This window comes from Corvus cornix, chromosome 1 (assembly GCF_000738735.6).
Source record: "Corvus cornix cornix isolate S_Up_H32 chromosome 1, ASM73873v5, whole genome shotgun sequence".
NCBI classification, from domain to species: domain Eukaryota; kingdom Metazoa; phylum Chordata; class Aves; order Passeriformes; family Corvidae; genus Corvus; species Corvus cornix.
The window spans coordinates 70,963,105-71,035,193 of NC_046332.1; the positions used below are offsets into that span (position 1 = coordinate 70,963,105).

Below are 72,089 nucleotides of genomic sequence, written 5' to 3' on the forward strand. Positions count from 1 at the left end.
GAGATGATAATGAGTAAATGCATGCTATTGTAGTGGTTATAGCTGTGTCAGAAAGAATTATCCAACAAGAAGAGGAAAGGGGTTTTTCTCCCCCTGTGCACAGTACTTCTGAGACTGTCCAAGGTATTGTGTGCTATTTGGTGCTTTTTAGTACAATAAAAACATTGACAAACTTGAATAAATTCAGTGGAGGGCCACTGTCACCCTTTAAAGATATTCAAAGAGTGGTTCAGATAAATGGATTTACTCAGACTTAAGAAAATACTAAGGGGGCCCTAATCATAGTCTTCAGCTAACTGATAGATACCTATAGAGAAGATGGAGCTAAAATTGTCTCTGAGGTGCACTTGAAAGAATGAGAAGCACCAGGGGAAAGGTGTGCTGAGAGAAGTTTAGAATAAATGTAAGTGAAAAACTACTGAAAAATAAGGTGAACGTACACTGGAAATGGTAGCCCAGAGAAGATGTAGAATGTGTAGCCTTGAAGACACTCTGAACTTGAGTGGAAAAAGTGCTGAACAACCTGGTGTAACTTTTATGTTTGCCCTGGTTTGTGTGAATCTCTCAACTAGATGATCTCCAGCTATCTATGATTTTAAATGAAAAAATAAAATAAATCTAAATTAACATTTCTTTGTTGTGGAGAATTAAAAATCACTATATTTTAGATAAACTGGTATATAAAGTTTTGATTGGCACAATATTTCCTTCCTGTTACATTGAGTGGCTCATAGAGTGCTTTTGAGTTATATTAGCTGAATCATGATTGTACTTCTTAATACAATAGATATAGGTCTTAATATTTGTGTTGCAGGAGTTTTTAAATTGAAAAAAAAAAAAAAATCAGAGCAGTGTTTAGTGATGGACACTCTTTTGGTCTTTCTCTTCAGTATTTTGGAGCAACCCCTCAGAAAACCTAGGTCATCAGCAAAAATATATAATGCATTATTTACTGAAATTCATGCCACACATGACAAGCTGAGAAGTTTTGTCCGAGTAAAATCCAGTGAGTTTCTTTTCTTTTTTCTCTCCCTTCCTTTCCTTGAGAGATTTCTTTTTCTAATTGCTTTTATTAACCATGACTGTCACTAGTTACAAACACAAATGCACACACACTAACATGCAGCCACATATATACTTATTGTCCTTCCACTGCCTTTTTTTTTCTCTTTTTTCTCTATTAGTTGCACAAGATTGCATGAAACAGTTTGATTTTTCCAGTTTTTCCAGAGCTTCAGAGGTAACCACCCTGCTAGATGGAACATTTCTGGAAGTTTACAGGGACCCTGCAGCTTCTGTTAGTTGTTTCTTGATTGGCAGGTTAATGATTGTAACCTGATAGATTGGCTCCTGATAAAATAAAATGGGCCCACCCCATTCCACTCCTTGGTGGATTGGACCAAACAAGTGCCAGATGTCCTTCAACATCAAGCATTCTGTGGTCCTGAGATACCATTATACTGACCATGGGATTCAGGGGGGGTATTGGCCTAAGCCTGGGGACAAGAGTGGTGTTACTTACAGGAGTCATATCCAGTTCAAGACATTGAGTCATCAGGTGCTGGATAAAATAAGCATTTTTTTGTAATATTGTGAGGATAAACAGGAGATCCAGGGTATCCACATTGACTCAGCAAAGGTGAGAGCCTGAATCACAGGATACAATGGAAGTGGGGCATCTAGAGGCTTCACCTGAATGAAAAATGGACAGGAATAAACATTTGCTCCGGTGGGAGCAATTCAGGGACACTTACTCTGCTGATCTGACTCCAGTAGCTGTCATCAGACCCATTCACACCTGTGCCCCAGTAGCTGGCTCTCTGGGCACAAATTCAGTAGGACCCTCTCTAGATCCAGAGAGCTATGTCCTGTCCAAACTATTGACCCAGGACCCCCACTCACTCTGGTGTCTGACACCACAGGAGGTCACACCAGCAGCTGGCAGCTAGTCCTTGCAGCACATGTACACAGGTTTAGAGAGTGCCATCACACAGAGAGTTAAAAGTTTTAATAAGAAGATATAAGAAGACAGGACAGACTGCAGTGATGAGGAACAGGGCTCTGCCAGAGAAATGTACTGATTTGTTTACATGCAGCCAGTCCCTTTATACCTTTTTCTGTCTGTTTACCTACACTCTCTGTCCCTTCCTGCTTCCCCGTCCACTGCATTTCTTCTCAGGGGCTTGTACAACTCTATCACTCCTAAACTCCTTCCAGACTGGGTACCTCTGGGGTACCCTATTAGTTAAAACAGTGCAACCACTGTGGTCATCAATAAAACTGTTTTTGAAAACAAATGTATGTCAACCTCTTCCATGAGCTGTCCTTTTCTACTTAAGATTTCCATAATGGGAGGTGAAGCTTTACTGGGACAAAAGTTGACATAGTTAGTCTGCAATCTTATTGTATCATTTCATTATCCAAGCCAAAATGATGACAGTATCATCCTGTCAAGGCTGGCTAGCAACAAGTGTTTTATCCTGAGCGTTGTAGAAGCAGTTAGGTGCGTATGTCTCCTAAACGGAAAAGTGGAGCTTTCAACTGAAATGGGTTGAATAGCCAAAGAAGTCAGAATAAAACCAGTTTTGTCATACATGAACATGACTCATTTTCTTTCTGTAATAGTCTGTGCAAAAAGAAAATGATCTAATAAAAACCTAGATGAATCTTCACAAAGGATAAAAGTTCAATGAAAAAGATATGCCTATGAAAATCACAGACTTCATGATAATCATGTTTTTAAGAAATAGTACATATACAGAAAGCTTAGTCTGAATCAGAAAATGCAGAGTACTGTAACTCCATGTTTGTTTTCTCTGTGAGAAACAAAATTGACAGTCTTTTCAGAGGAAGCAAATAACAGAAAATAAATGTTTTCCTGAAGTTCACTTGAAGCCTTAAGGGATACTATGTTATAACAACCTACCTTCCATTCTTTGCAGCTCTGACTAGTATCCCACAGAGATTCTTTGCTAAGCTGTGAGTACAAAATAAAATGTGAAGAGGTCCAAGCCTGTCTACAGATTCCACTTATTATTAGCATCCATTCTTACCATAGAACATGTCACTGGAGACCGGTATTGTCCTTAGAGTGAAAGGATTTCAGGAAAGTTATTTTGGACCATCTGAAAGAAAGAAAATCTGTTGTCTTTTTATAAAAACCTATAATCTCAATTACCCATTTGCTTTTTCTTTAAAGAAACATTCAAGCTCCCCAGTCTCTTTCAGCAATGTAATTTCCCAACTTTGTTTGCAGTGGAGATAGTTTTAAATGTTGTGTTATTTCTGTAGTAACTTTGCAGAAAAATATAGTGTGGAAATTGCTGTGAATTAGTTCAGATCGGAAAGAACAGTTTTTATTCTACATTACAGGAAATGAATGTAAGTATAGTTGCCAGTTACTAATAAATAAAAAACAATGCCTCTAAGGAGGCATCTTGACAAATACATAGGGAAGGTTAACTATATTTAGAATAGCAGAATAGGACATGACTGACATAACATAAAACTACCTTGTATTGCTCGCGCATCAGCTTTTTTTTCTTTTTTCAAAGTAATTAGCATGACAACGTATTACATTAACTTGTGAAAGGTCCTGTGTTTCAGGGAGTACAATGGGCTGGAAGTGGTAATGGATGTATTTTTTTAAATGTTTATCTATATCTGTCTTTGCTAATCTAGAAGCTGTTTCAGCTAATGGTTTTAAATTACCAGAAGGAAGGCCCCTACAAGATTAAATTACGCTTATTCATAAAAAGTGTTTGAAAAAGTCAGACAGCTTAAAAAAAATTGCTAAAAATGTCACTCTGGAAAAATACTTGATTTTTCAAGCATCAAACAGAATCATGAGGATGAAACGTCAATTATCAATTGAGCTTGTGACTCACAATTTATAATTTTGGGGCTTAAAAGCTAGTTTTCGAATGCATTTAAATTAAAGTATTAAAAATATCATATACCTCTTAATGATATTAATATCATACTAAAATAAAGCAAAATAAGCAAAACCCAAGTATAAACAAATTTAATACCTGTTTATGGTGCCAGATGTTTAGCAGACACCTGGACTGCAAATAAAGTGTATTTGGAATATTTTTTTCCTTTACTAACTGTAATTCTAAAAATGTATTCAAATATGTGACTATAATCCTATGTTCTCATTTTGATGTCACCTGTAGTGCCCATCAAACTTCAGTGCCCAGTAAAATACTTTTTTTTTTTTGCCAGCCTTGTCTGCTCATCAGTAGAATAGAGTGGGTGGTATTTGGATTGGTTAAGAAAAAGTCTGGCCATTAGGCTTGCAGCATCCAGAACCTTTTTTCTTCTCTTTTCATAAGGGACCCATTTCAGCCAGTGAACTGAGGACTGAGTATTTCTCCTTCTAGTCATTCCTACTGTTAGTTTAGTGACTTGTTCACTCACCTGGGAAAAGGGAACTACAGCCTGAATTCCTTTCAGTTACAAGCAGATGCGAACCTACGTCTCCTTGTTGTGAATGGATGATGTGGGTTTAAATCAGTCTCTGCCTTTTGCCCAGGCCTCTGGCAGCAGGCAGTCACATTATTGAGGTGGCCAGCACCCCAAGACCCACTCTCATTCACAAGTTCTTTAATAATGGCTGATTTGGTCTATCATAGAATGAATTATTTATTAATGGAAACAAAACTAACAGACATAAGACTTAAAACAGACTATTACTACACAGGGATAAGACAAAAAGGGATTACTAGTATTACACGCAGGGTTAAAGGTACCATTAAATTTACAGCTAGTGAAGAAATAGTATAACTTAGGATCCAGTGTTTTTTACTACCAAATTGTTGAAGGGGCACACATCGAGATCCTTTCCCTCAATTTCCAGAAAAGTAACCACAAAGTTGTGTCCAAGCTTTGGGAAGAAATTGTCTCACACGTTCCCAGGGAGTGTGTAAGAGACTTCGGCCTCTATGATAAACTGTAGTACTTTTATAGTGTAAAAACAGGCCTATTGGTCACCTGTGGTTTTTTTTATCTCTTCCCACATCTGTGTCTTGGGGTGACTTTATGATGTTGTATCCCATATCGTTGCTCTATGCCCAGAAATTAATTTTTTTGCCTTTTCTACGCCTTTAAACTGAGCCTGAGAGGGGGGAGAGGAAAAAGACTGAGAGAACTCCTAAAGCAGTTTGCAGTTTGTTTTCAAGGACACAGATAAAAAAACCTCTCTGCGTTCAGCTGCTGCAGCAAGAGGCAGGAGTGGGAGGAAGCACCGGGTTTGCTTTTTTTCCAGCAGCTTTTGGCCAGTTTTTAAGCTCCTTTTCCTCTGGAGAGTTGAACTTTGTTTTCCTGGGACTCCAATTTTTCCCTTCTTCTCTTCTGGATGGTTTCAACATCAGAACGCATCGGGAGGAATTTCCACTGAGGCCTTGGCCCTGGAGGTGGGCCCATCACCCCGTCCCAGCTCCAAGGAGGGGGAGAGAAATCTACGGAAGGACTCTGAAATTTTCCCAGGTTTCTCTCAGCAGAGTGAGAGGTTTTATTATTTAGCATTATTATCCTTTTCCTGTGTGTTTGTTAAATAAATAGTTTTTATCTCTTTCACTTTCCTTTGAGGAAAATTCATTTTTTCCCGAACCTGGTGGGGGAAGGTTGGTTGTAACCTGCCTTCTATCAGAGGATATTTTCCTCCAAATTTGTCCAAACTGGCACAATCTGTTAAGCTGGCAGACCTTTTGGCGCTAGGAGATGATACCCTCTGGGCCTTGCCCGCCTGAGTTCTCTCTCCTATCTCCACCAGCCACCTGTGGTGGGGAGAGGGGAGGTATGACCAGCCACACTCTTACTCTGTGTACTTTAAACCTACTGTTCAAAGAGGTTGGTAGAAAAGCCATTACTGTATTTTTTCAATGGAGATGTATGTTGCAGTTGTGATCAGCTTGGGTATTCTAGAAAATATACATTTGTACCTATTCAGGGTAGTGCTAAGCATGTTAACGTCTTGCTTGTTGAAACACATCTTTCTGTGACTTTGGTATTTTCTTCTTGAACTCCAATTATCGTTGGCATTTTTTTGCAGCTTTACTCCTAAATACTTGAACTTGGAAATTTAGACTGACTATCTAAGTTTGTATGACAAGGAAACTTTCAGACTATCTGGAAAAGGATTTATTTGTTGCCGGCCTCCACACCTGGGTGCTGCTGGACTGCTGTTTCTGCTACATCTGATATGAGGATATAGATTCTGACAGACATCCTTTTTTGCATGTATTAAAAGGTAAGAAAATTTTGATAGTTAAATCTTTATATATTTCTGTACAGGTAGATCAAGAGCTTCTAATCTTAACAAATTCAATTAAGCACAATTTTCAATAATGTCAACAACCAAAGTAACTATAATAATATCATGATGTAATAGCTATTATTTCTGATTTTTTTTTTTTTTGTTACCAACAAATAGCAGTAGCCACAATCAGTTTAAACTGCTGTGTAATAGCATGTGGGTTTTGTTCACTATGGAGCTTACTTGATTTTCTCAAAGGAAAAAGCATCTTACATCTGGTTGGTTGTTGAGATGTCTTAGGAAGATCCAGTTGGTTGAGCTGTCTTAGAATCAGTACATTTATTTTAAATATGTATCATTCATTGTTCTGGGAGTACGGATATTTCATTTATCTGAAAATACTATATATACAAGCATCTAGATCCACAAATCTGCAAGATGTGATAAAGTACACGTAGTGGTTAAAAAATATATTTTGAAATAACTTGTGAGTATAAAAATAAAATTTTGATTCTGGTCTAATGCAATACAGAAAAAATGTGATGACTTTTTTTTCACTTCATTATTATGATTTTCCGGAGTTTATAAACTGATCATTGTCCTGTCACTTGGAAAATGAATTAGCTTATAAATATTACAATAGCAGGAAGTTTATATTTAATTGAAGACACTATGTACATGAATATATATGTGTGCATTTTTACAGATATTAGTAAGCCTCATAACTCACTTTTCTTAATAGCAATAGTCAAGAACATTTTTTTTTAATTGCTGGATTAAAGGATTAGCAATGAACTGCACTTGTCTTCTAAAATAATTTTGAGTCGGGGGAAAAATAATGGACTGAAATATATTGTATTTTCTTCTACTCTGGAAACTATACACAAGACAACACACATAAAAGCAGTCTCCTTATTGCATGTCTGGTTTTCAATTAAAATGTCAGGATATAGGCACCTTTCCTCCTTGCAGGTCAGAAAAATAACCATATTTTAAGTGACTTATTCATTTTACACAGGATGGTGAAATGCAAGATCTCTCTCTTGCTAGATAGAAGAAAAAAGTGAATCTGTGTAGGTGAACATATGTGTGTGAACAATGAGAATACAGTCATCTCTCTTATTTAAATAAATTTCTGTGGGAAAAAAGTGTTTGTGTTCTCTACCTTCAGGCATGAAGAGTTACATGGTTTAAAAAGTAGCAACAGTTTGTTTTCTTTGAAGTAGTTGAGGTGGGGGTTTTGTGTTGTGGGGTTTTGTTTTCTCTCCTGGTAACTTTACTAGATCAAAAGTACAGACTTGGTTCATTCAACTACACATCAATGTCCAGAGATAGTCAAAATGCTCTGATGTATACTGCCAGGCATCTAGCTGCCTTTCCAAAATACTACAGGTCCCACATATCTGCAACCTTCTTCACCATGGCTTGGGCAGATAGAGGACTGAAAAAGGTACTCATGTTCAGGTTACTGAACAGGGACATAATTTGCCTTACAGTGGATGACTAGCTCCTCAGTTTTGACAGAGGTGAAGATACGGACTGTGTGTACGTTGTGACTGTTATAGGAGCTCAGGTACCTAGATCACTTATAAATACCTAAATCTGACTGTTTGAATCAAATCTAAATCAAACCCTTAATACCTGAAACAACTGACTGTGACAAAATGAGGACACTTGATATATCATTTTCCCTAATTCCACTGGGAGCACTTCTATGTAAGATTCATTGTACCCTACAGAAAAAAATCAAAGTTGGAACTGCCCAAGGGTGAACTTTTGTCATGTTCTTTAGCTTATTTGTTTTATTTTTGGAAATTTAAGTAAGTTTCCTTAAGTTTAGAGAATCTCTTCTGAACATGTAATTTTCAGGCTAACACAGTGTTAAAATACTAGAGAAGCTGGTCACTAATTCAAACTATAAGGAAAATGTACTCTATTTTTTTCTTCCAATTTGAGTTTTTCCTATGTCTTTGGAACTTAAAAAGATATTTTGGTATCCAAAAGAACAAAAAAATCAGGTAATCTATTTTCAGGTTTTAAGAGGTAAATTTGAACTCTGTTTGACATATGTTACAAAGCAAAGGTATAATGCTTGGTTGTTTAAGATAGCCACAGAAAAATGAAGTGCACGGAATTACTTCTTTGGCCTATATTGGATATCACTGTTGAAATCAATCAATCCCTTTGATGATGAAAAGAATTATAGCATGTCTAGATCAGGCTTTATTTGGGTCAGTACAAGTCATACCCTTATGTCATACCTTTATCCTTTAAAATACAAAATATAAACATTATTCTAGTTTTTTAGATGGAGCAAGCCCTGGGTCGTATTGATACAACATTTTTTTTTCCATGCTAAAATTTTTTTTTTGAATAGGTATTGTTAAAATTTATGAAATTTGGGTAGTAAGCAATTCAAATATCTGGTTATCTGCTGGAAAGTAGATCTAATCTGAACACACAGTCTAAATGTTCCTTGAAAAAGGCCTGGGTTTATAAAATGGAAAAAAGTTTTATGGGAGAACTTACCTTAATTTGGTTGGTTTTTTTGTTTTGTTTTTTTTATCATCAGAGAAAAATTATTGAATATCTCAAGCTGGAAGTTAATATGGGTAAGAGTAATAACAAAAAAAAAGTGTTACTATGCAGAAAAGCGAAGGTGGGAGCACAAAATAAGACAAAACAATTACTCGCAAAATATCCTATTGCTGAGGAAAGCTATGAGGCATACTGAAATAATGTGATGGCTCTATAATGAGCTCTGTAATGACTTTAAAATGTTTATGTTTAAAAAAGGAATCATACAATACTGAAAATAAAGACATGACTGAATATTACTATAAAGGAGTAGGTCAAGCATGTAAGGATTGAATTAGAAAGATATAACCATGAAATCAGTTCCAGCTACACAGAGACATTAAAAAAAAGAAAAGTTTGATAAGTGTTTTTCAGAGTAAATAGAAGACACTGAAAAGAAGATTTCAGTTTATAGAAAGACAGGAGGAATGTAAGAGAAGGACAGATTGTGTCCTGTGTAAGAGAGCAGTTTGAGCAAACGGGGGCTATCCCGGCGATTTCTGGACTGTGTCAAAGACATATTCTTGACAGTTGCCAAGTATGGCAATGAGGATTGGTGCTTTTTGGAGTCACTGCTTGCAAATAGCCAAGAACTCTTTGGAGATGGGTCTGTAAGCAGAAGCTTTGGCTGCAGTACCCCTACAATTTTAGAGGTAAGATCATAAAGGGCATGAGAAAGACAAGTAAAGTAATAAAGATCACTGACTTCAGAAGAGCAGACTTCAGATTCAGGTTCTTCAGGGAACCATTAGGAATAGTCCAAAGGGAGCTTGTCTTCAGGCACAAAAAGGACCTCTGAAGTGCTTTGAGAGTTTCAGGACATCATTCTGAAAGCACAGGTGTGATCTATCCTCATGTCAACTCTTGTGTCATACCCAAGAATGTTGCAAAAGTTAGCAGTTGCTTCTGTGTGACAACTTGATCAAGCTTTCAACATTCTCCTTAGTCTCCATAAATAAAAAGAAGAGCATACTCCCAGTAATTCATCCATCTTCAGATCTTCTTCAGATTGAATAGTCACTGCTTTCCCTCCTCTGTACTCAATCCAGCTCTCCTCCATATAGATAACACACATTTATATGGATACAATATAAAGCCCATATTTGCTCATTGTTAATTTTAATATTTATTAGAGTGAATAGATTAGGATTGCAGAATAGTTATGGGAATTAGATGGACAAACACTATGCAAAAGTTGAGGGAGCCTGGCTCTGTTTGCTCTAGAGTATTTAAGTAATTAACTGAAGCAATCCCTGAATCTTTAGTGTTTATTGAGGACAAAGGAAGAACAAAGGAGTGAATAACAATAAGGTTTGAGTCTTTTTTGCAAAACATTAGGGGTTAGAAATGACCAATATAGTACAGTCCAAAAACGTCTCTGTTAAGTAAATGTCATTTATTTCTGTGATAGGACACCTAGTAGATAAAGAAAAAATTGCAAATTACATACTTGGAGGCTTTTGTTGTTGACATGATGATTACTGCATCATATTTGGATTGCTACCTTTGCATTAAATGAATAACACCTATTCAGTGTAGTATATGAAGAGCTATAGTTAAGCTATCATTCCTACGCCATCTTGACATATTCTTCCTTTACTGTCAGTTTAGTAGAACTAGTTCACAGCATCAGGCTTTTGGTCTTGCACAACTGTTGTAAGCAAAATCATCAGTCAAAAAATCTTCCATTAAATTAAACACGGTGTCCACATCACATGTTTAGAAGACTGAACTAGCCTAATTGTTTGGTACTTTTCAAATGTGAGGTATATGTTAATTCCATTATTCAAATGCTAAAGACTTCTTCCCCCTAGAAAAAAAAAACCAAAACACAACAAAGCAAAGAAGAAAACCCACAAAAACCAAAGCAGCTCCCTCCTATGAACCTGACAGCAGTAACAATATATGAAAACAAAAGAGCACGATGAATGTCAAGTATAACTAGCCAAAACTATAAAGTTTGAAAGTCAGTTTGATTTCTTGAAAATTATTTGGAACAAAAAAAGAAAATTAGTGAGGGGTATACAAGCTTTAAAGAAAGACAGGTTCTGTGCCAACCACTGAATGAAGAGAGCCTTACCAAGTCTCTCTCTTCAGAAATGCTTGACAGGAGACAACTCTAGAAATAACTCTGAAATCTTCAAGGGTACTCACCAAAGTCCACAATTGCTACCAAACATGTGATCACCCAAGTTACATATTTATTACTTCTTCAAGACATCTCTCTTCCTACTACTTTTACAAAGCAAAGTTGTTTGAGAACTGCTCTATTTTGTGTCCCCTGTCACTGCCCTAGGACACTAAAAAAAGGAAAAATGGAAAGAAATTGACACAGGATATTTTTTATCCTACTATTGTTTTGCATTGATCAACATTACCATTCGTCATTCTTTTGGCATTCTCTGTATTTCTGAACATAGACAAGAAATTACAAGATAATAATCTTACTCATGACGTCTTCATAATTAACAGACACTGAGGAGAAATACATGGCTTATTCTAACAGTTTTCTCTGGGGGTGGCCATCTAACCTGTCAATCTGGCACTCCAGAAAAGTGTGGGTTTATTTCAGATACTCTATGGCATCTTAGGGAGGACTAGAAATACACAGAAAGGTTACTGAACTGAGTCTTTAATTGTCACATCCTAAAGCAGACGCTACATCTGGTCAGCTGAAAAGGTCTCTTGACTCTATTAATTGCCCTGTAAATATATTTGCAATAATCATCTGACTTTCCTTTGTGATGAGATATGGTGTTTTAAAGCTGTTTAATTGAATCTGAAGGCACATATTTTAATTGAGTCAAGTGACTTTTACTCCAGAAATTATTGCTGTAAGCATTAGGACAGGCTACAGTTGCTTAAACATGAGCATCTCATTCTCACTTCATGTGCTCTAAGGCGCTTTATAGTTACAATACTGGACCAAGGGGACACTCACATGCTTCTTGAGCAGCAGCTGGAGACCATGCAGAACTAGGCAGATCATGCTCAACTTGCACAACTTGGCTGTTTTTTGGCAACTGGAATCTGTTCATAAAGATAAATGAATTTCAGCCAAACTGCTTTTATATAACAGTTCAAATTTAATCAAATCCATACTTAATGTTTCCCAAGGGTGTTTAATAAATAATAAGCCAATTTTTGTTGATATTTGATATGTTTGAAGATTGAACAATAAGACTTTGATACTTGTGAATTTGAAATATGGCAGTTTTCTGAACAACTGTGGGCTATGAGTGATGTATGTTCTTCAGTACCTTTATGGATGTGGCTGTGAAGGTGACGATTTAAGCTCAATCCTTGGAATTTAACCTGAAAGAGAGGATATGCAATCCCTTTCTTGCCATCTAGCCTTAGCTAGTAAGTAGAAGCAAAGGTACAGCATTAGGGATGACATCTTCCCAAACCACCTTTCAGCTGTAACTGGCTGTTTGAACTGCTGCTGTAAGTAGGGGATCAGGAAAGTGACTTTAATTTCTGAGGCAGCAAGGAGAGATACCACAACATCCTCTGATACAGAAAAGAAAGTTGTCTCAGGGATGTAGATGGCTGTGAATACTAAATTAACTTATTCTTAAATGAGGTGTGAGTTACAGTGACATGGAGACAGTAGGGTGAATGAAAAAATATTTCAGAGGTATATGCATCCTCTGTGCATAGAGCAAGAGAAGGCAAATTAAATCATAACTCAGTAATGCAGAAAGTACACTCTTCACTTTCACTGTAAATATGTCTCCTTTTGTTCCAAGTTTAAGAAGTATGTAGAACCTGGAGGAACTTGTGCTGTTGAAAGGAGATCATAGACTTCATGGTTGTTTTTCCTTTAGAAATACGCTAGTCAATATCTTTGATCAGTTTTGATATATAAAAATGAAAGCATGATAAATTCTACATTTATTTCTTACTAAGAAAGCAAGAGTTCTGAGACATTACTGTTGCTGGACTTTATTAAAGAAAACTTTAAAATTATCCCCAGCGTTTTAGTGTTCTTATTTTTTTAGAGTTCTTATGTTAAAAAGAAATAATAAGTATTGACAGACAGTCATGTTAATAATGTATTTATACATTATACATTGTTTTTGTAAAGTATTTCTTGAGCTATGCTTCCCCCAGTGCAATCAGGAATTTTCCTTGTTAATTATGCCTTATTAAACTGAAATAATATTGCACATGTATATATCAATGTAACTTTTGTAATATATACACTTTATTTAAGAATGCTTACATTTTATAGTGCAAATATGATTGTATTCTGCTTCCTCTAAGGTGTTCAGAAGTAAAAAATGCTGATAGTTGTTATATGTTCTAATCCTTCTATTAGAGTTTTTATTTTGTAATAGTATGCTAATCATAAATAACTCCATAGCAGATTTTGTTTGGTTTTTTTCCTTGACTTTCTTAATGTCCACAGAAAAATATTGGTCTTCCTGTTGCCAGTAGGAATTTGTATTCTGATTGCTACACATTATGATGTCTGCTTAGGAGGGGGAAGTTATATAAGCCCTTTTTAGCAAAGAAAAACAGCAAGATTGTATTTTTTTTCTTTTTTTTTCTTTTTTTTTTTTTTTTAAATCAAGTAAGCAAATTCCAAATTTAGTATATGTTCAGTTTTACAGATGGGGTCTGCTTAGGATGTAAGACAGAAGGTCTACTGCAATCTTGAGCTATGTACTTGACAAAAATCCCTGTTGGCTTGTTTGTTTTTTTTTAAACAACCATATGCATTACATGCAGATGTGTCATGTATCACAAAATAACTTTTTCTGCCTTCTAGGCACCATACCTATTTCCTCCTTAGTCTTCTGAAATGCAACAGTCAGTGGAAACTAACAATTCACAGAATTCACAGAAGAACCTATCTGCTCTTGGAACTCACCTGTCAAGCTTTGTTCCCTGCATGGATTTGTCCAGGCTGGAATTCTAAAGTTCTTTCGGCTTGAGGTAATTGATAGCCAATTGGATAAAGTTAAAAGATAAAGCTGTAAATGACAGTCTAAGCCTTATGCAAATGTTTGTTCTCGTGGTATTTTCTGTATTTTCCCCCTAGGGCTGGAAAAAAATACCCAATTTAGCAATAAATAAAGTTTTAAAAATGGGACTGAAGCTACTGCTTCAGCTATTCATATTTTGCATCTGTGAGCTTCTGCTAAGTAAAACACTGCAATTGTTGTGACAGAAAGTTGTTTGGCTGATTTTGGATCTTAGTGTATTTTATAAAGTTTATTTTAACACTAATCAACATAGTTTTGCATATTCTGCAAGCTGGGTAAACTCAATTTCTGTTCCAAGTACACTGTCACACCAGTAGTTATTACAACACGGCTTGCATGGGTTGATTTCAGTGGGATTCCACTTAGTATGTCTCTCAAAATTGCATTATTTGATTCTAGGGGAATATTCTTGGGACCAAAATACACGCATAACAGTATGCAATGTTTGGAGCTGTGATTTTACATTGCTAACTGGGCTAAGAAATATTTCATCAGAGTAAATATGAATGAATCAGCATTTCAGAGAATCACAGAATGACGTGGGGTGGAAGGCAGCTTAAAAATCTTCTCGTTCCAACCCCATTTCCATAAGCAGAGATGCCACCCACTAGATCAAGTTGCACAGGGCCCCAGCCATACTGGCCTTGAACACTTCCAGACAGGGGACATCCACAACTTCTCTGGAAAACCTGTTCCAGTGCTTCACTACCCTCTGAATCAGGAATTTCTTCAAAACACCTTATCTAAATCTCTCTTCTTTTAGTTTAAAACAGAGATTATGTAATTTTTTTTGTACTCTGAAAAGTAAAATTCTCTGTAATTCTCTTAGCTTGGTAGCAATATAAAAGCTTATGTCAAACAGAGGTTTGGTTTTAACTTTGTTCAAAAAGCAAAATAAAAAGGAAAACTGCTTTCTTTTGTTCTTTTTTTTTTCTCTGTTGGACTTCATGAACAAAGTAGAAAAATGTTATATAGTCCAAATAGCTCTAGGCCAGTCAAACCAAATTTTTACATCAGATAATCCACTTATCATGTGAAAACCAGGATAAAATGCAGCTTTTCCTTTAATATAAGTCTAAAGAAGTACAAAGGTGTTGATTAAATAGCAACATCTAAATGATTTTCTATTTTCTGAAAAATGTGGCACAATACTTGATGGTGTTATTTTCAAAGTAGCATGTAGATAGGGAAGTTACTTTTTCAAGATCTTATGCAGTGACTTCTGAGTACTTTCAGCTGAAATTAAATTATGTGCCTATATATATTAATTAAATTTTTGCAAAATTATAACAGGACTCAGTATTGTCAGTGCATGATGGGTGAATACATCTCAATACAAACATCTCAAAAAATCACATATGTGATTTTAAAAATGCTGTTTTGAAAAAACGCTTTTCTAAGATGTGACATTTCTTTTCCATGCAAGCGAGCTGGCATGAGTATGATGACCTTGAGAAGGTATCTGCTTTAAATAATTATTAAGCAGTATTTATGATACTGTTAATGAATTTATGGCCTTCCCTTTAGATATCCAAGAATGCTGATATTCAATAGAATAGAATAGAATAGAATAGAATAGAATTTCCGTTGGAAGGGACCTAAAATAGACCAATTCTCTGACCACATCAGGGCTGAAGAAAAGTTAAAGCACACTTTTAAAGGCATTGTCCAAATGCCTCTTAAACACTGACAAGCTTGGGACATCAACCACCTCTCTAGGAAGCCTATTCAGTCAACACTGAATCTCCCCTGGTGAATCTGTGAACCATCCCCATTTGCCTTTTCAGTAGATAGCAGGGAGAAGAGATCATCACCTCCCTCTCTACTTTCCCTTCTCTGGACGCTAAAGAAAACAATGAGGTCCTTCAGCCTTCTTTTCTCCAAACTAGTAAAACCCAGGGTCCCCAGCTGCTCCTCATGGAACATTACTTCCAGCCCTTTAACCAGCTTTGTTGCCCTCCTCTGAATTCATTCAAGGACCTTAGCATCCTTCTTAAATTGTGGGGCTGCACCAATGCTGAATGCAGCAGGATAATTGTTATAAGAGAAAATTTTTGTGCCCTTCCAACTTTCAGACTTTTAAAAAAAAATCTCCAGGGCCTACCACAATTGTAGTTGATGGCTATTTAATTTTCTATACAAATTTCACCTGTATTCTCTGTTGCCTGTGGTGAAAACTCATTTTCCTTAATTTTCCCTATTCTTTTAATAACATGGGACAAACTGTGGTACTATAAATAAATACAGCCTGTAATGCTCCTGCTAGCCTCAAAAGCTCACACTGATTTCTTGCAATCTGAACACAATATGGAAAGAAAAATATGACATTTGCAAAACTGACAATTTTAGTAAAATATTAAGATGGTTTCATTTGAAATGAAATGTCTCCTGTTATTGTCTCCTGTTCTTGGTACACATTTAAAGCAAATTATGTTCCATAGTGCATATCTTGCTTGTTATATGGGCATCACATTGAAATTTTTCACTTTTAGTAGATGACAGATTTCAACAGGAAACCTTTTCAGTAAGAATACTTTAAAAAAGAAGAAAACTGCATCTGCAGAAAGCTCGACTGAAAAAGACATTTGATGGGTAACACCTGGGGTTTTAATTGTAGCACAGTCTGTAATGTAAGGCATGTACACTGCTCTCAGATGCTGAAGCCAAATGACACCAGGTCATGCTATAACTGCAGCTGGCAAATAAGCCTTGCCCTGCCACTTGCTCACTTCTTCCCAGTGGGGTGGGGGAGGGAATCTGGAGGGTAAAAGTGAGAAAATTCATGAGTCAAGATAAAGACAGTTCAATAGGTAAAGCAAAAGCCATGCATGGAAGCAAAACAAAACAAGGAATTCATTCACCACTGCCAATCGTCAGGCAGATGTTCAGCCCTCCCCAGGAGAGCCAGGCTCCTTCACACATTAACAGTGACTTGGGAGGACAAAACTCCTCAACTCTGAATGTCTTTCTTGAAGAGGTTATATGTACAGTTATATGAAGCACAGGTTCTTGGGACTACACAGGCAAGGAAACAAACTTGCCCTGATTTTCAATAAGGAAACATCCGGATAGTAGGAGGCTATATAAATATTTGATATCATTCCTTTGCAATATTGGGCATATTAATCAGCAAGTTCTTTTCATACTGACATGTATCTCTGTGAAAAACTGGGACCATTCTCATCCAGTCAAACTTTCTATAGTTTTAACTGCCTATGTAGGATAAAATGTGGGCTAATTTTAGCCCCCAAATATCTAGTACATGAAATAGAAGTATTTTTAGTCAGTAGTTTTCCTTCCTCCTGTTCTCTTTTAGTGATTCATATGCCCTCCAATGTTTGAAGCACTGCAATAAATATTATGCAGTTACTCTTTATCAAAGCCGCAGTTAGTGTATTTCTCATTCCTCAAAGAACACACACAAGAAGTGCATTCCCAGCATTTCCCACTGAGCCTGTTGGTAGCTGCATGTTCAAGTCCCCATCCCTGGAGATATTCAAAATTCATCTCGATATAGCTCTATATGGTCCTGCTTAAGCAGGGCGTTTGGACTAGATGATCACTTCCAAGCTCAGACACTCTGTCACTCTGGGACTCTGTAAACATAGGTGTCCTGACTATGTCCCTAGGATATATCAGATATGTGTGTATTTAATTGTCTCCGGTGGACTGCTTTGCATATGCATTGATTTTTTTTTTTTTTTTAATATTTTCACCACAAGGTCAGTCTGAAGTTTTCACAGGTTTCTGTCTCTGGTTCTCTTACACAGTGAAAGGTATCATCTCTGTATTCATATTGACTACTATGAACATGTCAGATGTAACTTCATATATTCTCGTATTAAGACTTCCTAATGAAACTTTTTTATACTAGCCAGGCATGTCCTTTTCAGGAATCACTGGTTGGAAGTGTTTTTTTTCCTCTTTTCTTCAATTCATTCTCTAAAATAAAACCCAGAGGTGGTGACTTTGTAGTTTATTACTATAGAAAATTAAATTTAGAAAGATGGTTTGTAACATTTTTTGTACTTTATTTCCTTCATTTTCCTACAGATAAGGATTTGGGTTTATTTTAGACAGGGATTATATTCTTTATTTATGCAAACCTATTTGAGGTCATTATCCTTTGTCTCATGTGTTGCGAATCTGAGAAAGGTTCGATACTTCCTCTACTGATTTTGAAACTTCTCATTCATACTGTTAAGTAACTGTAATAGTGTTGAACAGAGTTTTCCTTCAGTTGCAGGGGTTTTGTTAAAAATTTAGGGTTTAGAGAGTTTTGATCTTTTATAAGTATTAGTGCAGATGCCTGTGTTTACAGACACACACACACACTCATCTACGAAACCCATCAGCATTGTAACACAATATATAACTTTGTGTGAAAATGGATTTGATAGCAATCAACCTAGATACATACACAAGTAAAAAAGCAGACAACCTGAAGTCATAGTCTCACACATCAGTGTCTAATACTGTGTGCTATGTGGTAAGGCTCTAAAAAGACACGTGACACATGACCAAAATCAGAGTACCAACTATAGGTGAGACAGAGTTGCAAATGGCATTAGACACCTCTGTGCAGAAAACTGATTTCAGTCCACACTTTATGAATGAAAAACAATCAATAAAAAGAAGTTCACTTTTTACTTTTTATTTAATTAAAAATAGCTCATGTTCAGTAAGCTGTTAACATCCCTGAGGCAAGATTCCAAAGAAGTGTTTGAAACAACAGACGAGCTTCCTTACTGAAGAAATTTTTTGGATGGTCTTCAGACATCTCAGACAATTCAGTTGCTTAGACAGAGTTTTCTGCTGTCTTTTGAAAGGTCCTAGGGTATCCAGCATGGGACTGGCTCATAATAAAATAGTTCTAAATCATCACAGACCTGTCTGGAATAGCATGTGGAGACCGAGTGAAATACCCTTGGGTGTTTTTGATGACACTGCAAACCTATGTTTAAGGAACATAAGTTTTGTCCTTTGTTCTCAGGAGGCAGCAATAACAGGTAGAGTACCTGCAGAGAATGATTCAATTCACCCAAAGAAGTTTGTTAAATGTTTGAAATAAATTAAGTTAATGCCATCATGAATACATTTCCCATGGAAATCTATATGCTCCCAGGGAGAGGACACTATCATTTCCTACAGTAATATTTGCTTAAAAATGGAAGGTATATGGAGAATTGAAGGTATGTATCATGGACAGATTCATAAAAATATCTGTGTGCAACACACATAACATCTGTTACGTATAATGATGATGTATAAAAATGAACTCTTTCATTTTCCTTTCTTTTAAAAGAGAAAACATTTAATCTCCATCATTTTGTCCTTGTTTTCCATGGAAATCATCACAGCTATGAAGGGCTTAGTTCAGTTACCTAATACCTGTGAGAGTTCCTAGAGTATGCAAGGCATCCATAAAAGACTCAGCTATATTACAGAAGATCTGCAGGGAACCTATGCTCTTCTGAACCAAGAAATCCATAATGCAGTAGACATCTATGTGCTAAGAACTGAATCAGTTTTAAGTTTCTTATATTGATATATATTGTCATTAAAAAAATGCATGGTGTTTTTCAGTGTTTAGGAAAAAGGACCAAGATTGCAGTAATGTACTTCTGATGTTTTTAATTAGCAGTTTACTTCATACAACAGTCCCAAGGTAAAAAAGAACTGATGAAAAATGCAATGTCTTTTGTTGTTTCAAGCAGAATTCCATTGTAGTCACATTTTTTACAAGCTTTAATTTATTTTAATATCTATAAGGGGAAACAACATAGCTATGGAGAATGACTGTTCTCACCTAAACTGTTGAAAGTTTCATAGCTTCCAGTGGTTTAAACCAAGCATAATCCTTCCACAAAAGAAGGACACTTTATTGGGAACAATGAGTATGACAATATGCCCTAAAAATAGATAACATTGGAATGGATGGATTTTTTTAAGACTTATCTATATGTTTAGGAAAATAACTTGTTGCTGCTTGTAAAACATTGTAAATGTATACTTTATCAATTTAAAAAGTCATTTGATCACTTAATGTTAGTGTCAGAATTTCCAAAGGTAGGCAAGGAAATAGAGACTATTCTACATGTGTATCTATAATGACATGGTAAAACTAGTCAATACAGCCAAGATCCACCAAATTTTGACACTGACATTAGGCAAGGTCATTTCCTACCACTAAATTCCAGGTTTCATTTCTGATTAATTTTCAGTGTTTTAAACAAACATATTTCCAGAGATACACATGGTAATCAAGCTACCTAAATCCCTCAAAAATCTATCAGCTGCTAACTTCCTCTGGTGATCTACTATTAATGCAGAATGAAGAATGATGGCTTAGAGATAAATTTTTATCTGACTTACTCAATTAGAATTTTGGACACAGAGATGGAGCCACAAATAAAATTTAAATCTAAAGCTAAAATGAATCAAGGTATTGTGATGCTTGGTAATGTATTCATTTACTAGAAGTTAGAAAATTCATTTCAAGAATTGAATTCACAGTGCTAATTTAAGCTTTTAATATTTTTGCATAGATTACATGTGAGAATTAAACAGCACAGAAAATAAAATGAGCTTTTTAAGCCAATGGGAAATGTTGGAAGGAAATATGTCTGAAAGTGTATCGCTCTTGATTTAGGCACCTCACTTATGGTTGCAGTTAGCCACCTATGCAAAATTGGAACCCATGCTACACGTGGTTCATATATTTTCTGTAGGAAACAAATCCCAAACACAGTGTCAGTCATAGTCTGGGAGGTTATAAAAATCCTTTCGTAATGGATTGCTCCAGATTGGGTCCCCCATGGGGTCACAGATCCTGCCAGAAATCCATGGGGTCCTCCATTGGCTGCAGGCAGAGACTTGCTCCACTGTGGTCCTCCATGAGCTATAGGAGAACAACCTGCATCACCACGGTCTTCTCCATGGGCTGGAAAGGAATCTGCTCCAGCATCTGGAGCACCTCCTCTCCCTTCTTCTTCACTGAATCTGGTGTCTTCAGAATTGTGTCTCAAATTTTCTTTCTCCTGTCTCTCCCAGCTACTGCACAGCCTTTTTTTGCCTTCTCTTAAATATGTTATTTAAGAGGTGCCACCAGCATCACTGATGGGCTCAGCTTTGGTCAGCTGCAAGTTCAGCTCGGAGATGGTTGAAACTGGCTCTGTCCTACATAAGAACAGCTTCTGGTGTCTTCTCACAGAAGCCACTCCTGAGGGAAAAATGTCAGATGAGAGAAAATCTATCTTTCAGGCCTGACAGTAAACACAGCTATGTGAAATGTGAGCAAACTCCTTTGTTCTATTATTAGACATATTAGGAGGTGAAGGGGTGCTGTTCTTTGGTTTGGTATTCTTTGTTTATCCTACAGTGTCTCTAATGTAAAACAAAGGTAAGACAATTCAGGTTTCCATCAGATTAGATTACTTCAGATTTAGGAAGGAATATGTATGTGTGTATATATATATATATAGATACATATATATATATAGATACATATATATATTTTCTATATTAGAATTGGTATTTATTTCTAAAGGCATTTTAGTCCTCTTTCAGTCATTATTACTATTTTCATTAGGGGTATTTATTCATATAATTAAGAAAATTCAATAAAATAATAGCATGTCTGAATGTAAAGCAGGAAACAATGCAATCATATAAGACAGTGTCTCATGGCTTATCAGGAATATCAAAATTAGTGAGATGAATAATTCAGTATTAAATTTACATATAAATTACACTTGTAAACAACCATAATAGCAATAACTATAATTAATTGCATCAATCATAAAATATATGATTATATGTTCAAATAAAATAAAGACTACACCTTTAAAACACACCCGGATAATTTTACACAAAAGAACAAACAAGACAAATTACTTTCAAAAATCTGGCAATGAGGAGAATGTGTATCTGTCTCACATACAACTAAGTATTCCTCCTAGTGTCATAAAATCTGTTTGTAAAGTATCAACAAAATAGATTGACTGTTCAAGTTTTGATCTACTATTTGCATATATATTGCTATACTGTAACACCTAGAATTTAACCATTTGTTTACGCACCCTTTATTTTGAAAATTAATTTTCTTAGTGGAATGATTTTTAGTGTTTCTAAGAAAATGCTGTAAGGTATTCTTTATAAATGTCTTTTTTTCATTAAAAAGTACAACAAAGATGCTAGTAAATATACATAAATATATTTATATGCATATACAATTTGCATAAAAATTGTGAATTTTAAGTTATGAAAATATTCCAAAGTGGAATCACTAGCTGCTCTGGCAAAGTCATTCTAATATGCATTTGATATATAATGGATTAGGTCTAATCACTTCTTACAAGAAACTATGCATGATACCTGTTCTGTAGGCCAGAGATTGTTCCCTAGCCCTTTATTATTTAGCCACAGAGATGAGCCAGGAGATGGTGAAGATCACTTAGCACATCTCTGGTGAGCTTCAAATTTCCATAGTGCTTCAAGGCTGCATCCTGCCTGCCTATCGGGATGAAATCTCAGAGATTGAAATATCCATTCCTTGTTTCTTCTGTAAGGACAGATTAGTGTATGGTCAGTGACAGAATTGTGATGTATTTCAAGAAATCTCAGCAAACAATCGAAGAATTGGACTGCCAGGGCATAATGGCTGTACCTGCCTTGGGTTAAGATGCAACTTGCAATTCCAATCAGGCTTTATGTGTCAGTCACACTGCATGCTGTACCTGCATTACTGCAGAAACAAAACAAGGAAAATACAAAGGCATTAGCAGACTTAGATAAAACTTCCATCCTAATATCAAATCTTTAATAAATGAGCAAAACATAAGAATTTCATTTCACTTAAGTTTACAACTTCTGAAGAAGCCCAAAGATTAGAATTTTAATAGAAAAGGAATAAAATAAGCTTCCCCTTTACTGTTCAAAGAGCATCTGAATGGTACACTTAGTCATATGCTTTAGTTCCAGGTAATCCTGTGAGGAGCAGGAAGCTGGCCTCAGTGGTCCGTACTAGGTCTTAGGTCCTTTCCAACCTGATATTCTATAAATTTATGATTCTATTTCTTGACATTATATGATGGACTCAGAGCTCTTAGAACTGACTTGCAAAAGTATTCTGAGATTCTGGTCTGAAGTGATAGGATAATGTTCTCTGACAGAACAAACACTTGAACCATAATAGAGCATAACAAGAGAGGTAGCACTCCCCACAAACTACATTAAAAAAAAAAAAATTACTGGTATATACCTTCGGGATTTTTTGATGTTTGGGGTTTTATTTTCATATTTGAATGACAGTGATTTCAAACACTTTTGCTGCATAGGAATAGTTGGTTTGTTTTCAAGTACGTCCTGATCCAGGTTCACAAACAGCTACATTTAATGCTCTTGGTGTAGCTGTCGAAGTTCCAGGTATTTTCAGTGGAGTTGGCACACTTTACTGTTGATGTGGACAGCCATGAAGATGGTCTGGTTAGAAGAGGAAAATTACTGAACAGAATGAAATGTCTGCTGAGCAGTACTGGTGGGAATTGTCTGCCAGCCTGGGAGCTTTAGGCCTGGGAACTGGGGTTGGGAACCAGAAACATTTTTGAAAATCTTAGCCGGTGTCTTTGAAGTACAGCTGGGTACCTAGAAATCTTGGGGTACCCTTGGTAAGTGCAAAAGCCAAGAAACTGCAATGGCAATTTATGATCCGAAAAAGTGGAGACAGTGTGGTAAAATAAAATTGGTGAGATTCTGTAAAATAGGTCATGCAAAGATGCAGATGCTTGGGAGAATGTAGGAGAAAAAAATTGAAAGGTAGAAGAACATGAAAAAGTGCAAGAATCCCTGCAAGCAGAATTTCAGGAGTGGCAGGAAAGTACTGGGCTTCTCACAGAGACATATGCAACTGCAAGCACTTTGCTGAGAGCTGTTAAGCAGGAAGCTCAAGATGTTTTACAGTGGCTTAGAGCATTTAGAGCAACTGTCCCTCGAAACTCATAGTCCTGGTAAAAATCAGCTGTTTCAGGGTTTAGAAACTAGTGTCAGACCTCTGGCTTTAACACAGCCAGAGCAAGAACATATGTGCTCAGTCTCAGAGAGTGAGACCATTGAGAAGATACATATGCTGAAAGGAGGGTGATTCCAGGCCTTCTATCCCTGCCTCATGGATATGGTTCTGGCAACAGGCAACCCCTGTTTTGTTATGAGAATATAATGCAGACAGAACAGTGTCTTTGAACACTTTCTGTTACTCTATTTCTTTCTATAGTTCAAGCTTCCACAACACAGTTCCTGGCTCATGCCTGAAACAAAGGCCCTTCCCTGCTACCCCAGGTCACAATGAGCATTAAAACCTACACTACACAACAGCTAGTGGAGAAACAAAATATGGCAAAAAGACCAGTGGCAAGGGGCTACCAGGCGGGAGGTGGAACCATTTTTCTTCATTAGAATAAGGCCAAACAAATATTTCTGTCTGTATGCCCTCTAATACTGGGGTCCCCTTTGGGACTCACAGAAAAAGGATATTGGTGGGGATTGTGTCAACAAGTTTCCAGTGACCCCAAATTAAGTAATATTTTCCTAGAATTAGAGAGGTGTCAAGGTTTCCAAGCATGATTTTCACCTTGGGAATACTCATTACTGGCTGTTTATACAGTCCTGTTAGATACAGTAACCATCACATTAGATGCAACCTTAGAAATATTCCCTGTTTTTGTAGGAACTAGAGAACTTACTCCTTTTCCACAGGGAACTGTACTCTCCAGACATCCACATCGGTCTGCCTGACATACACAGATGGGAAGATCTAAAAGAAATTGATACATTTCTGGAGCAAGAGCTGGGAGCTACAAGAGATATCCTGAAGGGTCAAGGAAAGCAACACTGAATTTAGGCAACTCAGCTCGACCTTGTATTTTTCAAGAATTTGGATATTAAAAGAGAATGAAGGCTTTGCTAAATGATAAGTAGTTTTTAACATGTGTGAAAATGCTTAGAGGCATGGAGCTCACCTTGAACACTCTCTTAAAATTTAAAGTTCTTTAAGGGTTTGAGGACTTTGGCTCAGACCAACTGAAAAATATTCAGAGTATAAGTAATAATTTAAAAACTGATAAATGTTTCCATCTCTGTTATCAAATCCTAAAAATTAGTAATTTCACCTGAAGTGATATATTGAATATTTTAGTGTATAGTTGGTTTCAAAAGGCTATTTTTATTAAAAATAGTTGTAACTAAATTCACTTTTTTTTTAAATAAATATAATTATGTTTAATTTTCTGCCCAAAAGAGAAGATAATTATAGCAAAAAAGGTTTTTTTTCATGAGGAGGTTGATTGGAAGAGACTTCATAGTATTCTAATATGAATACACTTTATTTATTGCTGAAACATACAAGTTCATTTAGGAGTTGATAGATTTATTTGGTTTCCAACTGGTCCTTATTAATTATTTGTGCAAAGATATATATGGCATATGTACTGTAAAACCTGCTTATGGATACCTAACTCGAGAAAAAAAGTTATTGATAATTTCGCAAGTATTTGAGGTCTTAGCCTGAATTGGCCAAAAAGGATTGTTTGATAAAATGACATGTGACTGCTAAGATCACAGATTTAATGAAGAGTCTAATGCTTAGAGCATTCATATGCAATTTAAGAAAACCTGATTCAATTTATTAAGATGACCCAGGAGACTTAAAACTGTATTTGCTAGAGGATTTTCTTAAATACCAAGCTGTGAAGTGTCTGAGAAAGAGAAAAAAATTTTATGAGTTTTTTCACTTCTTGTTTTAAGACATCCTTTGATATATGGAACAATGGATTTGAAGCTTAACCCTCTGTTTTCAGATGACCTTTCAGTCTAAACCACAGGCTTTTGTTGCCACCTTTGTTATCTTCACCAACATTCAACACTTTATTGTTTAGAAGATCTACGCAAAGTTCAGGAACCAAAAAAGTAGACATTAAAACTTTCTAAATCTCCCCCTACTTCTAGGAAGTTTTCAGACAGTTTGATCAAATTGTACAGAAAAAGGGTTCATTCAGTGTCAGAGGGCTCAATTAATATTGTTGCCCATAAAAATAGTACTCATTTTGAGAAGATATGTAATCTTAGTCCTTCATTTTCCTCAGCATTGTTAATAATGCTCAACAGAAACTATAACATTCCACTTGGTGTAAAACACTGTAACTTTTAGCAGGTAGGACAAGAAATGCATGTTGGAGTTAAATAAATTACTGGAGTTTAGTAGAAGAAGCCTTATGTTATGCAAAAAGATAATTTACTTACCGAGCCCTCATTTGTTCATATGACAACATTTATTCCTTTATTAATCTTCACTTTATTTTTGATAGAAAGATTAAAGAGGACAGTACAACTCTCCAAGCCCCCACTAACCTCCCATATGAACCTCATTTGTTCATATGACAACATTTATTCCTTTATTAATCTTCACTTTATTTTTGATAGAAAGATTAAAGAGGACAGTACAACTCTCCAAGCCCCCACTAACCTCCCATCTGTTAGAACCCCTAAGGGAGAGGTACATTGACTATTGAGTTTAGGTGGCTCGTGAGCCTGTAGAGAAATTAACTGTGGGAAAGGGAATAACATTTTAATGAGATGAACAGCTTGAAAGTATGATTTTCTTTCTTCTGTTTTCAGAGCATTAATCTTCATCATAATTTTGACAACAGTTTTACATAGTCCAGATTTGAGTATCCTTTCTGCTCTAGACACAAATATAATAATGTGTTTTATTGTTATTAGACATACCTTTTATCTTGAGCACTGTGGTACTTAGAATGTGTAAAAAAAATCGTTCATACATATCAGGGTTCATTCATATTTTACAAGTGAAATGACTGAGGTGAAGCTGATTTGGTCCCTGAAATAGTGGCAAATTCATGTTAGGAACAAAAATCTAGCAGTATACCTAATCTTCCTTGCATGGATGTAGTACCATTATTTGGAATTCAGTAACTGGTACTCTAATTGTTCAGATCCAAGACCTGAAGAAATGCATGGCAGCCTGAACATAAGGGAAAAATAAACTGCTCCATGACACCTTAGTGGCAGCCTGTGTCTGTTGTGAGTATATGTATCAGTGGGACTTGTTTAGTGAATGGAAATTACTTCTCAATAAAAACTTCATTATTTAGTTAAGGTATTTGTACAACTTCCTTGACAAATTTCTGACTCATCTGAACAGTGAAAATAGTTATGCATGATAATTTTAAGCAGTTAAGCTTCTGCCATTGTACTTCAGTAACGGATTTGGCTTTTTAACCCTATCTTAATCATTAGAAGGATCTGATTTTAATTATCTTTTTGTTTTCAAAGAAATTGCTCCTCCTATTACACTTGGAAATTACAATTGGTGAATATTAACCTCATCTACATGTTGTTTATTCTATGGGATGATATATCAATTTTAGCATAAGATCAATACACAGAATGGAGAACTATTTTGAAAAATTGCATCAATGTGCACAACAACATATTCAGTACTTTCTAAAGAAGATTTGAAAATGGTTAGTGTTTATAATCATTCTTATGTTACCTAAAAAATGGAAAAAAAAATTAGGATAAAAAGGATTATGTAAAATTGAAATGGAGAAAGTTCTAAATAGATGATTTATGCATTATGTATCTTTCATCTGATTCTTTTCTTGATAATAGGAGACTTGATTTAGTAGCTGTGACATTTTCATCATAAAACTGAAACTGAAACTTAATTTAAAGGAAGCATTTCTAATTTAAAATCTTCTTTGTTCTGAAAATTTTATAGATTTACACTTGTGTCATGCAGTGTTTCATAAGAATTTTTCACCCATGCTTCAGAGAGCTTGCTGTGTCCATTAGAATGACACAGACAAGGAGAAAAGGGAAACAGATGGAGGCCTAGAGAAATAAAGGTGATGAAATGTTACATTACTTCATCAGAAGAATGTACTGATGCTCTTCTTTGGGGAATGATGTGTCAGAAAATGAGGAAGCAATAACAGAAGAACTAGTTTTGAAGAAGGACACTACAGTGCAGGCAAATTATTCCATTTGAAGGAGAGAGGGGACGAAACACAGAGCTTGACAGTGGCAGCAGCAGCAGCAGACAAATAGACTAAAAGAATGTGCAGGGTATTCAAGACAGAAAGAGAACTGTGGTGAAAAATCAGATACCAGGAAGGAATTAGGAATTAGTCATTCCACTGAGAAAATTGAAGACGGAATTAAGAAAGAGAAGTTACAGTGAAAAATACTCATGGCAAGGATGTGGAAAGGGCTTTATCACAGATATTGGAAGAGAAGAGTGCTGTGTCTGTGGATATTGCTGTCTTTCATATGGGGGAAGACAAAAAATTGTCTTCTGGGGCTATAGGAAAAAGAGGCACATGTTGAAAAGCAGTGTAAAAATATGAAATGGAGAGGAAATGTTTGATGATCAGTAAAAAATAGAATATTAGGATTTAAGAATTGTGACAAAGTTGATTCTGTAGTTTTGATTTGGGGAAGTGAAGAAAAATGTGTTCAACATAAATTAACTAAAATTTAATGTGAAAGCTCAGGGACGTTTTATGAAAGTATCCTATTATTTTCTTAGCCTTGTGACCTTGATGCCAAATTCATCAGAACATTCATCTGTGATTTTTAACCCTTACTGATTCAGATAGTTTCAGTTAAGTATGCAAAAAAAATTTACTTTTTATCTTTTAATATCAGGACCAAATTCAGCTAAAAAAAAATTACAGAATTCCTCTTTTTTTTTTGCTTCCACAGTTATCAATCAGTTTGGTATTCACATGTAGTAGCACCTGACAGTTCACACCTGCCACATACTGGTCCTGTCTGACTAGAGGACAGAAGTACTGACACCTGGGGGGAGGTGGGTCTGTCTGTAGCTGGTGATACTGTCAGCTGTAGGTTAAGCAGGATCTGCCCCCTCACATTTGGCTACATCTTATTCATGTAGTCAATGAAATTCAGTGTACGTAAGTGTGAAGTCCATCAGAAAAAGTCAGTACTCTGCAGTTCAGGAAGATTCACCTCACCTGGGTCCCCAAGTACCTGCAAATACAGGCAAGAGAAAAAAAAACTAGTGGCAAAAAGATATATATTTCTGATCATCAGGGAAAGAAAGAAGTCTGTTTGCCTTGATGGTTTGTGGGCTCTGTGCTGAGGCAGTTAGAGCCTTCCAGAAGAAATAAATCTCCTCAGTGAGCACCAAGTGGAGGGCAGGTTAGGAGAGATAGGGAGACAGTGGAAAAGGAGAGTGGCACAAGACAGGGCAAACATGAGGGAAACTGAGAGAATGCTGAGAAAAGCGTAGGTCAAAAAAAGCCAGGACTCAGAGATGACAGACAGAAAGCATAAAATAACCTGTAGGAAATTACTGAAATAAGAGCACCTTCATAGTATTTTCTTAAAATAGGTTAATGTTAGCCCTCTGAGAAAAAAGATCCACATAAGTAAGAAACTTAATTTGTATGTCACTCAAAATAAGATTTTTTTTTCTTGCTATTGTTTCTTTTTTCTTCTTTTTTCCTTTTAATTTTTTTTTTCTCTTTAGGACATCAAGTCTGTAGTCTATAGGCTCAAATGCTTGAATTTTGGTGCTGTATTCAAATAGTCATTCTAATATGCTGGTGGTAAAGAGCTCCAGGAAAAAGACATGTATTAGCTATATATTGCTTGAAAGTTTAGTTGCAAGCCATAACTGATATTTGGAAGGGTGAATCATATCTGCTTTTCCATTAACTGTTCACTATATGTTGCTGATAACACAGTTACCTGACTAGGTTTGTCTCTGATTTGACTAGTACTTCTGTTCCTGTGCTAAGGAACTCTTCTTTCACTGCTGCCTCAGTAAAATTTGTACTGTAGTAGTAGTACTAGTTTCTCATTTTAATAGTGGCTCCTACAACAATAGAGCTGACATGCCTTTCCTATTGAGTGACACTTCAGCTGACCAATCCAAAGAAAATAATTTTAAGATACTAGTGATGAAAGCAGTAAAGAAAGAGAAGATTTTATTTTTAATGATACCAGCTTGAATAGCCATCCATGCAAAAGCAGAGACAGTTGTCTATATGATGTTGATCTTATTTTCAAGAAGAAGGGAGAATGAATTAAAAATAAATGCCTTTCTCTTTTAACTCACTAACCACTTTCTCTAGGACAAGTCCATGTCTCATCTTGTTACCTGTTGAAAAGTTAAATTGCATGCAATTTAACTGCATGCCCAATTAGATAAGCAATTGTCAGTGGCTGCTGCGACAACCTCATCTTTTTGAAAAGGTAGAACTAAGAATCAATATAAGACAGAGATAAAACAGAAAAAAAGAAATTTGATTTAGCTATATATTTCTTTTATTTACAAGTTCATTCCTAGTTGATGCCATTACAAAGCAGTATTTCAAAATGACATTAAAATCATAGTGTGAGAAGATATTTTTTAAAATGACTTAAAACTACATATAAGTTACAGACCATTTTCCTTGAGAACTCTTGTGATAAATGTATGGCAACTGAGTGGAAAACATTCCTTTTCCTGCTGTGATTGCACATTTGTACTCTTGAGCACAGGCAAATGTATTTGCAATTTCTTCCTGACAGCTTGATTAACCTTGAAAAGTTGCAAAATAAAAAACAACAAAAAAAAAGAATTTTCATAGTTAACTTTCCAAATATACTTGAGAAAAACTACAAACCTAATAGCTTATAAATAGTGCTAGTAGCTTCATTGGGTTTCTGTATTCTTCCTGTTACATAATGTATACGGTTTCATTTTATAAAATTAATAATGTCAAAATAAGAGAGAGGTTCAGAGAAATACACAGAATTTGTATTTTGGTCTTTTTACTTGGTGTACTTGTCAAGGTGGTTGTGGAAGGGGCTATGTGGGGGGTTTAGGTACTTCTGTAAGGAGAGACTGGGGCTTCTCTGTGATGATTCCAGCTTGTTCCAGCCAAGTGGAATGGACCCACTGTGGGGCATAGCTGAGCCCCTCACTGAGGATGGTGACACCTCAGGGAAAATGTGTTTAACAAAGAACAAAGTTCTGTCTGAGAGAGAGAAGGAAGCAAAGAAAGTGTGGGAAACAACCTTCCAAGCACTAAGATGAGATAAGAAGGAGGGGGAGGAGGTACTCCAGGTGATGGTACAGAGACTCCTCTGGAGCCCACAGAGAAAACCATGGTGGAACATATAGATATTTCCAGAAGAATCTACAGTCTATGGAGGACCCATTTGGACGGGGCAAAGTATGAGTGGGAAGGAGTGTTAGACAGGAACTGGTACAGACTGATCACAACCCTCCACTTCTCCCCTGCCTTGTGCCACTCAGCAGGGTGGAGAGGAGGTAGAGGAATCAGAAATGAGGAAGAAAAGCTGAGTCTAGGAAGAAGGAGTGATGTGAGGGAAGGTGTTTTAATATGTTTCTCAGTACCCAAATCTACTTTAATTGGTTTAGGGGGAAAAAAATTCCCAAGCTGAGTCTATTTTACTTGTGATGATAGTTGGCAAGTGATCTCACATGAGATTTTTCATCTTATTTTCCTGTCCTTTTGAGGAGTAGACTAAGAGAGAGTGTAGAAGGCATCTGTGTTGATGTCTGGCAGCTGGCCAGGTTCAGCCTACCACTGCCATGAATCAAAGTGTCCTCACTACCTCCTGGTGCATACTATTCATCTGGAGAAAAATATATTCAGTAGAAGTTTTATTTAATGCTGATCTTAGCAATTATTCTTATCGTGTTTAACTGAGGCACAGTAATAGAATGCATAGACTGAACAATAAATTATGTCACTAAACACTTAAACCAGTAATTGAAATATTTAATATCTTAAATATCTGTATCTCCAGGGATTTTTATTTTGATAATGCATAAGTGGTATGTATTGTTGTGCCAGAATTAAAAAGAACTGTATCAAAGAACACCATAATCTAAATATAAAAGGAAGATGAAGGGGAAAGATTAGACAATATCAAAAACCCAAGACATTGTAGTGAATTGTTCAAATCAATGCAAGCAATAGTAATTCTGCTCCTTCTGTGGTTAATTGGTAGGTTAGCTTAATTAAATCAATGTATACAAAATGGGAAAGACCAGGCAGATTCTTATTAAACTGGAGTATAAATAAGTATTTAGATGTAATCAAAATTATTTGGAGAAAGATGAAAAATATCAATATTCAGAGCAGAAGATAAGACTTAAGATACTAGTTCTGACTTCCACTACAAAGACAACAAATGTTTTATTGAATAGTTACAAATAATATTTGAAAAGGAAATCCTAGAATATGTGTCAGTTCTAGAATTTTCAGCACATTTTGCCATCTGCAAACAAGTTTATTCCATGACCAATTTAATTTCTCCTCTCTGAATTGTAATGTTGTCCATGACTAGAATTTTGTATTTAAGATACTTAATAGAGGGCTTTGATTTTTTTTTTTGCACATGAACAGCTGAAAAGTGTTGATATTTTTTCTTACATTAGAAAAGTCACGTGTAAAGTAGGATTTCATTGTAATTGTCTGCATAGACCAAAGTAAACTAGGCCCTAAATGATGCAAGTATCCCCTCTGTTTCCTCCCGTACCCCAGACTACCATGTGTATATAAATTAATTTTCTGTTTATATATAAATTGAACTATATTATTGAATTAAGCCTGTTCAGCTTTCTCTGTTGGAAAACAATGACACTGCACCAAAACAAAACTCAGTCAGTCTTCTATATCCTATCTAATCCAACTGGTTTTAAGAGGAAATATTCAGAAAAGTGCTATATTACTGCATTCAGGGTTGCGGGAGTAATTGTTAGAGAAACATCTACAGTTTTCATTGGCCTCAGCACAGCAGACAGAATTACTTCAGCCCACCTCCTACTTCATAGTGCTATGGATGTTACATTGTTGTCTGCAGTTACTGATGGTGTTATCACCTAACAAGCCCATGTAGCAGATGTTCCCTATGTTTTTTGACAATTAAGTTGTAGTCTGGGTATTTATGGACTGAATTTATACTGTGAACCGTTAACTCAATGTTACCCAAGGCACACTTGAGAGAAGTAATTGTGATGCACTATAATTATATAAACAGAGATACTTGAAGGTATTTAAGAACTTTACTGCTGTTATCTCCTAATTTCAATGAAATTAGCATAGCAATAAAAGAATAGGGTGCCAAGTTTCTTTTTTAGTGCAATCTGATTAGTAACACCAAAAAAAAAAAAAAAAGAGAAAAAATTTTAAAAGTCAACCATGAAAGTGTTATAATAAATATACCCATTAGAAAACCAAAAACCAAAACTAAACCCCAATATTTCACTAGTTGAAAACTTTGCAGGGTTCACATTGAAATCTGTGACATGAGCTAAGAAAAAAATTTATTCCAAGTCAAACTTTGAAACTAGTGAAAGGTCAGGGCAGTATCTCTTAATATAGGTTTGCCCTGTCTATAATTTTTGACACTTAGTTGAGACATCTAAAGGGGAATTGTAGAATTGTAGAATGGTTTGGGTTGGAAGGGACCTTAAAATCATCTACGTACAACACTCCTGCCGTGGGCAGGGGCACCTTCCAAGAGATCAGGTTATTAAAGCTCCATGCAATCTGGCCTTCAACACTTCCAGGGATGGGGCATCCACAGCTTCTCTGGGCAACCTGTTCCTGTGCCTCACAAATGCCTCTGTAAAAAAATTCTTTCTTTCAGCTAATTGAAATCTCTCTTCCTTCAGTGTTAACCCATTACCTTTTGTTCTGTTACCACAGGCCCAAGTAAAAGTCTCTCTATTATAAGCCCCCTTTAAGAATTGAAAGACTTCACCAAGATCTCCCCAGAACATTTTCTTCTCCAAGTTAAGCAACCCCAACTCTCTCAGCCTTTCTTCACAGGAGTGGTATTCTAGACCTCTGACCATTTCTGTGCCCTCCCCTAGGTCTGCTCCAAGACATCCATGTCTTTCTTGTGCTGGAGACACCAGAGCTGAATGTAGTGCTGCAGGTGGAGTCTCACCAGAGGACAGAGGAAGATTCCAGGTTCTGTGTGGATATAGACACTCCAGCAAACCCAGTCCATGATAGTATAGCTTCCATAGGAGACAAAGAATGATTTAAAAACTTCACTTCTCTAAGTCCTTGATGATTTATACACAAATGTTCCAGTCTGAATTCCATGGCAAATTTCTCTTTTTCTCTTACCCAGGCAACAGAAATTTTCTTGAAGACCAAGGAACAATCGTCTGTAGGTTATCCTGGCTGTTGGAGTCACACTATTAATGTGACAGCAACTGACTAAGATTCTATTTTTCTAATTCTATTGTGGGTCTACTGCTTACATTAAGCTATTGCTATACAGAAAATTGACTTGAAACTTAATTTTCTTAAGTCATTTAAATGCAAGACTGAATTACTGTCATGTCCTTTATCATTTTTGAAAAGCAAGACTTTCAGGCATCTGCATTTTTATGCTTTGACATCAGGATTTGGATGAAATATGCCTACCTTCACACTAAGAGTTTTCACAGAGCTTCCATCTCCATAAGAAATTAATTTATGACTCACGTTTGCTGCATCATGTATTTTCTGTTGTTTTCTTAGTGTGATGGCTTTTGTGAGCTCTTTCTGAACACACTGTGCTTCCCAGCATGAAGTACAAAGTCTACATATGTGACCTTGGAATACGGATTCTCCTGCGTCATTGGAGAGGCATGCAGATGGACACTGCAGTACTGTTACTGCTACTTATCACAGAGACTTTTTATTTATCACTTGCTGCTACTTTTCAAATTAAAACACCAAGAGTGTGCAGAAATTCTGAATGGATATATAATTAGAAGCAGTAAGGATGAATGGAGTATTCTGTTCATCTAATTAAACTTTCCATTCGTTTGCCTCTGAAATGATCCCCATAGCTTTCCTATTGACTCATTTGGAACAAATTATGCCCTAGATAAGTGAAGGCTACTGATAGCGTGGAACTGTAATATATGACAAACTAAGTAGAACTTTCCATCCATTAGTTCAGAAGTCTTTGAAGTACAAAATAATGAACCATTGTGCTAGGTTCTTCATATGCCTGCAAGTGAATAATATTCCTTAATGTAGGTAGATATGCTTGCAATAAATGAATCATCCTTCATTATTTTATCAATAACAACAAATATCTATTGATTAGCAGAAAGCTGTCTTTGTGAATTTCATTGTCAAATGACAAGTCAAATCAAGTTCTATGAAAGAGGACAAAAGCTAAAAATCGACATATTTCTCCAGCTGCCAGAAGTTCCTGTGAAAGTAAAGGAGGCTAAAGAGAGGGTGAGAAGTTAGAGACATCAAATACTAACCCTTAGCCTTTGCTTCAAATGTATTTCTTTCAGTAATCTAAACACCTGTTCAATTCAACACAAGTATAAATTCAACACAATGCTCTCAGGCACAGGGTCTGATTCTTAGAATGTCCTGTGCAGGGTCAGAAGGCGGGCTGAATGATCCTGCTGGCTCCCTTCCAACTCAGTGTATTCCATGAGCCCATGATTCTATAAATCCCACAGCATGGAATAGAGTTTTATCAGTGGTTTTAACCATGTTACATGACAAGATATAAATCATTTAGTAGTTGACTTTCTGGATGCATAAGAATATCATACTTAAATTACTCTATTTTTTGCATTACAGATTACTACTAAGGAATAAACAATGTACTGTGAAAGAAAATAGTCCATTCACAAGGCATATTTCTGGGTATTTCAGACAAGGCCAGCTATTAGACACCTATGGTGATCAGCTAATTGCAGAAAGGCAATCTTTTATGTAAAAAATCCCCAAAATTAATGTGACTAAAAAGCTACATTTTACTCATAACTTCATGTCAAACTTCCTAAAAAAAATCCAGTAAGGCAGATGTGCCAGCTGCAACAATACAGTCAACTAACATAATGGAAAGATAAAATATAGATTTATCTTTTTTTCTGAATAAAATGGAAAGCACTAACTTTATGCTCCAATATAGTTCTTTCCAGTACAAAAATCTTATCTGTCTTCTATTAAATATGTCTCCAGAAAACAATTTTATCCCTGATTGTGATGTTACTAGCTGTGGAACAAGTCTGAATATAAGGAACAGAATGATTTGCAGCTGCTAAAATGAATTTATTAAACCCTCTTTTCTATTTCATCATGGTTTTGTTGCTGCCAGCACTTTCCCTGATGTGATGCTTAGCAGTGACAATACCAATTGGCACATATGCAGATATAAATGTGTGCTTGAGAGACAGGCAGGAATTGAATAGAGCAAGTAGTGGCATTTGGTATAGCCAGGATTATTGAGATCTGTTTGTGAGTGGAAAACTTAAAGACTAAAATCTTGTGGAAAATATCAGATAAAATTACTGGGTTTATTAATTTCAGGTAGAAAATGAATTTTCCTCTATATTTGCCTTAAATATGTTGATCTTTCTTATCATAGTTTTATATTTATCAAATCCCCTGAGTAGGACTGAATTTTTTTCTTTTATTTTCTTTTTAGAAAGTGCCTATTCAAAAGGTCACAAATAAAACACCCACAATCATCATTCAACAGCTGATGTTCAGACATTTTTCTCAATACTTTGCACCATTTTTTTAGCAAGAAAGAAGGAGTAAGACTATCTTTTCTGAAGTCTGTGTACACATGCTATCTTTCAAATGCAATAAGTCTGACTACACCATATATCACCTAGTGGTGTCTAGATTTTACCATATCAGTTATTCTCAAGTAAGTTTTCACATTGCAATACAGCTGTGAGAAATCAAGAGGGTAAAGAAAGGAATAGCCTGGGGAGTCTAAGGGATATAGATAAAGGATGTTCCTACAGAAGTGTTATGGCCATGCATATTAGGACGCTGCCCTGGAATTTAGATGGATCTGGAAATTGCTAATTCAGTCATTATATTGGTTTAAATGAATTTAGTAGTTAAAAGGGATTAAAAATAATGTAAAAATCAGAGAAAAGAGAAAACAATTTTAAAAAGGAAGAAGAATGAGAATGTGCAGTAGTTATCAAAAGTTAATATACACATTTAAAAAAACTTAAGTAAGAGATGAGAAAGATTTGAATTTTTTTTTTTCTCATACAACTATATATTTAAAAGAAAGTCATATAAATTCAGGGAAACCTCCTGTCGCAAATGTCCTTATGTTAAATTAAATGAAATAACACTCAATTCATGTTATATAATAATAATTGTAATACCCATGCTCTAAAGTAATAGTTAGTCCATAGGTTTTAAAACAGATTTCATAAACCTTCTAATTGTTTTCTCTGGTATGACTTCTAGAAACTGAACACATACTTCTGAGAGATAAATATCCTTCATATTTCCAAAGACATTCTAAGAACTATGGCACTTCAGAAAAAAATTTTCTTGAATTCTAAAACAAAGATAGTTTTACAAAAACAATTAAGGCAGATATTAACCGGAACAACACTGTTTTTCTGGTAATGTGTACCAATCATGTTTAGGGGAGAGGGAATGGAAATCAAAGGTGTATAAGCAAAAGGCTCGGGGGTTTTTTGTTCAATTTTTTTTTGCTTTATTTTCTTTCAGGGTTTTGGTGAAGGGGGGCATTGTGGGTTTTTTTGCTGTTTTTTTTTTTTTTTACACAAACAAAAGCACACTAATACCTCATTTCTTATTCATAAAAATCTGTAGAGTTTGTTTCATATGTTATCTTCAAACCATTCTTTTTTTTTTTTGCTAATCATTTAAAGTGTATTTCATTATTTTAATGAAACATTTAACATTTCAGGGTATATAAACAAATATGTATCTGTTTACATTTGTATTTTAAAATTTCAAATAAATAAAAAAGCCTCTTAAAAATATTCATGTTTTTGAGACTTTCTTTTTTACATCAGCCATAACTCTGTCAATCAAAATATGCCCATGTAGCCTTTCTCTCAAAAACTTCGGTCGATTTGTGCTTTTTTGCCCTGATTCTGAGCTATGAAGTCCTTTATTCACTGTATTTTTCCATTTTTATTTCTTGGCTTTCATAAGGACTTTAGGTAGTCAGACATTAAAATGTTTTTTTATTCTAATTAGAACATTCACAATAGTTTATTACCTTTGACAAAGAAATAATTTAACTCATTATACAGGCATCTTGGGGAGCAGATGGAAATGTAGTGGGAACGACCATGCATAAAACTTAGATTCCAAAATTCTAAAGAAGACCAACAGAACTGCACTTAAAAGAAAAGAAAAAAGGGAAACCATGACAAAATTGTTCAATAAATTTTAAAAAAAGTAAAAGAAAAAAGGAGAAGAGGACGCGAGGAATTTTTTATGCACTCTTTTTCTTAGGATGCTTGCACGAGAGGAATATTTACAGGGCGATATTGCATGTTCTCTACTTCCAGTCAATCACATAGAAACTTGTCAAGTCAAGGAATGAAAATAGACATAGATATCATCTATGGTTCTTGTTAGAAGATAGATGTCTAATATTCTAATATTGAAATGAAGGAGCAAAATTCAGTAAAAAGAGAAATCTGTTTATCAGTAATCTATGATGCCGTATGTCTTCAAGTGTGCTAATGTTCTTCCATGTTATTCTGCCCAAATTTTCTTCTCATGTATGATAGAAGTTTTTAATCATGAAGAACCTCTGAAGGATTAAAGTGAATCTTGTTTATTTATAATAAATTCAGGATTATGTACTTACTATTGCTTCTTAATCCTGTTTTTTCCATTCAGCATCTCTTCAATGGACATATAAATGTGTTTCATTTTAATTGCAGTCATTATGTCCCTAAATAATTCATGACTGAAAAAGAATGAAGAATATATTCTCATAAATTCTATTGTATTTAAGTTTATGCGTTTTTATTTATTTATTTTTACTCCATTTTTGTAACCATTATATGTTCTGGTGTGTCTTGCTTGACTACCTCATAATAATTCTGGATTGTCCCTCTGGGACATTGTAACTGTATTTCAAACATAAAACACTCAAAACGTATTCTGGCTGAACATTCACTGCTTTGTGCTCTTTAGTTTACACAACACCCTCCCCATTGTCACCAACTATCAGATAACTAATCATAGTCAATAAATAAATATTAAAAAGCAAGTATCAAGTGGAAAATTACTTGCAGGTGACAAGACAGATTATGTGAAGTTGTATTATACAGCACAACTGAATTTGTTTGTTATTTTTTAACAGCTGGAACACTGAGGGAGTTTGTGCACAGCCCTGAGAGAGGCACAGAGGTGTTGCAGTCATGCTCTATTTATAATATTGCAGCTAATGGGAACTAAGCCAAAGGCATGACCCATATGATGACCAAAAGCTGAACTTTGCTTGACTGACTTGAGAAAATATATTATTTTTCATGCCACCACCTATGCTAATGAAGTAAAAACTGTGCATGCTTTATGTGTATGACAAAAGTGTCTCAAACTCCACGTAATAATGAAATAGTATTAAATTAAACTTTATCTTTTACCCAACCCTCAAAGAAAACAATATTAATATATCCTAGGGGAGGGATATGAAGAAGGGAGAAGACTCTGCTTTTGTATCCTGGGATGGTTGATGATGTGTAGCCATCTCCTCCCTCACAGTGATACCTTACCATCAGGTAAGCTTTATTCCACAGTAACACTGTTTCTTATGCTTTCTGATATCAGTGTATTTATCACAAATTTCTGAACTTTATCCTGTCACAACAATCACCTTTAACATGCAACCCACACTATTTCTGTAAATGGGATTGTGGTTATGACCAGACTTACAGTGTAACCACGCTTTTTGTGCATCTGGCACCTTACCAGACTTATAGTGCCAAATTATTTACTCTACGGTTTTACTTGTGAAGGTCTCCTGGGGACTCGATCAGACAGATACTGTAGTGACTAAGAAAGTTCAAAGCCTAACCCCCCCTGGGCCCACTACCTCTGCTGATAACCCAGAAAGCAAGGGGGTTGCCTTTTCTTAAATTTTTACGAGATGCTAACTTTCCTTTCTCATTTGTTGGAGGGTTGGTATTTTCACTGTTTCTGTGCCTGCTCATGTCCTTCCCACTTCCTTTTGAACCCTTTACCACTTTCAACTCCAGCTGAGCATTGGTTTTCCTAATTACCCCTGTGAATGCTTAAGTCTTGCATTTAAACTCCTCAGTAATCTGCCCACCTCAGTAACCTATACTCCTCAGTAATTTGTCCCTTTTCCACCTCCAATCCATTTTCTTTTTGCCTTTAGACTGAGTCAGACATTTTGAGCTGGGCCAAGCTGAACTTTCCTATTACTGCTTGTTTTTTTGCAGCTGAGAATGGGCTGCTCTTGTGCATTAAGGACATTGTCCCTGAAGCCTTCTTGAAGGCATAGGCTGCTCAGTGAAGTGGTGAGATCACCATCCCTGGAAATGACCAAACGGCATGTGGATGCAGCTCATGGGGAAATGGTTTAGTGGTGAACAGAGTGGTGCTGGGTTAACTGTTGTACTTGATGATTTTAGAGGTTTATTCCAACCTTAACAGGCCTATGAGATCTCATGGGCTTCTTTGCCCTTCCTAGAAAGGGAGCTTTTCAGGTCCTAGTGAAACCAGTACCAATACTCTTGAAGCCCAGGGTCTTTGATCTGCCTTTTGCTGTCCTGAGGATGTTAAACTCTCTTTTGGTCACAGCAGCAAATTGACTAACACCTTCTTGGTCAGTTCTTCTTCCTTTGTGATTAGCACACTTGGTGATGCACCTCCTCTTTTTGGTCCATCCAGTTTCTGCATCATATATTTGTCTCCCAGACACTGGAATGCACCTGCCTTGTTTGTGCTCACCATGCTCTTCTCTCTATAAAATCTGTAGCTGTCAGTTTCCTGTAACAGTCACCTTCTGAGATGAAGAGGTTTCTTCTGTCTGTTAAAAAAATATACCATCAGAGTTCAATTTCTTCCTGTCCCACTGAGACCTCTGATTACATTTGATCTATTCAAGATTTTCCTTAGCATTATTCTTGTTGAAAAGAGTAGCTACAGTACTGGACAAGCTTTGACAATCCATCTGCAGTGTCCTAGGTCCAAGAGATGTGGCAAACCTCTAAAGATAACAGGTTTTTTAAAAGGAGCCCAACACTACTTTTATCATTTCTTCCTTGTGTTTAAGTCAGACACAGCTGGACCAAATGCCTTCCTTAGCACAATTTACTCCTCTCTGAGAACACAGTGAAGGATAACACAGACCTCTTTTTGTTGACAGAAGTCACAAGACCTCTTTAGATCTGTGAGTGGTAAGGCAGAGAGGGGAAAGGTTGAGAGATATGAATGGAGGGGAAGAAATGTAAGGGTTGTTCATAATAATGTTCAAAATATCCCTTAGATGTAATTCTTTAGAAATAAATTTGAAGCCTTGTCTGATGTTATGTGCTGTAATTGCCAAAAACCTTGCATTTTGAGTGAGCCTGCCTATAAAGTTTCCTTGTACGGAGTTAAAACTTTGTTAGGTACCTTATATAACTGAAGCAGACTTTTAATCCTGTAATAACTTAGTACAAGTATTCGCTGACCAAGTTTTTACACCTTCAGGGAGATCAAGCTTAGATCTTGTTTAGAAAAGAATTTGCAAGGTATATCATTATAATGTATCAGTTTGTTGAAAAATCTTTAGTTAAGTTTGCAATGTTTCAACACAATTTTTTTTTTTTTTTATATTTCACAATTTAAATCTTATTTTAAAAGCTATGGCTATTCTTGTGAATTACATGATGGAAAGATGGAAATGCTGAGGTCTGAGTATGTATATCCTATACCAGAACATACCATGAGCTCTCAACCACACAGGTTTGGGCCAGGAGGATAACCGAGTGTCCATTAAACCATATTTCTCAACAATCTTCACAAATATTCACAAATTGTATCTGGTAAAATTATTTCTTCCCCAGTTTTGGCAACAGACTCATACTTCCCATTCATGAAATGTAAGCACATTCACTTTACATCAAACTTCAAAGCTTTAGTAGAAGATAGACAAACACTCAAAATTCAGAGTACAAGCAGAATAAAACAGGAGAAACATGTGTCATCAATACTGAAGAATTTACTGAGTGAAAGAAAAGCTACTAGTCTATAAGCTTAAAGGGAATACACAGAAAAGTATTTAGTCCCTGCTAACCTGACTGACTCCTTCATACCAGATCCGCTGAGCAACTTAACCTTGGTTACATGAAGTGCAAAAAACACCTAACAGTTTTTCAAGTGCCAAAAAGTGCCAAAACCCCTTTTCTGCTAGAAAAAAAAAAAAATTATATTCTTAAAAGACTGATTCTGATTCAGTCCAGTTACTTAAAAAATTAATTTAAAAATGCAATTATGAATTGCTATTATAGGCCATTGATAATTGTCTCTAGGTTGCTCAATGAGAATTTTTTGCAATCACCCTCTTTTTGTATACTTTTGGTATTAATTTTGCTGCTGTTACTGTTTGTTTTCTTATCTCATAGCTGGTTCCAGCAAATTGTTCTTATTTTAACCTTTTCACCTTTTTGTGCCTCCAATTCTCAACTCCATCCCTGGAGCGAGAAAGGGGAGGAAAAGGAGGGGGAGAGAGCTAGTGGCACCTCATTTGGGAGAGTCTCAGGGAGGAGGGGGCATTAAACTGGGGAGTGTCATTCCTGAACCACGACACATCAGAGTCTTGAACAAGGGAATTTATAAATTAATATGAAAACTTCAAACCCTCAGGCACAGTTCACTAATAATTCGTTTGAATCCCATGTCTAAACTGGTCATTCACTATTTTTTGTTTGTTTGTTTGTTGGGGCTTTTTTTTCTTCTAAATTTGCAGGTACATTCTATCGGATTTTCCTTTCACCTTTCAGTAGTCATGAATCTTCTATGACACCTTATTACCGCAGGCCTGGTTCCTACGGTGTATCACCGTGTCCCGCAGCCATAGGGAGGAGGAGGAGGAGAAGATCCAGCAGGCAGGAATTGTGCAGCAAGATTGATTTATTTATTTTACAAACTCTTTTATAGACTTTTTTCTTCATAGTCTAATTGGACAAAGGACCAGCCACCCCTTGGGGGCGATTGGCCAAAATCCTAAAATATCCATTATCAAAATATTTTCTACTATACCATAAACAAGACTTTCCAAGGTTGCAGGTGGCTTGGTTGTTTACATTCCCTGCTACCTCTTCTGTGAGAGAGAAAAGTCTCTCACGGACTTAGAAAAATAACAAGAAGATCCTCACTAACAGCATTTTTGTACCTACAACACCTATTCAAAATCATATGAATATATAAGTGCATATATGTGGACACACACACAAATCATATATATATCCTTTGTCAGCATCATAAGTAATTGAAAAATAATATTTTATCTCTTCAGAAAGAGGTAGATTACAGCAAATTGGCTATTTGTTCTTCACATATTGCTTATAGTCCTTCCATTTTACAATACACATTTTACTAGCTGGAGATGGAATTGTATTCTGTAGGAAATTTTACTGGAGCATAAACAGACACACTTACTCATACCCTCACACAGCTTTTAATAAAGGTACATATGTTACATCTTGGGGAAGTCATATATTAGCAATCATTTCTCTAAATGTTCCATTTGATTTTACTGTCAGAGAAGCAAATTTCAACTTCTCTTATAGTTAAGACTAAAGAGAATATTAAAAAACCTAAAAAAACAACCACAAAACAAATAAGAAATTTAAAAGTTTCTTTTTAGAATTATATCATTAGTAGTCAAAGAAATCAGAAGGAACACTTTCTAGTCATACTGATCATGAAAAATGTAAATATTAATTAAAAAATATAGATGAGAGCATGCAGTTTATATAAAGGTCAGTATATTTTTTCATTTTAGAAAGGGATTTAAAATTTTTAGTTGGCTAAATATTTGAAAGAATTTTGAGACCATATAAGTTTAAAGTGGAAATAAAGCAATTTGAAACTCTAAAGCTGTTCGATTAATAGTGCTTTAATACTGAATAATAATCTTTCAGTCTGCCTAATGGAAAAAAAAAAACTGCATAGTTATGTCTGATAGTCTCTCTGAAACTATTCCTTACCAAAACACTAGTGACTAAGTGGAGTGTAGAATCTATAACCACTTGGTGCTTCTTGTGTTTGGACATAGACTATAGAAGTATCATACTTGTAACTGTCAACATTTTGATATTCTTTTTACTCTTAAAAAACCCCTATGTGTTTTGTTATATCACAAGTCTTAAAATTTTCTTCCACTTAGAGAAGACTGGTAAAAAGGAAGTGTGTGAAAGTGTTTGTTTTTTTTAGTTCAGAAAATTTCAATATCCATGTGATTATTGCAAACACAATTTATTTTTTTAACATACTACAGATGTATGTAATTAAAAAATAGGTATTTTTTTAAATTGTGCACTGGTGTAACTTACAGACAGCTTTTATCTAGACACTGTAATGTATACATCTATATATAGATTATTTCTACCTCTATAATGTATATATGTAATTACTACAGCTATAATAATAATACATTATATCCCCTAAGTTCAGTCTTCTCCAGTGCTCAGTCATCCTCACAGTAGAAAACTCCAGGAAACACTTTTTTACTGTGCAGGATATCAAACTGTGGCACAGGTTGCCCAGAGATTTTGTGGAGTCTCCAACTTTGGAAATATTCAAAAGCCATCTGGACATGATCCTGGGCAACTGGCTCTAAGTGGCCCTGCTTGAGCAGTGGAGGCTTGGACCAGATGACATTCAGAGGTCCTTCCAGCCTCAACTCTTCTGTGATTCTGTGGTCCACGGTATAAATAGAAAGACTCGACATAAATAAGTGACCCAGAAGAAACAGGTTCTTTTCCTGTATAAATGCTTGCTTCTTTAACCAGATTTTTGTATAAACTTTTGACCCATCTTCAGTGGGAATATTAGAACAATTAGTTTCTGAACTGAGCAGACCTGAAGGTTCTAACAGTTGAAGTCGATAGGAATTGCAGTTAATTTCAGCATAATCAGTACTCCACTGAGTCTTTTTTTTATCTAAAGAGTAGAGATATTATTAGATCAAAATGTGTTTTTCTTATTTAATAAAAGGCATTTATCCATGGAAAGACATTTCACTCCTTGCATGATATTTATTTTTTCATAGATTTGGAAAACATACAAAATTTAGACTCAGACAGGAATTTTCCCAGTAAAAAAACATACGAAGTGAGAGGAAAAGATTTGTTTTCTACTGAACTGTACTTGAGTTCTTATTCATTATCTTTTTTTTTATCTCATCACCTTGTGTGATCTTTATTTCAAATTTGTGAAAATCACCAGCTTAAAGTTTACGGGTAGTTTCACACAAATGCACACACAGAGCATCACACTCCCCAGTAGCTGGCACCTTGTCCTACTTGCTGGGTGGTCCAATGTGATGTTCATACACAGAGGCTCAAAATAGGAAGGACATTAATATAAAAGACAGTTAGAAATAGGATTTAGTAAGAGGATTTAGTAAGAATGTAGGACAGGCACAGTAGCATTCAGCGTGACAAGTATAATGAGCACTTTCTACTAATGTGCAATCTGTGCCTTTTATCCCCCTTTTTCCAAACTTGTTCTTTCTGGGTTGGTGTTGATCCCTCCAACATTCCATAAAAATTGCTGTATAATCTCCAGAATCTCTGCTCTATTCCAAAATAGTTTTTCCCTCCAGCCCACAGTAAGTCATATGTCCCTTAAAGCAGCACGTCCCCTAGTTTCCTTGCATTTACCCACTGACAAAATCTTTGAATGTCATACAGTGACTTTCAGCTGCACATTTATAGAAGGACTATAGAGATGAAAGATGAAATTCAATTGTTGTAATTGGAAAATGATGTTGTGACATTCATGCTCTCTGACAGTCCTTTAAAAAAAACTAGACTTTAGAATGTGCATTTTAAAATTGCAAGACCAAGGTTACTACCATGTAGAGCAAGTATCATTTTTTTAAGCACCACTACTATTTTTTTCAGGAGCATATTTTACTGAAAGCAGAGGCCTGCAACAGCCCCAAAGTAGCAATGCAGTAATCAGAACATAATTTTGGCTTGCCTTGAACCCAGATAGAAGTATATTATGATAGTGTTAGCAATACTGTATAGTATGTACACTGTATAACCACAATATATAAATAGTTTGTAACATCATTAAGTCAAGGTTAGGAACAATCTATAAATATTTTACTTTTGTTTGTGACCACCAAAACAGCAAAGATCTATGTAGCTCCACGTAGCAAAAGGTAACTATATTTTTACATATTGGTGAGAAAAAACAGTTGTATTAGAAAAATGAATGAAACAAATCCAAACCAAAAATCCTCTTGAAACATTTGTTGAAATCCTTGTGACAAATTTGCTTTCAAAAAGGGACTTTAACCATAAAACATAATAACAGAATTTAGATATAAAGAGATATTGAGATGGGGATGCAGAAAATTCTTAGACATGTCTAAGCTAGTGAGATATGATTTCTCTCTTAAGATTGTTGAAATACTACACCAAAAACTTCTGGGATGAATATTTTAAAAATTGTGTTCCTACTTTTTCTTTGTTTATTTTCTAAATTTTGCATATTAAAACTGAATGAGGTTTATAGGTATGATTAGAAGATTGCTATCTAATACATTTGTTACTGTTGTTTCAAATAGCATTTAAGGAGTGTAAGAACGTGTCATATTACTGACAATTTTGAGTTTGCAGTTAACATTAAGCTTTTAAGATGAAATAACAAATTTTTACTTGGAAAGATGTATTACTCAGGTCTCTTTTTCTTAAGAAAATATAAACACTGAAAATTACTTAAAAAAAAGTCCTTATATCTTTCAGTAATCTAAAAAAATACATAAACTCAGACTACTGAAAATTAAAGAAGGTAGAGTAGTGCAGGCAGAAAGTTCAGAAGAGGACTGTAAGTCAAAAATAACTGCAAAAACTGTTGATTTTATCAAAATTATGCCATGTTTTGTCTCTTGACAATCTGTATCAAAGCATTTTTAAGCTGAATAAAAAACATGCTCCTAAGTATTTGTATGCATAAGAACCTACCTAGTTGATAGAGGAAAAAAAAGAAGTACTTACCATGTTCATCACTTTATTTGCTAGTTCTTGTAGCATCACTAGGATTTACCAGAACAAACTATCAACTAGAGAGCAGAGATGAAACACAATTAATGAGCAGATGTGTCACCAAGGCAAGTTGCCACACTCAGAGTTCTGGCCCAAAGGTATAAATAAATCTACTCTTCATCAAAGAAAGCTACTCAATAGGTCATTTTTATGCAAGGCCTAGGGAAACTGAGAATGCTACCATTTCTGAAGGCTGTATGGGCTTAACTGTGATTGAAAGTGACAACCAACTTTCCCTCTCAGCTGTGTGCTAAGATGACCTTACTGCAGCATGCCTGTATACTCACATATTTACACTGTTAACATTGCTTTGCAGAGATTGTTAGTGATAATCAGACTGTAGTCTTTCATACTAGAAATATAGCTAAATATGCTGTGTTCCTCAATTGTTAATATTGTTTCTGTTTAACACAAGAGATCCTGAGAAAAAAAAGTGGTCTCTATTTTTATTTGTGCCATTTCCATTTGTTTCTGACAAAATATGCCTTTGGTAATAGAAGATTAATATTAAAAAAAAAAATGTTGTAGCAGCAGTTATTCTAAGAAGACTGAGGGCTTGAAAGAGCAAAAAGATTCAGTATGCCTTAATTATAAATTTTGATTTTGAAAAAAAATCTGAAGCACCATTTTATTTTTCTTCTTGTATGTGGGAAAAAAACCCAACAAACCAAACCACAAAACAAAACATTCAATCACCCTGCTTAGCAGCAGTGAAGAGTGAAGTAATTCATGAAGACATAATGAGATGAAAGAGAAATCTCTCATGATTTACTTCTTAAGTACTTACTACTTACATTTTTCATCTCTATAAATCTATCTTATATCCCTATGTAAAAACATATTAATAATAAAGCACAGTTCTGTAAGAATGCATATGTGAAAGCTGAATCCCCTAGTAGTTAAATTCAGTCTTTTGTACTTTTGCTTGCACTTGCAAATATAAATGCACTTTTTTTTCCCCCAGCCATTCTTCTGCAGTTATTTTTCACCCAGACCAGTTGCAGAAAGCTTGAATATACACGTACTTTTGCACACATAAGCACAGCGTCAATGATATTCAGCTAACTGGGCAGAGACACAAACCTATTAACAATGAGATAATCTGGGACATGAGAATTGCATAGTCTGTAGTTAGTACATCTATGCTGTTCTACTATTTAGACACAATAAATATAGTATGGTCTTAATATATGCTGTGGGAATAGAAATCCAGAATTTCAGCTTCAAGACCTTGAAAATAATTCAGGATTATATTCCTGAATTACAGAGATTTCAGGGTTCTATTCCAGAAAATTATTAGCTCTTAATTCAACCCATCTATACATTTTTTCTGCAGGGCTTTATATATTCTAAACTGAAACACAGCTGCTCTAAAGGTTGCACAAATATCTCTTATTATCCCAGAGATTCACTTTACTAGTAGTAGTAGTAGTAGTCGTAGTAGTATTCATAGGAAACTTCATCTACAGGATACTATTTTTTACATTTGGTAGTATCAAGAATGAATTTAGCCATCACAGAAGGAGAACATTTGGGTATGGAAGTAATTCTCTCTATGGCATTGCATCAAAAAAGTGGATAAAATGTATTCAGTGTAATGCCAACTTGCTATAGCAATTTCACCTCTTAAGCTTCTTTGGCTATGTAGTGAGATGAGCAAAAGTGAGACTTTTGTTAAGTCCAACTAAAAACAAGTATTCAGAAACATAAGTGTTACTGTTGGAGTAAGTAATGTGAAACTCTTTTCAGAACTTTCACGTCATAAAGCTGCTAAAAAAAATAGTCTTTTCAAAATGTTTTGAGCCAGGTTCACAGCAAGTGTAAATCAGTATGAATTTATTGAATGAACATATTCCTATATAGTTCCATAATGAGACTCTGTGACAGGAATACATACTGGAGTGCACAAAGATAAATGGGGACTGAGTATGATGGCACAGAAAATCGCTAATTTGATGTCGGAGGTTGGACTAGATGACCCTGGTCCCTCCCATTACCCATTCCGTGATTCTGTGATTTTTCTTATAATTTTTAAAAATCTAATAAAATATTTTCAACATTCATTCAACACAGCAATGTTCAGCTGCAATTCTTCCCCTTAAGGAATGACCTGATGTGAATGCTGTGTGCTGATGCTGACAACTTATGAACCTTACTTGCTTGGTTATTTCCCTTTGGAAATGAAGATAGTGTCAGTTTTCTGATCACATTGTGTAAACCCAAAAAAATTAGCAACAAACCTTTCAGTGCTTGAGTGAATTTAAATAATCATTTAACATATATCTCAGATAAAAAAATAAGCAAAAGAAAGGCATGCACACATTTTAATGCTGAGAAAATACTTTTATATACACTTTAGTTAAGTGACTTTTTTTTAAATCCATGTATAAAATCTAGCTAAAATGGAATATGCATCGTTTAAATGAATATGAATCAGTAGGTTATGTTCCTTCTTACTTTTAGCAACCAGTTCTAAAAGGCAGGGTACTGGAACATCCCTGTTATTTTTAAGTTAAAAACAATACATACAGCTATTTTAGTATCTATCTCTTCTGTGTTGAGAATGTACTTTTTTTTTTTTTTTTTAATAATTAAACTGTTCACAAGGTCTACTTTTTCTTTCCAATTCTGCTCCCCACTGTGGGTACAGGAGGGAGGAAGTGACTGTGGTGAGTTGTTACCAGCTGGGATTAAACCACAACAGGTCAATAAAACCAGATCAAATTAAACAAAACAGGGACACAGGAAAAGTTAGGTGACTTATTCTAACTGTACAGCCTCAGATATGTAAATCATATATGCCTGCACATGTATAAAACCAAACTTAACACAACTGAAATTGAGGACTTAATTTCAACACCTAACTTTCTCCTATTTTAGGGTCAGTTTTTCTGTCAAGACAAAGAAAGTTGTCAGAGGGAGGTTATCACCTCTTATCTATGATATTTTAATATGTGCCTAAATTTAGTTGAACCGGATCTCAGCTTTATGTTCTATCTCAGAAAGGGCAGAAGTAGTCAGGTCAGATCAGCACAGAGGAAACGGACATAAAGAAGACAGAATTCATGGGAAGTTGAACTCTCATTAGAATGTATTGGTACACTTTTTCAATGTGATTATATCATCCAGAAGAAAAAGCTGCCTTTTACTTCCACTGATGATACTTTAAGCATATAAAGTCACAGACTGAAAGAACTGCCTTGATGTCAGTGTGTTCTAGAGGCATACCATAAGGTCTCAGAGCTTCTTCATCTGCAAATAAATTGTTTACTTTTGTATATGAGACAGTAGTGCTGAAAGATACTTTTCATACTTAAGAACCTTGAGATACTTTTAAATAATGAAGTACAGAAAAGTTTGCAGGAATTTTTCTAAAGGAAAATTTCATAGAAGTTGCTTTTGCATCTTCCAGAGTCTCATATAGGATAAGATGTAGGGTCACTTAGGAGATATTTGTACATATGCTAATCATTTAAAACAACAGAATTGACTGTGTAAATTAAAGATATATTCATGTGCACACCTGTCTGTTCAAAACAGTTCCTGTTCATCTTTGAAAACTAGATCCTTACCGGAGGAATTCCTCTTTACTGGATTGGAACATTAACAAGCTGGACACCTACATTTGAGTTGTTACCATTCAGTGCAAATGAAGAGAACCATGGCTGCTGGGGGAATGATTCCTTTGCTCCTGCTCTGTAGATCACCAGAAGGAACAACTTGTTTGGCTCTAAAGGAGACTTTGTGAGGCAAGCTCAGACAAATTACTTCTTTCATAGTCTTGTGCAGTTGTACTAAAATAAAATAATGGGCGGTGGGGGGGGGAAGAGGGGAATCCCTCCCCACCTCTTAAAATAATTTGATTTCTTTTTTTTAATGATACTAATTTTTTTGCCATTTTTTATATTTTTTTCTTCATTCAGACAATGCCGGTATTAACTTGTACAATTTAGAATGATAAAAAAGGCCTGTAGTTTTGCTCTCAGTATGAATCCATGAAAGTACAACCAGCTTTTCATAATCTGAGGGCAAATTGACCTGTTCTAAAATGGGACTTATTAATGTCCCTGACTCATGAATTTGTTATTACTTTTGCATTTTAATGGTAGTATGTTTTTTTCAGGTTTTTATTTGTTTGCTTTTGTGCAGGCTTTGGCTTTTTCTTATAGAAGCTATTATGAAACTGTGTCTTACATTACTGCTGAAAAGAGTGTTGAAAATACAGGGATATTTTTGTTACTGTTGAGCACGGCTTGCATGGAGTCAAAGCCTTTTCTGCTTCTCACCCCACCCCACCAACAAGTAGGCTGGAAGTACACAAGAATTTGGGAGAGGACACAGCCAGGAGAGCTGAGCCACCAAAAGGATATTACATGCCATATAGTGTCATGCTCAGCATATCAGCTGGGAAAGAAGAAGGAGAGGATGGATGTTTAGAGTTACTGTGTTTGTCTTCCCAAGCATTGTTACATGTGAACTGTGCTTTCCTAAAGGTGCCTGAACACCTGCCTGCCCACGGGAAGTTGTGAATTAATTCCTCGTTTTGTTTTGCTTGCATGTCCAGCTTTTGCTTTATCTATAAACAGTGTATCTCAAGCCATGACTTTCCCCAGTTTTACCTTCCTGATTCTTTCCCCATCCCATCAGGGGGGAGTGTGTGAGTGGCTGTGCAGGTCTTAGGTATGACAATTTGCTTTTCTTTCTCAGCTAGACAGCTTTTGCATTCTATAAATAATAGTAATAAAGAAAATAAAGGGCTAACTGTAAAAAAATAAAACAGTAAGAAAGATAGAAAAATGAACCAGAATTTTTTGGTATGGTCATGTCCATATTAACAAAATTTATAGGGTATACATAGGATATAATTTTCCAAGCTAGCTTGCAGACATGCTGGTATGATCTACCTAGCAACCCATACCAGCTATCATAAGGCAATCAGTGACAGTTTGGATAATGAACAATAATGAACAATTCCACTAGAGATTCATTTCAAGTTCCCCTGACAATATGTGTGTGTCTGGTGTAACTACAATTGTCTAAGTTAGTACTCAGTTATCCTTTCTATGTTAGTTTCTCACTAGGAGATTTATCCAATGGCTACTGAAATCAATAGACATAGAACCAACTCCCTCTCAGCACTTAAGGTGGCACACATATATACAAAGATGGTACTATAATGTCTCTTTAATAGTAATGATTGACAAAACTTGATATTTCTTAGTTCCTTACTTCATGCTATTATGGGAAGAAAATTTTTCAACTAATAGAAAGTAAAACAATAATTGTTCTGTATCCAGAAAGCAGTTTGTGGCAATACATTCTCCACCACAAACAAAAATGGGAAAAAAAGGATATATAAAATAATGTGAGATAGATTATACGTGTATATGTCTTCATATAGATTATATTCATATATGTCTTCATATCAAAGGCAGTTTGTAAAAAATAATCAACCAAAACAGTAGTAGAGAATACTCATGTACCAGTATTTGTCTATTTTGTGTATCTATGATTTTTCTAACAAAAAGTGTATTCATCATGACAGAATTTCTATGAAGAGTAGACATAGTTTTTATTTTTGGGATTTTTCTTTTGGCCTTTCACAGTCATAGTTAAAGCATTTCATTTGCTGGATAAAATGTGAGGCAGCTTCAATGTTCAGCCATAATAGAGAAAAATGACAGCTTCATTCCCATCACAACTGGATGGAGGTAATTACTGATACTGTCACAGGCCTGGCACAGATCAGTGCTTGTAGAATAGCCACAACCCTGCTAAAAAATATGAATGTCAGAATGAAGGATTTTTTCCTTTTTTAGCTGTCCAATATGATTAAAAGATTTTGAGTTCTAAGGCCCTTTTTACCTAATATTATTAACACTGAAAATAGTTAATAAGCCATTACTAAATTGGATGTTCCATTTGTGCATCCAATAACGGGATCATAAACTAATAGAAAACTCCATGCTGAAGCTCTTGTAATGTATAGTTCATTGCTGACTATATATTTTAGATTGCCTTATGTGCCAGCCAACTTAAAGGCAGATTATTAATTATACACAAAGTTAAAGAACCTTGTTTTGACTCATTTGGTATTAAAACTTTTCTTCTTTTCTAATTTTTTTAAATGTAAATTAAATTTAATCATAATGCAGAACAAAAGCTGGCAGCAGGTGATCAGGAATCTGAAAGGTAATATACAGCTGACTGTTTACAAGTCTAAAAATATCTTATCTCTTCTTCACTATTAGAAGCATGAAAGTCAGAAAGGAAGCAAGTAGGAAACAAAACTGCTGCTTATTTAGCCTCTAGTCTCCATTTATGAGTGCACTATTATGTACTTTAGAAGTAAAAGTCATGAAGATATTAAGGCTAGTAATTTTCTTTTGTTCAGATTAATTGAAAGAAACAATAGATGGCTCCCAAACCAAAAGGAAAGCATGCAGCTTCTAAAGCCAAATAGGTAAATCAATTCACCAATTAAAGATGTGTAGATTATTAATTTCATTCCTCTTGGACAATGTTGGATAACGATGTCTGAGTATGTCTGTGCATTTTGTGAATGAAAATGGTTCTGAGAAATAGAATAAGACAGTCTGAACACAGCTGGGGAAAGGACAGCACACACTGTCCTGAAAGAAGCCCAGAGGGGAAATTTTAGGTCAGCTCCTGCCTGAGAATGCCTTGAGGATGTGAGAATGGAACTAGCTTCTCATAGTTTCTTTACTCTTCTCAGAGAAACAGCATGTTATTTATTTTTAGTGAATAAAAATGACTGTGACAAATTCAGTACATTACCCCACCATCAAATTCTCCTAATTTAAACAGTCCAAAAATTATCCAAGCTCTGGATATTTTAAAGTGGTAATGCTTTCTTATTGTCAGGCAATTTTTATATTGGTAATTATTATATAAATCTGATGTATAGGAAGGTATGGCGTTTAATTTAATAACATACCTAAATGAGTCCTGGTTCAGCTTTTAAAATTTTTGGGTTTGCACTCCAGAAAAATATATTTTAAAAATTATTATACAATTTGTAAGTGAAATTAGATCCATCAGCAATGTATTTACAGGAAACCTACATGCACAGTAGAAAGCTACCAGAAAGTAAGCTCCAATAATGTTGAAATACTAGGATTTTTCTTTTTTTTTCTTTTTCCCACTTTTTATTTCATTAAGAAGGCACTGATTCAAAAAGACAGCTGTTTCCTAGTATGTAGGGCACAGTGAAATTGTCTTCTGAGATTAGGTGCCCAGAGACATCCTCCAAAGAATTTAGCAAGTTACTTGGTATGAAAGCTGATCAGTTTTCTATACTTGAGGACCACCTGTTCTTTCCTTTGAAGACCCATTTGTGGCACAGATCATACAATGGGATTACTATGAAGTCACTATTACAGTCAATATAGCTGTATTTTTTTTGAGACTATGGGAAGATATCATGATCCATAAAGTGGAAAAAAAGCCTGAAAGCAAAGGTGTCAGATGCAGATACTATCCTTACATACTCAGAATCACAGAATGGGTAAATTTGGAAGGGACCATAGTGGGTCACCTGGTCCCACCTCCCTGCTCAAGCAGGTATGGCCTCACCAGGAATGAGTAGAGAGGCAGGATCACCTCCCTCGACCTGCTGGCAATGCTTTTCCTAATGCTCCCCAGGATACTGTTAAAACCCAATTATTGAGAGATGCCTCTACCCAAATTAAGGTTCAAATGAGACCATATGCCAGAGTCAATAGTATGGATTTTACGAAACAGTAAATATGAGGTTGAGAGAGATAGAAAGAAATAGGGAAACGGCAGAGGAGGAGAGAGAGAAAGAGTGAGAAAGAGACAGATTAAGTAGAAAAATATCACCACTTGTGGATCCAGCTGTGTCCCATTGGATCTTTCTTCACCCTGGGTTTCTTAGTGGTAGGGGTCTTGAGGTCATTCAGAACTTTTCACTATTTATTTCTCTCAGCAAAAAAAAGGAATCAATGCTTACTGGCTACCCTGTTCTCTTATTCTATTGGTTAAATGATTCCCTCACTTCCAATGTTAATTAGTCCCATGTTCAGTCTTTCTCTTGAGTCTGTGGGCCTCCTATCTTCAGTCAGTGGGCTATGACCTCCCCCGCCAGACCCAGACAGAGCTGACCTTCAGCACAGTTGCTGAGCTGGCCTTCCCTGTGGACTCCTTACAGTGATACCTTCTTCTTTCCCAGCCTTTTTTACCTCCCCCATAGGCCTGAGATAGTTGACAAATAGTAGTATCCTTATCATGTCTCAAATTCCTTCAGCTGGTTAAACTTACAGTCCAAATTCCAGGAATTAATGGAGATGTATTTGGGAGGGTGGGGAGTGATTTGGGTTAGGGTTAGGGTGGTGTGTATAGAGATGGCCTCCAGAATGGGGCGCCCCATCACTTTTCCAGGGATTGAGGTGAGGCTGACTGGCTGGTAGTTCCCTGGGTCCAGTCCTCAGGCACCTCTCCCAGTCGCCACGACCTTTCAAGGATGATCAGGAGAGGCCTTGCTATAGTGTCCACCAGGTCTCTCAGCACTCCTGGATGCATCCCATGAGGGCCTATGGACTTGTGAATATCGTTTGCCTATGTGTTCTCTAACCCAAACCTCCTTGATCAAGGGAAAGCCTTCCAATATTCCTTTAAACTGGCATCCTGAGTCAGAGATTCCTGAGGATTGGTCTTATTATAATTTTTATCTTTCTGTTTTGTGAGCATAAGAACATTTAGTTTTAATTTTTAATACAGTTTCACTTTTGAATTTCAAGATTCCCTTTCAAAATATACCAGATGTTTTTCTTTCTGCTTGTTAGAAAATTTGACCAAAAAAGGTTTATAAGTCTCAGCAGAGATAGGGTTTTTTATATTTTCTTAACACTTCAATGCATGCAGGTACTTAATTAGTTTATTCACTACTTACCGAAATCACTGTTAATAGAATAGTGGTAACAATAAAAAGGACCTTCCACAGGAATAGTGTAGGCTTAAATGACAAATGAGCACCATTTATTTGAAGTTATAGGTTGTTTGTTCAGATGTATCCTTGGTTAGGAAATTGTCCAGATTGTTAGATGGCGTATGCAAAACAAGCATTCCACTTTCTGATGGAGAATGGTGCATGATAAAAAAGTACCATCAAGAATAATGTGTAGTTACAGCACAGAAACAACATTTCACAGGATGAAAGCACAAATTGACTTCTCGCCTCCTGCAGTGTTTCCTCAGATCATATTTTAAACTCATTGGGAGTAAGAAAGGCTGAAACTAGAACAGTCTCAGCTTTGTGCAACCTTTGTTAATGAGTTTATTAAGATTGTCAGTCAAGTTCTTTCCATAAGATAAAATTGTGCAACACTAATAACTGGAGAAAACTAAAAATTAAAATAAATTTTCTATTTAATAATCAGAGAGAATATTTCTCTCTGTGAGAGATAACCCCTTTTCCATTATTTTCTGTTGTAATTCCTGTAGTTCATAACATTGTCAATCTGCAAAAGTCTCAACATTCTTCCAAATCTCTGTGATTTTTCCTCCTTTTTCATTTTCCTTGCTGACTCTCCTTCGGCATAATACCTCCCTTGTTTGACATCCCTGAGCACTAGTCAGACAGAAAAGCAGCATGTCCTAGGCTGATACGCAGATATTTGTGGTCTGATTAAATACTCATAGCATGATTAACCACAGCACTTATCATAGAATCTTTTCATATTCATTTTCTTTTCTCTCCACCTATATGCTAATCTTTAGCAAAATTGTTGGGAATTCCTCTCTTTGAAATCTCTTCTTCCTTCAGCGCAAATGAAATAAGATAATGGGTTCAAGAATTATCTAGAGAGAATTCAAAGTCACCCTCCTTGTAAAATGAGGCCAAAAAAAAAAAATACAAAGGGAGTAACATAATTATTTAGTTTATTTCCTAGAGAGTTTTGGCTGCAGATTTTTCCTGAGGGTGGAATTGGAGCTGATGGAGAACTTCTGGTTTAGAATTAAGGAAACAACATGCAAAGGTGATGTTATAGTGGGTGTCTGCTTAGGCCACCCAACCAGGTAGAACAAGTGGATAAGATCAATAGGAGCAGTCTCACATTTGAAAGTCTTGATCGTCACTGGGGACTTCAATCACCATGATATCTGTGGAGGGTCAACACACCAAGGCATACACAATCTAGAAGGTTCCTGGAGTGTATTGGTGATAAATTCCTCCTACAAGTGATAGAGGAGTTAATGAGGAGAGGTGCATTTCTGGATCTGAGAGTTGCCAATGAGGGGATTGAGGGGATTGCTGGCAATGTGGAGATTAAAGCCAGATGTCTATGGCTCGTAAGATGAAGGAGTTCAGGATCCAGAAGTCAGGGAGGAGAATGAAAATCAAGTCCCACAAACCTGGGTAAGGAGAGAGCAGACTGTTGCCTCTTCAAAGACCTGTTCAGCAGAGTCCCATGAGATAAGTTCCTAGAGGGGAGAGGCCCAAGAAAGCTGGTTAATATTTAAGTATCACTTCATACAAGCTCAGCAGACCTCCATCCCAAATTAATAACCAGTCAGGTAAAAATGCCAGGAGGCCTGTGTGGATGAACAAAGGCCTCCTGGCCAAACTCAGAAATAAAAAGAGAGCAAATAGAGTGTGAAAACAAAGTTAGATAACCTGGGAGGAATACAGAAACATTGTCTAAGCATCCAGGGATAAAGTTATGAAATCTGAAACCCAGCTGGACTATGATCATATACAAATGCAGAGGCAATAAAAGAAAAATGTGGGGCCAATGTTCCATGATTTGGTTACAGTGTGAGTTATAGAGTGCCTTTTTCTGTCCCAGTCTTTACTTACAAGACCTCGCATATGATAGAAGGCTGAGAGTGCTGGATTGCAGCCTAGAGAAGAGAAGGTTTGGGGGGCTTGTCACTCATGCATATGAATTCTTGAAGGAAGGATGTAAAGAAGATGGAGCCAGGAGCCAGGCCCTCTCAGTAGAGCCCAGTGACAGGCCCGGACAAATGGGCACACAGTGAAACGCAAGAGGTTTCCTCTGACGATCAGGAGGAATTTTTTTTTTTTTTTTTTTTTTACTTAGAAGGGGACTGAGCACTGGAATATGTTGCCCAGGAAGGTTGCAGAGCCTCCATTCTTTGAGATATTCAATACCTGTCTAAACAATGTACTTGACATAAAGCACTTAGTGGCCTTACTTGTGCAGTGTGGTTGGACAAGATGATCTCCAGAAGTCCCTTCCAACCTCAACTCTTCTGTGATTCTTGATTTTAAAGGTATTAATCCAGAATAAAAGCAATGGTGTCAGGAGATAAGAAAGCTTCACAAGTTTAGGATAATTTTTTTGTCTGAGAGATTGTTTCCACTCCAATCTGCAATAATATTATCTAAAATCATTATTAATTTTAAAAGAAAATGTCATCAAGTCATTTTAGATGTTGGCACACTTCACGGAAAAGTCATGAACATAACAGGGGCACCTCTACAGCCTTCCCATACTGTGAAAACTGTGACAATCTACAGGCTGTTAACACCAGAATGAGTCAAGATGTTAGCATAATGTAGAAATTCATAAATCAGAGTTTAGTGATATTCAAAAAAACTTTAAATATAACTTTAAAATTCTCTGTTGTAAAGCAGGGAGTTTTAAAAATACTACTACCTCTTCAAGAAACAAGACCATTTAAAAAGCACCAGATAATTTAATAATGGGTTATATTTTCAAAATCATATGCACTTCTGATTGTTCTACTGAGATTTTTTACTCTTATTCTCATGAATTTTCATTGCCTAAAAGCAATGGTAAAGGAATGTGAAACATGTAAAGTAGATAAAGGAAATATTACTAAAGAATTACATAATAATTTGCCAAATGTTTTAATTCTATTACTATTCAAATTTTTTGTTTGAGATAATAGTTATGCCATCTCCACATTCTTTCTGGGAGTATATTGTCTACAGTTTTACCTATTTTGGCTTTATATGTCTCTAAGTATCCATAGAAAAGTACACTAATATTTTTGAGCCTTGTGATGCGCAAAATCATATTGAATTATTAAAATGAGAAGTTTTATGAAAAAAATTAGAAATGCACTTCAAGAAAATAAGCTGAAAAAATTTAACACATTTATGTATTTTTATATGGCTTTCATTCCAAAATAAGTGGCTCACCTTGAGCTCTAATTTCCAGTTTAATCAATAAGAGGTTCCCTTCTGGTGGTTTTTATTTGTTTTTCTCCTATATTTAGAAATTTCTTTATAAAATTGATATGAATAAAGCAAAGATAAATAAAAATGCCAAAGCATAAAAAAAAAACTTTTGAGAAAATCAGTATTAATTGCACCAAAAAAAATGAATCTATGTTCTTATAAAGGAAATAAAAATCAAAGAAATTTATTTTCCTTCATGTCAATATCTGTAAAATCTATGCCATCTAAAAGAATGTAAATAAAAGTTAAGGCCTAGGTGTAATGTCACTCCAACATGGATATCTACATGACTTATTGTTACTGAATTCTCTTCTGGGGTGTGATTAATTTATTTTTTAAATGGACATTTACTAATTGGCTTCTCCCAAAGTGCTTATATAACTCTGTTAAATTGAAAAGAAGTTTGAAGTGAGTATCAGATGTGTTTATGTTATGCAGACAGAATCAAGTGAGATTTATCCACTAAAATCATTTTGATTCTTTTACTTAGTATGAAGTTTGGATTTCAAGCTCTAGCAGGTTTATAGAAATGACCTTCAATAGGCCTCTAGTCAAGGACTCTCTAAAGATAAAAAGGTCAGTTATTCATTGTCCACTTAAACCTGTACAACAGATGAGTGAAAATTGCAAAGTGCAAGAACAAGTCTCATCTCTTGCTTGAGAGGACATTTCAACATCTAAGTTGAATCAGAGGTACACTTTAAACAGTTCTAATTACTTGCTCAAGCAGAACTGCTTTTAAATATATAAAGAGGACATGAAGAAAAAGAAGGTAGTAGTAGCTGCTCTTGGCATAGTAACCTAGCCATTAGATACATACCCAGGAAAAGCTAAAACTAGATTCCAAACCCTCATGAAGCTCCTGAGTCTCAAACACATAGGTGAGAGAATGATTTTATAAGGGCAAATTAAGATAAAAACAGAGATGTGGATGACTCCTAGCTAACTTGTCTATTTGATTTTTCAACATCTTCTTTGCGGATTTCATATTAGCCTGTTTGTGTATAGACAGAAAACACCCATAAAGACACTGCAATCCCTTATTTTCTCCTCCTCTCTAGCTGAACTCTGCAGCAACAAACTAAAGTAATATTTATTTTCAACTGTTTTTTTAGATCCCCATGATTCTTCTTTTGTGTCCTTGATTACACAACAGCCCAGCATCACCGGGAAATAAACTTAAATCCTTGCCTTCTTTTCCCTACATCCCAGAATATCTGATTCACATGCAATATAGTATAAGGCTTTCTTTTTTCTGGAAGCTGCTACTGGTTGTTGTAATTTAGCAATACTTAACACCTTGCCTTACAAATCTGGGGTAAGTTTAGAAAAACATGAAGGGTTAGAAAGTATTGGAGAGGAGACAATCCAGTCTGCTGTGGAAGTAGAGAGTAAATCAACTAATCTGCTTGCAGGTATCCAGATTCTCTGAAAATTTGAAAATCCAGTTATTCTCCCATAAGTGCAAGTGCCTATAACCTCTGTGCCAAACAGCCTGGATCTGGTCATACTCTACCTGAGCTCTGAGGCATGGATTTAATAAGACAAAAAGAACTGAAGATACTCAAGTTTGCTTTCTAACTCTTCATTATCGCAGAAGAATTTCAGTCACAGGAGTCAGTACTAGTCATATCATTATGGTTGTGACTTTGAATGGCCTAATAAATACCCAAAGACGCTTGCCCATTGGTCAGAATACAACCAAAAGATAGTAATGGCTGTGAGCAGAATTCAGACATTTGTAAAAATAATTCAGTTTCTTGTAATACTCCCTTCACCCTGAAGATTTTAATTATTTAAATAAACCTTGTCAAGCATGGCATTTCATTATTACAATTCTTAATTACAAGTGAAATGTCTATTTAAAGCTCTTGTGACTCTTTGTATTTATCATCAAAAAGCTATCTCCAATAATATGCAAATTACACTGCAAGCTCCCACTTGGCAAGACTTACAAGAACTTAGAAATGCAGCAATTTATCTAAAGAATGGTACCATTTAACAGATTAATTGTGTGGTAAAAAGTATCCATAATTGCTGTTATACTTCCTGGAAATGCACTTACGGCTCAAAAGACTGGAAGTAAGAAGAACTTCTTCTGGTAAGAAAAAGTTGTCCCAACAAATTGAGTTTTTGTACAACTTATGGCTGAGTAAAGGCCTCATCATAGTGATTGTTCAATGACCACAATCTGCAACTCAAAAATTTTTGAGTAAGGTCTGTATGTACATTCATATAAAAAGCCTTCAGTCAGTGCCTCGTCCCACTGATTTAAACAGCTCCTATAAAAGTAGTGATCCACAAATAATAAATGAAACAGATAACTGGTTAGAGCAAATGAAAACAACATAAATTTTTAATAACATATTTAATTTTAATTTTAATAAATTATACAAACCATTCATAATCCACAATATTTCTAAACATGTGTATATTATGTTATTCTTCTATTTAACCTTGTATTGATAAGCTATATAGTAATTATACTATACACAATACGACTTTTTGAAGTATTGTACATTATTAAAATATAAATTTTCCTGCTAGCCAATCACAGTATGTTAAGACCAGCCAAAGTTTTACAGAAAGAACCTGTCTTCAGGTGAAAAAAATCAAACAAATAAAGAATACTCCTAGCTCTCCATTCACAATGTTCTTTCTCAATTTTTCCTGTGTTTCATTGTCTGTTATCTTTGAGTTTAAGTATGCTTATGAGCTCATGAATCATAATTTTCTCCAGCCTTCTCATTAGCTATCAGAAACAATATGTTAAACAACTTCTGTCGTTGATCTAACCTGGTTGATTAATATGTTGCTTGCTCAGCAAAATTTAAGTCTCCCTTTCCCCAGCCCCCATGCCTTTGATTTATAGAGAACCTTTTAAAGAGTAACAAATTAAAAAATGGCTGTATTGCTTTTTTATTGCTTGAAAAGCATAATGTTGACAGCAAAGCTAAAAAAGCTAATTATTAGAAAATAAGAATTTCACAGAAGCAATTTTAAAATTCTAAGAAAACTGATTAGTTCTCTGTACATATCAGTTAATACTGACATGAAGACTTTGAAGACATTGCTTAATAAGGTAGGACAGGTGAGGAGTTTTGAAAATTGAGTTCCATGAATATACACACAACAATTTTTAGATTTCTCCATCTTCCAATTTTGACTCATTCTAGTTTGTTCTCTCCAGGACAATGTCCAGTTTGCATGATTCTGGGGATACTTTATTGCAGGGACAATTCCCAGAAGGCACTGCTTCCATCTTCTTTTCACAGTCCTCCAATATTGTTTCATCAAATTTTTCACCCTCCAGCCCTCACAAAATGTTCAAGACACACCCTCAATTTCATAAAAACATCACTCAGTTGGTCTGTGGCATCTTCACATTATTTAAATACTCCTAAAAGAACAACCCAAAAAAGTAGTAATGAAGACACAGAAAGTCAGGGGATCATTGTGGGACTCAGGAAAAAATGCTGTGGTAAAAATAGTCCACTCTAGGAGATGTGTCCACATGAGCAATATGGACATCTTTCAGTGTTCACAACGTAACAAACACATCATGAACTCTTTGAAGCTGAATATTTATCAAACCTGTAGCATATTAAGTAGATTCTGGACCCAAGCTGAATGATGAAAAAACATATAGGGATCATTTTACTGTAAAGGTTAGACTAATCCTTACCATATACCAGTATGATTAATCAAAATAGGAATGACTAATGGGTAAGGCTTTGATTCCCTTTATTGCACATTTCTAATTACCTCTTTGGGCTACTGCCCACTCTGTAAATAAAAAAAAAAATCCCAAACAAACAACTGGAAAGATGACCTAAATCATATCAGGGAATTACTGATGACTACCATCAAAGCTACACCACAGCTATGTTTAATTTACTATTACAACTGCAAACTGGGTTCTTGTTTTTGAGAGGAGATATAGTTTAGAAGATCTCTTTAAGAGTTCATCAGTCATTGTGGGCAGAGACATAATTCTTAATTGCAATCTGGAAAATAATAAAATATAAATAAATTATGTTGCATCTTGTAAAATCTTACATTACCAGTTAACCTAATAAAGTACAGCTATCCCCAAGCAAATTTTTATTTAACTTTATTGCCAAAATACCAGAGCTGAAAACCAACTGCTCCATTTCTCTTTATTGACCTAAAAACTAGGATGTAAGTACACACATACATAACAGGGATGAATGTATATACAAATTTGTTTACCATTTATTTATTTTCTAATTTGTTACTGAGGAAAAATATTTTCACCAAGAAAATATCAATTATTTTAGACATTCAAAAAATAGTTTCATTAAATTTGTATTTAAAATCCATATAATATGGAGAATACAAATAATTTTTTTTATTACTCTGTAGATGAGATTCACCTTGCTTGCTTGATAATCTGTATGTCTTAGTAGCTACATTTGAGACAGTCAGCGTGGGTCCTATTATCATTTAATAGATACAGGCACTTTCTGGCACGGTTCATCTGACCCATTAGAGTCCATACCCCTGCCCACATATTTTTGATATATGTATGAGGAGTTAAGTTTCATGGTGGCTCTTACACTAAAGATTTAAAAATATATTTATCCAGGTTATGCACCTGTATATAACAAGTTCTTCCAATTTAGACAAACTCTTAGTACATTTTTTTACCTGAGTTGATTTTTCCTGCTTAGAAATAAGACTCTGTGGTTCTATGTCCTAGTTATATAACCCCCAGGTCCTGGATTACAATTATTTTGGTGCTTCATTTTGTTCATGTGCTCATTCAAATCTAGTCATACTATTTCTAGCTAAGACCTGCAGTGCACTGGATAGATCTCAGAAGACATTAATCCTAAAGAAGTCCCAGAAACTGTTGTAAGAAAGTGCAACACGGAAATACACACATCATATTGTTTACTGTTATGTACTACTTTTGACCAAAGACAAATCAATGTTTAAGTAGAATGCATCTTTTCTTCTTACTTCTTTGCTAACACATATTTCTGGAACTGTAAAATAAAGATTTGTTAATTTCTGACAAGGAAATGGGAGTAAGGTATTGCGCTATCCCAGGTATCAGCCTGAACTTGGAAGGGAGAGTGGAATAGAGAAAAAAAGTTCTGTCCTGAGAAATTAATTACAGCAATAAATATTCAAGGCCAATAGATTGTCTACTAAAGAATTAGCATTATATCTTTATCAGCAAGTCTGGTAATTCAACCACACCTTTAAGCACTGATTACAGCCCAGAGGCCCTGCACCCAGAGCAGCCTGTATGCTCACACACACCTGAGAAAGCCCCATGGATCAGCACATCTGGTGACAATCTCTAGGCAGTAATATACAGCACCATGTTATATTTTGACTCCATATCCAAAATTTCCATTTTCATCACCTTCAGTCCTGCTATTTCAATACTTTGATTACAACAAAGTTATTTTCTTATACTTTCCTAGTCTCTAGACATTTCTAGCCCAAGAATGGTAGAGAATGGATTCCGAAAAGTCTTTCTGTAGTCACCTAAGGCTGCAGTAAAAGCCTATATGAGGCACATAAATATAGTTCTACCCACATATAATTGCTGATCTCATCTTTGTACTCCCTGCCCTGGTCACTGGCTTCCTTTTTCTCACCCCAAGGCAGAAAGTGGCATGATTGGGCAGAGGTCCTAATGCTGGGACACCTGGTAGTGTATGTAGTCCCTGACTGCTCAGAAAAAACAATTGATTAAGGCTTCTTAAATTGATACTTCACATTGGCCGGATACTAGGAAAGGGATAATAACATATTGAGCATTAACGAAAAAAATTTGAACACTAATGGTTGAAGGTGAGAGAAACAGGCAAGAATCATTGCTGGCTTACACACTCCTGGCTGACACTGCTCACCTGCTGATTGGTGGATAGAGTACAAAGGTGGTTATTGCTGCCTTCATCTCCCCATGCCTCTTAGACAGACACAAGCTGCATGGAATGGACCTCTGGTGGGGCCTATATCTATACAATCTGTTTCAAATAAAAAGAAATCCTTGAAGCTTACAGATAAAATTCACTCAATTTAGAAGAAGCAAAGTTCAAAAACTCAGTGTGAGTAGCTCTCCTGGTCTCTAGGGGGCACAGACTTGAAAAAAAAAAAAAAGAGAAAGAAAAAGAAACCAAGAAAAAGTAATCGACCTGAACAGGAGACAGTAAGAGCAGAGAGAATGAAGATACTAACTACTTCAAGCTTGGAAAAGATAAAAGGAAAGACTGACTTTAAAGCAGACTCACTGCAGAAGGTAAGTGATACTATAAACATGAATAGGAGTGAGGCACTATGAGCTCACTGACATGCATAAGGTGTAACCTAGACAGAGGGGGTTCAGCTCCTTCATATACATTGTATCAGGTTAGGAAAAAAAACAAAACCAAAATGAAAACAAAAAATAGAAAACAAAAAACCAAAACCAAAACCAACCAACCAACCAAAAACCCCCCAAAAAGCCCACCCAAACCCCTCACTAGCTATGGGGAAAAAAAGAAATGGTATGTAATTGACCAAGCAACCAATACCTATACGCAATTACCCAAAAAATTCCTTGATTAAAAGTTTAATAAGATGAAAAAACTCTAACAGATCTCAAGAAATACATAATAATTAATATGTTAATGCTTATGGCATGTTTCTTTTGGGGTTTGATTATCACTGGCAAGTTCCAGATTGAGGTTCTTGAGGAGAATGAGCAACCAATCACCAACAGTCTTCCACAAGGCTCAATCCTATGTCTGGTTAACGGATTTTTGAATTCTGTGGATGCAGGAGTTGAATGTACCCTCAGAAAGTTTTCTGACAGTACCAAACTGGGAGGTTCTGTTGACTCACTTGAGGCATGATAGGCCAAATAAAGGGATCTAGACTAATTAAAGCATTAAGCAATGATTAATGGGATGAAGAAAAATGAATTATAACTTAAAGGAGTTTCCAGGCTCATTGAGAACAGATTACAATAAAAGATTCACTTTCGGGGATTCAGAAAACTTATTTTTAAAAACCAGGTCTTTAGTTTTCATCCTTTTATCTCTAACAGGAAAATTTTAATGTTCTCATTGTTCTGTTGATTGGAATACTTTCTAAATTTTCAGCCTATATTTATTTACAGGACTTTTATACCTGTTTATTTTTGTTCTCTGCATTGCATTTGAGATTAATGATTAATTTTGCTTTCTGGGTTGTTGTATGTTTGTCTGTATTATGCCATCTTTATTTATATCTTCAGCTGCCGCTTAGACTTGTTCAAAAAAATGTTAATGGTTAAAGAAAGATAATCAAAGCAAAGCATATCTAACTTTCTATCAGGGCTTTGTAGACTGAATTTTATACTTTTACATTAGTTATTAGCAACACACCCTAGGATTGTACTTTACTTTTACTTATATCCTTCCTGTACCTGACTAGACATACATGAAGATTTTCTCTCCCTCTGTTACTCCTGATGAGTGACATACTAGATCACAGAGGATTTTTCTTGTCGCTATCCTCTAGTTGTGTAATATTATATTTGCCATTAAATTATTTTTTTCTGTTAATCAAATCTTCCAAGTGTAATTTTTGTCCAAAAGAGGTTACACAGATGTTTTTACAGATTGTTCAGATGACACAATCAGTCCAAACCAAATACTTTTTTTTCCTTTCAGATGATAGAGTGATACACCACAGCAAATCATACAGACTTCTTTTCTATAGTGGATGTATTTCATCATGTTTATCTTTGTACCAAGAAGTGTTATAATTTCAAAGCTGTATTAGGCTGAATATAAATATTTGGATGGTATAATTACACAATATGATTGAACAGAGAGCACCCTATATATACAAGAAAAAACTGGCAGTCTTAAGAAGTATTGATTTTAATCCAACTCATGGAACTGATTTTGTACTTTACATAAGGCATCACTTTTGCCTGCAGGAAGAGGTGTCTATTTATAACCTTAGATATTAGCCAACAGCACATTTAGAATTCAAAAGACCTTTGAACATGTTTTTCTTTCTACTATATACAAATGACAAGTAAAAGTAGAAAGTGAATTGTCATCATAATCTTTTACATTTTTCCAATGCAGTGGAATTCAGTAACACATCTCCTGACCAATTGTTAACAATGATTAATATGGATGAAAAAAAAAAAAAAGAAAAAAATTAATTCATTATTCTATTGAAACACAGCTTTGCAGTGAATATATTACAGTAACAAACCTGTTACTGTACAAAACTTAGAGGATTCAAATGAAGTTTCTTGTTTTATTACTCTATTCTTTACCAAACCATGTATATATTCATACATATATGCAGATTTTCCCTTATGTATTATAACTCAGTCCTATCACAGAATGCTTTTGAAGAGGAATCATTCACTGAAAAATGATGTCTTTTTTTCCACCACTTTTGATTCTTGAGGGAATCTAACACCAGATTAAAGACATTCTTTCCAAGATTATGAAAGTTAAATGACATGAATCTTTTTTATTTTATGTTGCTATAAACTATGCTGCTAAAAGTGAATGTGGATATCTCCAGAATTCTACTCAAACTTGAAGTTAAAATAGTCTTTGGAGATACTTTGCATGATGATAAAAGTGATGAGAAGAAATTAGGCCTTTTATATATGCCAAGGACTAGATTCTGCTGAGGTTTTGTACACATATGTAAAGATTAAACACAGCCATGACTCAAATGAACAGAGCACTCTGCTCCAGGAGTAAATGCTTTTTATTATGGTATTTCTTCAGTGCACCTGCTGCTGTTGCACAATATTGTGCCCCCATTTAAATAACTGCACTAGAGAAAATTTTCTTAAAAAGCAGAAAATCTTCAGTGTTGTGTCAGCATAAGACATCCACTCCTGGATACCACAGCAGCCAAACCTCTCCTCTTTTTCTTAATCCAGTAAGCTGATAAAACATAAGGTTAAAGTGCAATGTTCTTATACACAATATGTAAAAACCTTGATTTAGTTTTTCTCTTGTGTGGCATTTGCCATAACTAAAGACATTGAATACTAGCAGTTCTCACCAGAGGGCACAGAATTATCTTCCTTGGAGATGTCTTTCACTTGACAAAGAAAAGGTTTTGGTTATTCACTGTAAAAGTCCACAGCGCTTCCGTCCCAGCAGGCACTCTACTTTCTTACAGTTTAATTTTATGGCTGACACATACAAATGGCAAGCATCTTAGCCTGTTATTTTACTATGCAGTCCTAATGAAAAAAAAAAAATTAAGGTAGCTGAGTTTAAGTTCATTAAAAATAGCAAGAAGGATTTTTTTTTTTTTTAAACATGTTCTTATCCAGAAAAAAATTCAGGCTCATTTTTGAAAATTAAATTATACATGGAGGGTATTTTATTAAAAGACCTTTTAGTCAATTATCAGACACTATTCAGCTATTCACTATTCATTCACATAAAAATTATTGCCTTGCAGTATGTTTAATGAATTAGCTACACTAAAGAGTCTCTAACTGCTTATCCATCTACAGATGCCAAAAGCCCAACGTAATTGTTTCAGCTGTGATTTGGAGTGACCTATCAAGGTCACGGTGCAGCCCTCCTGAAGGGAGTCCACAAAAAAGATGGAGGATGCCTTATTTCAAAAATCTGTAGTGATGGGACAAAGTGCAATGGCTTCAAACTGAGAGTAAGTTTAGATTAGATATCAGGAAGAAATTATTTACTGTGAGGGTGGTGAGGAACCAGAACAGGTTGCCCAGAGTAGTTGTGAATGCCCCATCCCCTGAACGTGTTTGAGGCCAGGTTGGATGGGACTTTGAGTAACAATGTCTAGTGGAAGGTGTCCCTCACCATGGCAAGGGGATTGGAAGCAGATGATCTGTAATGCCTGTTCCAACCTAAGCTATTCCATGATTCCATGTTATGATTTAAAGCAAGCACAGGGTTACATAATATAACATAATTCAAAATTTGTTGAAGCTAATAGACTTCTTCAATGAGTACAGGCATCTTACCTTCTCTCAGAACTGGCCCAAATGCACACTTTTAAATAGTAATCCTGCTTGGAGAGCTCATGGTATCAGTGCTCACACAATTCAATATACACAGACATCTAACTCAGCTTGAGTTTTTCACTTTTTCTTCGTGCAGCCTGACTGCAGAGATAGGCTAGGCTCCTAAAAGTGAAAGTCTAGTCCAGATATTAAGCATTGCTTTTTTCAGGATGTTACATCAGGGGAACAAACCAGCATCATGAGCTCCAACTGTTCTTTATTCCAAAATGCTAGAGTGAGAATGTTCTATCTCAAGGGCTTTCCACCTGCTTTGTACACAGCCAGAACAACACATGTAGCAACTATTGTTTCATTTGCACCTTCACTGATGCACTCAGCCACATTCACAGCCCTAATTATGTGCCTGTTTATTAGCTTAACTCATTAAATTATCAAGTTATAAGTTATTAAGATCATAACTTTTTACATCATCCTCAAATACTGACCTTCAAGGCTATCTCGGGACTTTAACTGTTCAATAAGAGATTATAAAAAAAGATAAAAGGAGTGTAAACACAAAGATTTAGCAATTTAAAATTTCCCCAAGAGCTTCTGTTTCCCCCTAAGTTTTTCTATTCCTTTTGTTGGCCATCAGGAGTTCAGATTCCCAGTTTAGGAAGACTGATTCTAACCACCAGAAATATATATTCACATTACTACCTAATTATATCCAAATAGGAATCAATTTTGAAACCAGTAATTTTGATACATATAATAAATTAAGACTTGTTTTGAGATGTTTTCTTGAAATTACAACCATAGAATCATAGAGTCATAGAATGGTTTGGGATGAAAGGAATTTTTGAAGATCATTTCTCCAACTGTCATGGGCAAGGATGACTTTCACTTGATCAGGTTGCTCAAAGCCCCATTCAGTCTGATCTTGGAACCGTCCAACACTGGGATATCCACCTCTAAGAAATGTGCTCTAGTGTCTCATCAACTTGAGCATAAGAAAAGTTTCTTCCTTACATTCAATCTAAATCCACCCTCTTTCACTTTAAAACCAATGATCCTTGTCCTATCAGTACAGGCCCTATTAAAAGGCCTGTCCTTTCTTATAAGCCCCACTAGAGTATTGAAAAGGCACAATAAGATCATCCCAGGGCCTACTCTTCTCCAGGCTGAACAATCCTAACTCTCTCAGCCTTTCTTCCTAGGAGAGATATTATAGCTCTTTGGTCATAAATGTTGCATTAGGAAACACACTGCCAGCAGGTTGAGGAAGGTGATCCTGCCCCTCTCCTCAGGCATGGAAAGGCCACATCTGGAGTTTTGAGTCCAGTTCTGTACTCCCCAGTACAAGAAAGACATGGAGATCCTGGAGCAGATCCAGTGGAGGGCAACGAAGGCAACTGAGGGACTGGAGCATCTCTCTTATGAGGAAAGTCTGAGGAAGCTGGGCCTTTTCAGCCCAAGAAGAGATGACTGAGAGGGGACTTCATCATTGTCTATCAGTATCTGAAGGGATGGTGTCTAGAGGAGGGAGCCAGGATCTCCTTGGTGGTGCCAAGCAATAGGTAGAAACTAATGCACAGGAATTTCCACCTTCTTTATTTTGCGGGTGACGACACACTGGAACAGATTGTCTGGAGAGGATGCAGAGTCGACCTCACTGGAGATACTCCAAAACTGTCTGGAGGCAATTCTCTGCCTTGTGCTCTAGGATCACCCTCCTTGAGCAGGGAGGTTGGACCAGTTGACTCACTGTGGTCACTGTCTGCCCCATCATGTGGGTCTGTGATTCTCTGCTCTGCTGTTCTATCAGGTCCATATCTTTCTTATGCTGTAGACCACAGAGCTGGATGCAGTACTCCAGGTGGGGTGTCACCAGAAGAAAGTAGGGCAGAATCATCTCCCTAGACCTTGGTTCCATGGTGCTTTTTTATGCAACCAGGGATGCAACCAGATTTTTGGGCTGCAAGCACACATTACTGGCTCATGTCCATTTTTTTACTCAACTAGTATTCCTACCTCATTCTCTTTAGGGCTGGTCTCAATCCATTCATCCTCCTGTCTGTAATGATACTGGGAATTGCTCTAACCCATGTGTAGGATATTGCACAACTGATGGTAGCCTCTATTTCTATGTGTCCTGGTGAAATTAATCAATTTGCATGTGGGCATAGTGAAGTTTGAAAAAAAGACATGGTGCATATGAAATAGAAAATCCCAAAGTAATGACCTCTGGTCAAGGTGGGTTTAAAAATGAAAATATAGATGAACTGCAGGAATTAAAACAGCTAAAGCAACAAAACAGACACGCAACAACAGTCCTTGGACAATTCACTCAACAGTTTCATATAAAAAAACCTGAAGATGTTAGCTTTTGAATACCTAAATCTAGCACATTTCGTTGTTAGTCTGTCAACATTAATGAGAACTCTTCAAGTATATTGAAGAGAAAAAGATCTTTAAAGGATTTCATTTATTTTTTAAAGGATCACTTTAATCTAAATTAGTATTAAAAGGAAAGGAGTGCTGAAATAGAATTGCATTAAAATTACATTAATTCTCTCTCTAGAATGGCTGCCATGAAAGTATCAATAATGTATTGAAGAGGAGGGAAAGAGAAGAGAAAAAGAAAAAAGAAAATAATGTTTGCAATAAAAAAAAGTTTAACTTAAAGTTTATTAGAAAGTATTTTAATACCTCCAAAATATTACCCTTATTTTTCTCTTATGAATCAGAAATTCATATGTAAAATACTTTATATCCTCATTTTCAATTTGATTATTATAATCAAGGTTATTTTAAATATATGTATTATTCATCTTAGAAGATCAATTAACAATTTCCTTTAATTTAAATATTTATGGTGAATAATTTTGTACATAGTGGAGCATAAATTACTTTGTTCCTCATATAATGTA

General features: G+C 35.6%; 2 long non-coding RNA genes across 4 annotated transcripts; one reads left to right on the plus strand and one right to left on the minus strand.

Moving 5' to 3' along the window:
• The first annotated feature begins 5,465 nt into the window (after nucleotides 1-5,465).
• On the plus strand, nucleotides 5,466-37,610 carry LOC109143886. 3 transcript variants are annotated; one of them, XR_002044281.3, is made up of 4 exons: nucleotides 5,466-5,505; nucleotides 6,056-6,253; nucleotides 13,614-13,780; nucleotides 33,770-37,610. It is a non-coding gene; the product is annotated as an uncharacterized LOC109143886 (long non-coding RNA). The 3 variants fall into 3 exon arrangements; XR_002044280.3 differs by having other exon boundaries at nucleotides 5,471-5,512; XR_002044279.3 differs by lacking the exon at nucleotides 5,466-5,505 and adding an exon at nucleotides 5,629-5,853.
• Nucleotides 22,295-47,139, minus strand: LOC109143887. The gene is made up of 3 exons (XR_002044282.3): nucleotides 46,919-47,139; nucleotides 38,536-38,637; nucleotides 22,295-22,576 (listed from the first exon to the last, which is right to left on the minus strand). It is a non-coding gene; the product is annotated as an uncharacterized LOC109143887 (long non-coding RNA).
• Between the last annotated feature and the right edge of the window lie 24,950 nt (nucleotides 47,140-72,089).